Raw genomic sequence first — 61,228 nt, forward strand, 5'->3', positions numbered from 1 at the left:
GCTCCCGCCGCTCCCACACGGGCTCCCGCCGCTCCCACACGGGCTCCCGTCCCTCCCACACGGGCTCCCGCCCCTCCCACACGGGCTCCCGCCCCTCCCGCCGCCGTTGCCCCGCAACGCCCGGGCGGTCGCGGCGAATTCCTGCTCCCCCCGGAGCTGAGGCGCCGCGGCTTCGGCCTGATGGAGGCCTGCAACTTCATAGCGCAGGACGACAACTGGTAACAGCCCCGTCCGGCTCCGGCAGCCGCTGCTGCTCTGCTGCTGCTCCCCTCCACCTTTCCCTCCCGCCCTGGGCTGCCCCGCAGCTCCGCGCTGAAAGTTCTCGTGTGTTTAAAGTGCGCTGGGTAAAGCGTGCCTTGGTGAAAAAGTCAGGGCTTTTAGAGCTGGCTCCAGCGCTCCCCTCCTTCCCCATCCGGTGTGGGGACGGGGCATCTCGTCAGTCAACACAGTAAATGGAAGTATGTTGAAAGCACATTGGTGCTTACTTTTCAACCTCCTCCGCTTCTTAACAAACATAATTTAAAGGCAGTGCGTTCACACGCGCTGTTTCAAACCTTTGGGAGGTATTTTCCCATTAGTTCTGAGTCAGACAATGATAATTTGTACATAAACTTGCTGTTTTGAGGTGGAAATTTAAAGATTCCTGCTAAAGTGCTGTGCTTTGTGACATCAATAGTTGGGTTGGTGTGTTGGGGGGTTTTTTAACTAAAGTTAAGTATTTGTCTGTTTGTTTCAGGAAAAAACGTGTTGAAAGTGAAGGAGACGCTGCAAAAAGATGGGCTGACAAATGGGGATTTTTGAAAACACCTCTTGAGGAGGTAAAATTGAATGGCGTATAAGCAACATGAAATCTGCTTGTGCACAGCTTTATCTGGACACAAAGTTATGAGAGCACAGAAGACTAGAAATGTAGTGAGTATGCTTTACTAAGCTGGCATCCGAGGTGGCAACTGCACTACTTTTGAGATGGTTCAAATATTCAGTTTTCTTCTGACTAAAATACATCAAGTGGTAATTTATATGCTGTGCATATTCTGAAATATTTCTCTTGAGAAGCATGACTCCTAATAGTGCTAACAAGTACTAGATGCATACTGACAGGAAAATATTTCCCCTTTGTCTCTCCATATGGTATTTTAAAAATTTAGGGGAAAAGGTTCCAGCTAATTAAATTGTCAGTGAGGGAATCTACAACCAACAAAAATATTTGGAGTGATGTCTCTTCTCAATGATGTTTAGATATTAGAATACAGTAGCAAATGATGTTACATTTGGAATCACAGTATTTCATTGCTGAAGAACAGGACTGATGCAGCCCTACATAGTTATAAGTGTAGTTTGCATGTCCTCTGAAACAAAAAAATCCAGTAATTTCCAAAGCACTGAAATAAGTAGCCCTGCTTGATGTGGAAAGAACGGGAAATTCAGATGCAACGAGGGGAATCATGTGGCTATCTCATATTACAGTATATTTCAAAAGATGAAGAGTCCAGTTTTTAATTATGTTTGGGTTTTAGTTGATTGGAGATGAAAAGAAAGAAGATGCAAAGCCCAAGATACAGCTTCCAGATCACCTGCAGGTTCGACCTGTGACACCTGTGGAAAAATACATTAAGGTTAGAAAATCATTTTAAAATTGCAATACAGCAACATCTGTCTTAAGAAACCACACAAGCCCTAAACCCCAGTTTTCTTACAGAAGGGGATCTTTAACTAATGGTCAAAGAGTTTGCAACCCAAGCTATGCTTTAAAAGCATTTGTTTAAGACAAGGAATTGCCCTTAGGATATGGTTGTAATTTTTCTACCTTTATTTAAGAGTGTGCTTTTTGGCAGAGACAATGCCACTGTCCTCTTCAGTAGCACAAATTAATAAGAAGCCAGTTCTAATAAGCCAAGTCATAATTATTTTGTTTTATTTGATTTATATGTACATTCAGAGTCTTAAAGCTGTCAAACAGCTGGAGAGTAGAATGTGACTGATGGTTTCATTTATAAACATGGTGTGTCAGGATCACCAATGAACAGGGTAACTCCACATGCAGCTAAAGCAGTGACACTGGGAGAGGAACGTACTCACAAAAGGGGAAGCAGAATATGCTAACAAAAAGGAAGGTTAGTTCACTTAGAGAAGATTAGGAAGATAAGAGAGATTGGAAATCTTACTTGCTGAACTAGCTTTCTTTCAAAGGATTCCAAGGGTGAAGAGATAACGTGAGGAAGTAGTAAAAGCTTTTACTGAGATTAAATTAAAATTAAGAGCTAGTGCTCAGTGTGGCAAAGAAATGAAATGGCATAATTTCTGTCATTAGTGCTACTTGTTCTTCAGTTTTGTCCAAAACCTCCAATCTCAGTCAAGTTGCGGTTTCAGTCGAGTCTCAGCCCTGTGAGGGTGTTGGTGCATTAACAAACCCTGCAGTTACCAGCTGCTCCTCAAGTGTGCAGAGCCTGGTGCACATTGGAACAGTTTCCATTTCACCTCAGAACTCGGAGGAAGAGAAGGGTTAGCTGTGACTTAGGTCACCCTTTACATATTCAGAGTGAAGTTTCATGCATCCTTTTCAGAACTGTGTGTCTTTCTGCACATTTACCCTGTGGTAACAGTCAAATCTGTTCTCTCTAGGTTAGACTAATAAAAGCTTCTGCATCGTCCCCTCCCCCAGACTGAAAGTGGGACATGATTTCCTTCATTATCCCGCTCAGTGGGTGGCACTTTTGGCCATAAAAATTATCTTTTCTAAGGAACTGCTCCACCTAAATATCATAAACATTTTCTAATCTTGGCCAAGGAACAAAGTGAAGCAACTCTGGCAAGAGAACTGAAACATTGTTCTCTTGCTGTGTATTTCTCTGCTAAGTCCCCAGATGCTGAAATGATAGAACGTGCCCAATTGAGATGATTCAGCCAAAGTAAGCACAGCAGTCACTGAACAGAGTCTGTTGGCTTTTGTTTTGTTTCCTTTTTAGCTAGATTAGTTGCAGATTAACTCACCCATCTTTTAAAGTAGAGAGAAGGTAGAAAGAATAAGTAATAATTCTTGATGCAAAAGCCAACTTGGTTGGTAGTATCTTTGGCATTTGAACTTAAAATTATTATTCCATAGCTGCATTGCTACCAAATATATTACAGCAAGGAGAAAGCACTATTTCTCCTGTTTACAGCAGTTAATTAGTTTTAAAGATGATTATGATGATTATCTTCAGCTTTAGTCTTTTTCCATACATAATAATGATAAAATTCTTCTCCTAATAACATAAAGCAATTAAAGCCCTTAGTATTGAACCAAACTTAAAAAAAAAAAAAGAAAAAAAAAGAATTCCACCATACACTACTAAACAATGATTTGATTTTTGGTTTTAGAACACTATAGCACACAAGACAATGTTGCATGACAGAAACTGCAATCAAAAACCTCTTCATAATTCAATTTTACATGTTACTTTGATTTTAGGTGCTTCCATCTCCTCCAGTACCTAAAACTACCCAGGGATTTATTGGCTGGAGATCAGGTGTTCCAGGGCTGGCACTTGAACATGATTATCAAATCCAAAGCTGCAAAGGAACTGTCTGTAATATGAAGTGACCATGTCAGCCCTCTGAATGACATTATGAAATAAAGAGTTAGGCACATAGATGCATCTGCATTCCTAAGGAAACATCCTGTAGTGGACTGTTGGACTGTTGATCATTTGTGCTATTTATGTACAAATCCAAAATCATTTTGGTAAAGTGTGAACATTTTAATTTTACTTAATTGATTCTATGGCATCCAAGCTGTTAACTCTGCTTCAGAGCTTCTGCTTGTAACTTAGAAATAACAATGAATAAACTCAGATAAAGATCACAAAGCAGGTACTATTTTTATTAGCACTAATAAAACTATAATTTAAAAATATTCATTGGAAGTTGGAATGACAATGCAAATTATAATTGTTTCTCCATGAGAACCTCTACTCATAAAATCCCCATGATTATAAAATACACTGGTTTTATGTTGGGTGTGCTTTGTAGGTGTTTTGTGTAGTTACACACATAAGTAAGTGAGTACTTCCCAGTAAAGAAATAAAGTACACAAAGGCCACAGTGACACAAAATCACTTTGAAAAATCAGTTTTGGTATCAAAAGAGGGTTTTTTCTATTAGTTGATCAGTATGCAAATGGGTTATAAAGGATCACTTGAGTTTTGTGTATACCAATATGTGCACCAACCAGGAAGAGATGCTCAGAGCCAGCAGGGGATTGCACCGTGAGTTACTGGGGTAGCTCCCTCAGTGCCATGGAATTCAGTCTTGCACTTCATTATGTATCTGAAGATTTGCCAGGATTTCTGGAAATTCAGAAGGAGACTCAGCAACTGTTTGCACGATATAATTCTAACTGGCCAAGGTGTTTAAACCAGAAGGTTGTTTAAACAAAAAAGACCTTCCAAGAAATCAACACAGGGCGCTCCCTCTAACTCCTTATCACATAAAGAGGAAAAGTTTCCCTCTTTAACCCTGCTGCAAGATCTCCTTTGTGCTCTGCAGCCATCAATATCTACTGCTTGAGTCAGCACTAAGTCCTTGGCTTTCACAGCAGAAAGACAGCAGCTAGTGTTTGTTCTTCCCTTCTTCCCAAGAAATGACTCACAATGATCAACATCCCACCTTTTTTTTTTTTTTACATCCATTTCCAAATGCCCACAAAATAATAATATTTTACTTTTTTCCATATTCTTTACAAATAATGGAGAAGTGAGTCATATCCTTTGGAAAGATTACCCAAGAATGAGAACACATAGCAGAAGTAACTTCAGACACTTCACTTAAAAACCAGAATAAAGAATAACTTGGAATCAGCCTCTGGAAACTTAAGTTAAATTGCAGTTTAGCTACTAACCATAACCTGTGCACACTGTTCTTTGAACAACCAAGGTAATTGTTAGAACAATATTTTAAATCAGTGTGCTTTCTTGTCATTGCCAGGTTTGTATCTCTTGCTTATTTTAATCATGTGGTGTGTGGTTCTTCAGTTTATTTTAAGGCCATAAGATCTTATTCTTGTCTGATTTATATAAACAGGTAAAATAATGATTAATATGTAATTTAGTAGCAATTAAACTACATTCATTCAGGCCAAATGAAAGGGGAACTTCAAGACCACTGGCTTTTAAAGAGTTATATTGAAGAACCAAAGCTGGCACCAAATACCTAGTGGACGTTTGTATGAAGTGAAATCCAAATCCAGATGAGCCGTGATTTGATTTTGAAAACCAAAATAAATTCTTTGTCTAGCATCTACAGTTGGATATTCCTGAATCCTATTCCAATGTCTGACTATTAACTCTGTACTAACAGTAAGGGGTTTGTATTGTACATTGTCATTTAAGGTACCCTTGCTCCAGGAGATACTTTGATAAGACACTAATTTGGGATATGCAAGGAGTACAGTCTAAAATTTTAAGTAATTTCTTTATCATAAATCTGTCAGTCATTATTTGTCCCATGTATTCAGGGTTTTGGTGTTTTGTGAAACTAGAAACCTGACTTTCTCTTCCAAACACTTCTACCATTTTACATGAAAAAAATTGTGTAGAAGTTGTGGATTTGCAGCTGACAAAGGACTGCCCAGTCATCTGCCCCAGTTGTGAATCCTAAAGGTTGATACAGAATTATTGTATCACCTTGGAATGTTTGAAACCTGGCCTTTAATTTGTGGAAATTAACCTATTTATTGGAACCAGGTGGGGTACATAAATGCCACTGCACACTGTAAAATATCCCACATCTCCAAGGTCAGGATAGTGTTAGTAAACTCTGCACACACCAGAAAATGCTTCAAAACAAAATTAAATCACTTCAAAAATGCAGCAAAAGTCTAAGCAATTTTAATTCTGCATAAAAGTGTTAGACCTGTGTTTCTGTGCAAGTCAGAGCAGAACCAAAATATGAGAACAAGATGTAAGTGTATTTAGACATCTTCGATGCTTCAACCAAAATTTCATTTGTTCTTTTGCAAAGCTTCTGGTGAGCACAGGGGGCTGCAGAGCAACTCCTTGGTTGACTAAAATTTTTCAGAAAGCTGAAGCCATCTTGCCTTTGTTTTCAGGTAAACTTTGCTAACAGACTCATTTTACAGAAGAGCTATGGATGGTCTTTCAGAACTGCACACACAGAAATGTTACTGGATCTGATACCCAGTCACCAGAGCCAGAGGTGGAAACAAGTCAGCCCCACATCAGCCACCAAGGATGTATTCCTGCAGGTGCTCTCCTGGGCGTGTGATGAAATAACAGCAGAGGCTTAAACGGCAGCTGTATTTACATTGAAGAACTATGAAATCAGAATTATCTTTTTCACAAGCACTTACTTTACAAACAACAAAATTGAGGGACAAAAACCTGTTGTTTTGCTTCACAGTGTGTTCTTTTCTGTGCTGCTAGAACTAGCACAGAACTGGCACTTGTTATTTATAATTCCATTAATATAAGATACTTTACCAGGAGCTCAGAGTCAAAAAATTGCTATTTATTTAAAATGCATTTCACAGAGAATAAAGATTTTTTATTAGATCATAGTTGCTGGTGATTCTGAGTAAGTAGCACTAAGGTTGCAATCACCATACAAGTGTTGCTGTACATTTGGGAAGAACTAAAGTGAAAAGCAACTACAGCCTGTACACAGACAAGTGATACAGTGCCCAGAAGGGTGCTTGGAGAATAAACCTACTCAGTGGTGTGCATGAGACATCTCTGCAGTGACATGATGTGACATCCCAATGACACCCACTGCAGTCCTAAGCCTGAGCACAAACTCCTGTTTCCAGTTCCTCCTACTGGCTGCTCTGTCAGCCTGAGGTAACTTTAGTCCTCAGATTGTTTCCTTACAAAACAGAGGATGTAGATTTTATTATTATAATTTTCAGACACTTCCCATTCAGAGACATAATTTCCTCCTTTAGTGAAGGATTCTTTTTGGTTCGTTCCACATTGTACGAAGTAGCAAAGTGACAAACGTTAATCTGGCAACCAGACCAGAAACCTCTGCTTCCCTGTGAAGCCCAGCCCAGGCCCTCCTTGCTTTAGGTTCCTCAATGTGTTTTGCTTTGTTCCCCTTGAAACCCTGCCCTTGTAGCAAGACAGATAAGGCCTGCTCACAGACTATTACCTTCTTCCTGACTCCTGTGGTTTTCACATCCCATCAAATTGTCGTTTAGCTGAAAGCATGTCGGACCATTTCACAGGACCATACTGGGATAAATTTAACTGTACTGGAAATTGATACTGTTGTGCTGTGAAACTGATTGGGTTGGAAGTGAACAAAACATCATTCTTCAGTCATACACGGAAAAGACTAATGCTATTGAGAAAAAAAATTTAAAACATAACAATTCTGTTAACCTCATGTGTCCTGTTTTAGGTGAGCTGCACTGTGCAGTTACATGTGAGATCTGGCTGAAATTTGAAAGTGATTGATCAGTACAATTTGCTTTAATTAATGGAAATTACACCTTTACACTTTGTGGTCACAAGTTGTGTATGTGGCCCAAGTGACTCAACTTTGAATTTGGCCCTTTCCCCCTCCCTGCTTTACTACAGAAGTGAATAAACTAAAAATTCACTAAATATTGAAATATACCTGTGGACTTCAAAGCACAAAAACAGATACAACAATGAAGAAATAAGCAGAACAAAGAGTCTTCACTCCCCAGCAGAACCACGCTTTCATTTTGGTGGCTCCACTGACCCAGCAGCTTCCCTGGGTGCAAGATCAGCCTTGCAGGTACCAGATTGGGATTAAATGTGGACACAGCTCTTGTTAAGCAAAGTTTTTAACAGCTCTAATAACACTATTTAGAGTTCCAATACAGGGCATGTAGAAGGTGCCATTTTCTCTGCTTCCTTGATAAAGGCTCTTTATTCAGTCCATTTTCCCGTCTGCTTTCCCAAAAGATCGTAATTGAGGACAGCAGCCTTGCGCCTAAACAAGCCATGGCAGCCCTCGGCCCCCACCCCTGCACGCACATTTCTGTCTCCGGCTTTCCCAGCGATGCCTCCAGGCTGCCGAGTGACAACCCGGCTAATCCGTGCTGCTCCAGCCTGACCCGAACCTGACAATGCCTTCTCACTTCCCGCAGCCGCCCAGCAGCCCCCCCTTTCTCCTCCCGAAGTGAGAGACGGGCAATGCTTTTATTCCTCACTGGGGAGCAAGACGAGCCCGGCTCTGCTCGTGAATCTCCTCTGCTCGCTGACATGCGTCAGACACAACATTCTCATCCCTAAAAGCTGGAGCAAAACAAAAACAAAGCAAGAGCCCAAAAAAACCCCAGTGAGCTCCAGTCCCTGTCTGGAAAAATTAAACAGCCATTATGCTGTTATTGCCAGAGCCCATGGATGTCCTTTGTTTCAGTGAAAGCTGTGTGATTTCTCTGCTCCCATCACGTGCATTACAGCTTCCATCTCGGCACTACACTGGTTAATGAGCAAACCCCACATATTTACAGTCTCTCAGGAGAAGCCGAGATCCAACTGACAGGCTGGCAAGAAAGCATGGAGGGACAAGGTTGATGACTTGGACATGGAGATCTTGTCCCCCATCTCATTTCCTTCTTGGCTGTAGTCACAAGCAAAGTTGGGAGTTCTCTGTGGCAACAAAACAGCCCTTCCTGGTTAAACCAAGGCCTGAGAAGTCAGGCTGGCTGTGCTGCTTCTGCACAGATCAACAGGGTGTAGGGGCAGTGGTGCTCCTGAGTCAGAGAACTCTGCTCCAGGAGATGGGCCCTGAATACTTAAGGTAGGAAAATTCACTTTAACCTACAATTTTTGGGAGTCTTGAGCCAGCTCTGGCAGGTAAAGGGAACACTCTGCAGTGCAAACTGGACAATAACATGGTTCCCAGAGAGCACTGCGGATGCTTTTGCTCTCCCAGAAGCTGTGTCCACAATAATTTGAGTTACTTATGTGAAGATGAGGAAAGTTTCACCAGCTCTCACCATAGATTTGACCAAAGCAGGTTTTTCACCATGTTTGTTTGCCTTTTAGTTCTTGGTTTTTTTGTAGGAGTGCTGAGCATATCAGTATTTTACTGAGATAACCACAAGCAATGGACAGCTCGAGCCTTACTCCTTCACCTTGGGCCAGAGCTGTTTAACTTGAGAGGGGACAACCTTCTTCATACTCAACAAATCTCAATTAAAATGTCCTGCATGCATGTATGCAGCATTCTACACTTAAAGGACTCAAGAAGGAGAAAGGATTGCCTAAATCTGCTTCCCATTTTCCTTTCATTTGCACTGTTGGAGTCACTGCTAATCTATCCTTACCTGTCAGCAGTGACAGGCAGGACCAGGCTGGTTCTGCTGGGCAGCCAGACCCCGGTACTCTGTGTGCCCCTCTCAGCTCACTGGTCCTGCTGGGGTTAACCAGCTGTTGAGGGTTTCTGGAACACAGAAAACACCAAATTACAGAAACACTGCAATTACTTGGAATGTATTTTACATTCATTTCATGTGTGTGTTTGGCAGTGTTGCTAGAGTTGTTTTTGGAGTTGAATAAAGCACATGCAGAGAGTGGTCATGGATGTGTGAAAGCATCCAAATATGAGAATGGTTCTTCAAACCTAGTGAGCCAAATCTCTTTCTCTTTTGAAGAAGGGCTCTATAATGATGATTTATACATTTTTACCGTGGAAAAGTAGATAAATACACAGTATTACCTTGTAATCCTTGTGAACAGTCCCCATAAGGGCAGGTGACAGCCAGAATGCAGAGTTTATCCTATACCTCTGGTTCTAAAAGGTTGTTTTGTTCACCTGGTCTTGCCCAAACCCTGTGGGGTAATATAATGAAACATAAAAATACTAAGTCTCACAAGACTATGGTTCCAGCTCAGGTCTCTCACAACACTAACAAAACAAACAAGCTTCACTTTCTCTCCTGATGACTACAGCCTCCCCTGAAAAATTACAGCTTTATTATGCATAATTCAATTTCATCAACTGCTTTTCTTTATTGTCCCTTCTAATTATGCACACATGTATTTGTTATTTATTGCAATACATAAATCATGCCCCAAGCATGGCACAGAAGTACACACACACTTCCTATGCAAGAAGAATGGAAAAAATCAGTCAAGCCAGTCATGGATATACTTAGTCCCCTGTCCCATTCCGGATTTGTAGGTGTTTGTACAGATTCAGAAACCACATCTGAATTCTGTCTGAATTCTCTCTTGGGTTGTTACAAGGGCATTAATTACCTGCATTCTATAATGTATCACAACACCTTTAAATGGTTTTTATTTCTGAAAAGCAAGGTCAGATGCACAGAAGTTTTTATGCTGCTGGCAGCCTAATGATGACAACACAGTAACTCAATTTGTTGCCTAATTTTGGCACAGTGAAGCTCGGGTCAGTGGTGCCACATGGATTACTTTTAAACTCTGGTCATGATTCCAGACTTCAGTCCAAATTCAGACCTTTAAAAGATACATCACAGAATCCTTGTTCTCCACAAAGCTACAGAGGAAGCTTGGGCAAGGAGATCTTATCTTTAGCCTTCAAAGGTATTGTCTGAAATCAGTCCCTGTGGATAAATCCCTCCAGGGCAGGATGCCAGGGCCTTGCAGGAAGGCAGCACATGGGATTTGTTCGTCCTGAGCCCACTTTGACTGTGCTGACCACTCACCCTTCCCTGCAAGAACATCTGCATACAACAAAACTAAGCCAAAAAGTCAGGGTTTTTTTTCCAGCACACATTGAACCACCTATGGAATATAATTAATCTCATATGTACATTCCCTCTGCAAGGTATCAGGACAGCACAGAGTCCAGAGGCATTTATGTCCAGTGAAGAATGTAATGCCTGCAGGTCTCCCTTCTCCCCCAGAGGAGAGAGACTTGAAAGGCTCCCATAATGGATGTTTATCTGTCTGTGGTATCAATTTATTAATTTGTTATGCACTAATCATTAATCAGCATCTGGTGCTCAGACAGTACAAGGGGTCGCACAATCAGCCATGCAGAGCATCACCCACTGCCCCGCCAGAACTCACAGATGCTAAAACATCAAACAGGCAGCAGAGGGGCTTAAATTTCGTAGAGTAAATGCCAACACTGCTTTGCAGTCCTTGGATGAGCCCAGCCATGGAAGCTCTCCTGATTAGACCAGGGAGCACTCCCCTCGTGTCCCTGAGGTCACAATTTGGCTAAACATATGCAGAACATGCTTGGCTCATTACACATGTGCATATCAAATCCACATTCAGCAACAAGGGAACAGAGAAACAATATATGGTAAAATACTGGAACTGCACTTCAAAGATCAGGATGCAGTTCCACGGACTCCCAGGGTGACTTTGGCCACAAGAGTCACCTCTCCTGCTCCAGCTCCTGTCTGTAAAAAGCAAAATAACCATCCCTCATTTTTACTTCACCCATCTTTGCAATTTAGACTCAGAGTTCTTTGTAGTGGTGTCTCTCTCAAAATACATCCAGCTCCCAGTACAATGTCCTCCTCAGAACAGCCTTATGGAAATGTATCACAAAAAAAAAAAAGAACCATATAAAACATCCACCGATGAGATAAGACCACCAGCACAACAGTGCAATGAACAGCTGTAATCTGTGGGAGGATTATTTCTCTTTGCCATAAATGCCATCTAATTTTGAAGACAAGCTCTTCCCTTTCATAGAACAGGGAACTCAGTATTTGCAGACAACTTCCCTTCCCACCAGTATGGTTTTTAAAGGCTCCCAGTAGTTTGTGACATTAGCTAGAAGATGTCACATCTTAATGACAAATATTAGTATTAGTCTGCTTGATTAACATAATTCATTTCTTCATGGACATTTTATTCCAGCTGAGCTGCTTTTCATCCATCCATATTTGCTGGGGGAAAAAAATGCATCCTGACATGCAATGTTAATGTGCCCTTTGTGCTGACCTCTTATCTCTTAACTGTTCATTCTCACCCCGCCCCATTCTCTGCAGTGCCTGGAATGAGCTTTAGCAGCAGCTCTTGGTCAAGACTCTCATATGCTGGACCCCTGCCAAAGCTTTTGGGGTGTTTAGCACTAAAGGTCTATTCCTATGACACACAAATTTAAATTTAGCACTAAACTGGTGGGCAAAAAAAAAGAGAAAAATATGTAAAATGTCACTTTCTGACAAGCAGAAAATTAGAATTCATTCCCCTGAGAATTAAATGGACTTTTCTGCTTCCAGTCACTAACTATGACAAGGTTAACATTTTTCAGTCTAATGACTAAGGACATTAAGTGTGCATGTGAATAAGAAATAGAATTACTGGAGGGTATTAGCTGAGTGTGTGACAACAGCCCAAGCTGACAACAGAACTCCGAGGCTGCCGATTGTAGCCAACACCGATCCTTTGCTGCGGAGAACCAATGGATACCAGAACATGGAGGGCATCCTTCTGTCCTTATTACTGTAACAACATAAAAATCACAGCAAGATCCACATCTGGGTGGGAGGAGAGCTCATTTCAAAGGGCATCCAGCACGTTCCCAGTATCCCAGGCAGGGACACCATGTCAATCAGAAGCCACAAACCCCTGAAGATACTCCAAAAAGAAAAAATCCCAAGTGCATCTCTTACTTCCCCGAGGATTCTTTCACAGCTCCTGATTTAATTCTGATATGACACAAGGATTAGGGTAGGAGATTAAGTTATTATTTGTGACTTGCCTTAGCTTCTGTCCTTCCTAGTTCAGTTTTCCCTGTAGCTCCTCAGTCTTACTCAGCTGTGGCAAACTGAAGCTGTGTCTTCCAGACAATAAAGGATTTCATGGGCTGCAGCACCAAGCAGGGAGGGCTCAAAGGAAAAGAGAAGTCTTTGTGTTATTGATATGCCCTAGGTATTAAGACACTGCAAATTATTAACTATTGGGAATCTTTCAGGACATATATAAAACTGGGCGACTAAAAGGTAAGACTAGAAGATTATCTTTTCAAATATCTAATTTCTTCTGTGAAAAATAAGTGTAAAAATTACATTTAGAGATATGGGTCAAGTTAGGGAAAGCCCTTTTAAACAGTGACAATTAATATGGATTCTATCAGAACAATAAAAGCTGCAAGGACATCAACAGAATTCAACACAGAAAGCTCTCCTTTAATTGTTTTTTCCTTTGATTTGGTTTCAAAAACTGCTTGGCCACAACTGAGAAAAATCCAAAGCTTACAATTTAGGGGATAAATGAAACACTTATAAAAATGAAAATAGACATTAGGACTAAAAAGAAGGAAAGAAAACCAGAAGAAAACAAGTACTTTCAAAACCACAGAATCTACCTCTAGATTAGCCAACTGGAAGGATTCACCAATTTCTCTTTGCTTTCCTGTGGCTGTCAGGGCACTCATGAGTCCAAAACAATGCACTTTTTATTTTTTTAGTCTGAAATCACTGTGATGAACTATTAGGCAGCTCAGTTACAGATCATGTTTCCTGCAACATCAAAAGCTGGATTCTCCTCTCTGCATGTACAACTACCAAACACATCTCAGCCTCTGAAAGGTTTGTGCTTTACCAAAGCAGCGTGAGAGGATTCCTGTGTGTTTGATACCAAAGACAAGTGCTGCACCTGCCCTCCCACAAGCTCTGATCCACATTCCACACCACTCTCACTCCGACTGCACTCTGATTACTTTTGGTCCCTGGCCTCATTACCTCACACTTCCCTACAATAAACTGCATAAGCCACCTACCTGCCTGTAATCCTGATAAATCCAAATCATTTTGAATGAGTTTGTTTTGTTCCTCTGCCCCTCCAACTTTCTCAGCCTTATTTTATGTCATCAGCATATTTCAGGCACTTTTGAAATTACATTCTGCTTGAGGTCACTGCACTCATTTTAATTCCAACCCCCCCAGCACATCAGTGCTTTAACTCCCTTCTGATTTATTTATACTGTTTATTATCAGAGCCCAATTCAATCAATAAAAGCTGGAATTCAAACACATGCCCACGTTTGAATTATGCATACAAACACTCATCAGGGGAGAGCAGACAATTGCTATGGTCTAGATCATTCCTCTAACATATGGCAGCTCATAGGTAAGGAGGCTCACAGCCATCAATTTTTATACCTTGACTTTTGCTTGACCCCAGTGGTTGTTTGGCTACTGGAAACCAAATGAATTGAAACAGCGTCAGAAATTCCACGGAAGAGGCTTGGGCAAGGGATCTCTGCATTTCTTATCCCAAGCCACGAGAACCATATTTATGGGCTTTCTGAGCTGACAGTTCCTTTATTAGCTCCTGTACACACAGGAATTCCAGAAAAACACCAGCAACCCACACCAGACAGTCATGTCAAGCAAATGCTGCAAACAGAACAGTGTACAGGGAACTGAAACTTAAAGGGAAACCAAAGCACAAACCTCAATTGCAGCCTGGCTTAGGCATCACACCAACCTAAACGGGCTGCTGGAAGCAGAGTAGGAAATTAATAGCTTTTGGCTCCTCTCTGCAAACCACCACCCTCCCTAAACATTACTGGTCAGCAGATCCTCAGGCACAGCTCACTGCTGGCTTCTGCTTGCCTTTGAACGCAGTTGGTGGTTACAACCCAACAACACTGCAAATTCAAAAAATGAAGGCAGAGAAAGTGTGTGGATGTGGTTTCTGCTACAGACAGACTACCTTTGGAATTGTGTGCCCCAGCTCATCTGCAGTTCCATTTCTCTCAGTCCTCAACTCCTCATGGCTCTTCCCTCTCCATCCTCTCCCTACCACGGATCCTTTGCAGCCATCCGTCATAAGCAATCACCCTCCCTCCTAATCACTCTTCTGAAAAAGCTGTTTCTGTTTTTCCTTACTGCTCCAAGCTCTTGTGCCACAGCAGAGCTGCACTGGCTTGTAGCACATGGAGGCATGGCCTGAGTGCAGGGGACTAAATCACAGCTCCTCTGCCCTCCTCACGAATTTGACAGTGACAAAATTCCCTCCTGAATCTTCTCTGGCCTAGAGTTATGTGAATTCCAGGAGTCTCTTTGAAATCCTGTTTTAATATTTCACAATTTATGCACAGAGTATTTTGGCTTTTCTATCAATACATTTCTGCTCAGTAACTCCCAGTTTGAATGCTGATTGTGTTTTGCATAAATTAACTAAATTGCAGCCCTTCTGTTTCATTGGTACTTTTTGTCTGCTTCCCTCAAGAACAATATCAGGGAGATTGCAAGCTGACTACAATTCTCTTTCCTAAGCAAGAGGAAAACATGTAAAAGCCCAATCAGCACCAGTTTCCTGACGTCTGTTGGGCTTTATAAGCTGTATTATGCTCTGGCATTTAACAATTTCTGTTCATTTGGTTCACTTTAAGAAGGGAATGTAACAATTGCCACAGTGAGCCTCTGGTGTCTATTGATAAATAATGAAACAGGTGTAACAACAGCTCCTTTCTTTCTCCTTAAAAATTCCCTGAGCTAACAAGTTGTTTATGCAATGCCAAAGCAAGGACAGGTCTCTGCTCCCAAGTTCCAACACTCAGCTTCCATAGGGAGATGTGCAGCAGACTGGATTTCACAAGACCAACAGTGGTGTGAGGCTGCCACAAGCACAAAACTCTGCTCAGGTGCTGCCTGAGCCTGAAAGGACCCATATCCCCACAGGCAGGGGAAGTTCCAGCAATAGATGGCACATTTTAAAGGCTCTTTTACTACACAGTGTGAAGAAGTCCACATTCAGCCCTGGTCTGACAGCCAACAGTGTTTATACCTGGAACATGTTTCATTAACCAAGGAATACACTCACATCTCACCCATGACAAAAATCAGTTACCACAAGTTGGTTTATAAAACAGTCACAGGATTTATTGAGATAAATACAAATAGAAAGTTACATAGATTCTTTATTCTGACAAATGAATGACACTTCCAGAGTGTCCCCACTTAACTGGGCTCTAAACACCACCGTGTACAGACACAGCTGCCCCTGGGGCAGCACCTGACTGCTGCCACGAGCTCATCCCACCAGGGACACCAGCGAGGTTCAAACCTAAGCAACATGACCAACATGCTTTGGATTACAAGTGCTGGATCATTCCCTACAGCACCCCAGCAATATTGCACCAACGACTGTTCTTGTCATGTTCCTTAGCTAGAAATGCTGAAAAGTGATATTCTTACTGCTGCTGTGAAAGTGGATGGACTACCTAACTTTGCTCCACCTGGCTTTTTAAATACATATTTTTGCATAATTTAAACAACCCAGAGAACTGCACGTGAACACACTCATTGCATACATTTGTCTAGGACAAGACGTAAAGTGCGGCCTTTAGTCATGCTGAAATCATTTCTAGTTTAAAACTAAACCAAAAAGACAAACTTGCAGAGGGTAAATCTGTATAACAGACCTGCACATTGTCTACAAAACACCCACCCCAGAACTATGCTGACCCCCATTAGGACATGCAACTGTGGAGTTGTAACAGGAGGTTTTAAATGCTCGACTGAAATTGCCTCATTCAAAACTGACCTGAATTTGGGAGCCAGAGAGGTACCAAAATATTGTTAAAAACAAAGAGCTTTGTTCAGCCTTTTAGTGAACTTTATAGCTGGTGGCTTACCCTTTGCACACATCCTAGTTAAAAACCCCTACTGAACACTAACCAAACATGCTAAAACCTATGGAAGCCTGTGTTTTCCAGTGGATTATTGCAAGTCAAGGAAACTATCTAAGGTGATCTGACAAACAGCAACCTGGGTTGGGTTAACATTCAAGGTACTTAATTTATATACAGTATATTTCAAACATACTTACATATACACACACTTAAAAAAATCTGTTCAGTGCTGAGAAATTTAATGAACTGATAATAAAAAACAGAAGTGAAACCTTGTCAGAAAGGCCTTAGAAAATCTGAACTGTTAGAAAATATCAGTATAATGCCAGCATTAGAAAAAGATATTAGAACTAGAAAAAATTAACTTGAGGGGTCTTTTTGTTAAGAAATTGTAATCATAAAAATCCTGTACTGAAGAAGCATTTGTTTTAAATTATAAAAAAAAACTGTAAAAAATTAAATGTAGAATGTTGCAGAGTTTACACTGTGTGCTGCAATAGCAGTGGTTCTGCCTGCAACTTCCAAAGAGTGTTTTGTGATCTTACAAGAAAACAATTTGTTACAAATACTGTACATATTATAATACATGACTGGTTAACTTATACAAAAGTGAGCCCTCCCAAAATACAGAACCCAGCTGAGGAACCTACTCACTATTGCAGACAAGCCACATCCAAACAAAACTGAAACAGTTATTTCTATGAAAACCTTTCCCCATGTGAACTACTTACTATGGAACATGAAATAAGGGCAAGTATTGACACAGGTCTGCTCAGGAGAAAGGACTCTGCTCTCAGAAAGAAAGTAACTGTTATCACATTAAACCATTTCTTTAGTATTTAAGCATTAGTTTTTGAGCAGGACAAAGTTTCAATCCACAATTAAAAAAAAAAAAAAAAACCACCAACTTTTTTTCCCAGGACCCACATTATTGCAGATTTGGGTTCCAAGAGAAGACAGGGTCCAGGAGAAGTATAAGCTTTATAATTTTTCTGAGGCTACTCAATTTGACTAACACAATTCTGCTCTTTCTTCCAAGCCCCTGTTCCAATAGACAGGAGAAATCCCACTTCACCTTACGTGCCTCATCTGATGTTTGCCCCAGACCGTGCCCTACAACCCACAGAGGTTGCAGAGCAAACTGTGGCACCACCTTTCCCCAGAACACTTCTGAATTGGGGTTTTGCAGAATTTAGAGGTCCTTTGTTTCTTAGGAAAAGCTGTTTGGGGTTTAAACATTGGGCAGGTTAAAAGGTGTTTGTTAAATGAGGTGTGCATGTAAAACAAACAAAGACTTAAGCCTGTAACTCTCTGTAATACCCTTGTACAGCCACAGCTCCTGTTGCAGAACTGAGTCTCTCAACTCAAGTGACCTTTGCTGAGGCAGAATGAGGAATTTTCCGCTTCGGAAATCTCCACTCTACCTGGTCCTGGGAGAGGCAGCAGTAACAAAAACTGACCTGTGAACACCTGTAAGGGTGTAGCTCAGAAGTAACAAATTACTAGAAACCTCACAATATACAAAGAATCTTGAGCTCTCTGTGCTTTGAAAAATATCACACATAAAAATGGCCCATGCTTAATTCTAGCAGTGTAACTACTTTAAAAAAATGAAATGCTTTTTGAGCTTTTCCCACTGATACAGAATTAAGTTCTTCATAATATTTTGTTACAATTCTAAACTATTCACATATATACACTTTCTTTTTTTCAAATAAATGCAATAGCTGAAACAGTACAAAGATTATAATAAAAGTGAGGAAAGAATAGCTTCAGGGAAGTTTGCTATAATCAGGTTTTAAGATTTAACAACCTTTTTAAGCTTATAGCAGACTTGTACTAACGGAGACGTTTTGTTAAAAAAAATGAAATATAAATTCCAATTATGCTGAAACACTGAGTGTAGTGTAAGACTTTAGAGACACTACTGAAGTGCAGGTGAGGTCAGAGTTATCATCCCATTTACAAAGGGAAAACCAAAAGGAAGGAATTACTCACAGGACTCAAACACACCGGTAGATGAAACAAGGTTGTGAAACGAAGACCATAACATTTCTCAATACTCCCTTTCCTGCTCAAATAGGTAACAAAACCCACCTTATCTGTCCTTGTTATTCACACTAACAGAAACACAAGGTGAAAAACCATCCTGCTGTTCAGCTTTCACTGCAGAACCACCCCTTAGTTTTGTTTCTCAATGGTGATACTGTCCATGTTACCCTGTTTCAGTCTAACGGTGGCAAAGAAAGACACATCTTGATCTCTGTCAGATTGCAGGGCTAGAATGGTCTCTTCTGCAGCTTCTAGATGAGGATTGCCAACACTTTTAAAATAAGCTGGAATAAGAGGAGAAAAAGGACAATTTTAATCAAATACAAAAGAATAAACCCTAGGGCATAAGTAGTGCAGAAATACAGAGGACGCCAAAACCATCTGGGGCAGCTTATCCAGCTTACAGTCTCCTTACAGAAACTACAGGAAACTAAGGAAGCTGACAGAGAGAGAAATGTGCTGCTTCTGATCCATCTTGCTAGGTACTGAAATACTTCTAAGATAAACTTTTTGCTGAGCCCTAAATAGAGATGTATCAACGAGCAACAGGAAGCTGCCACTGTACAATGCATTCCAAAACCTTCTCCAGACTTCATTCTGAAAAAAAGATAGGCGACTTCTGTCCTTCTTCCTCTGAATAATCAGAGAGCAGCACACAAATTACATTTGAGATACACCCAAATAACCCACGGCTGGATCGCAAACGCGGAGCCGCCTCGGGCGCGGTTCGCGGGGCCGCACTGCCCCCAAGTGGGGCCACTCGGCACCTGCAGGACCGGCCAAGGCAGCTCCAGCCCTTTCGGGATGAGCATCCCATGTTCCAAGGCTGCAAAGCCACTGAGTACTCTCAAATCTGAATTTAAATCCTAAGTTACAGCGTATGATTCTGTTTCACAGCCTTGCACCAACTGAGCTACAAGAGCTGTGCTGGCAAAGGAGAGCCAGTGCTCCTGAGATGTTGGATCTTTCCCAGGAAATGAAGGGCCACACCTTTCTCCAGCAACGTCTGCCTGAGAGCCTTGGCGAGCAGGACCCTGACGTTCGGCACAGGATCTGATGCAAGGCTTAGAAGGCTGGGGAGTAAGTGTTCAACAAACTGGTCCACAGGCATGCACTCCTCTTCTACTACAGCCTATGAGACAAACACACAACAGGAGAAGGCAAAATTTATGTTAAAAATATACTCATTGCCATTTCTTTCATTTCTTTCCACCTTATACTTAATTTGGCCTGTTAAAATAGCTCTGAACAAGAACACCCCCCCCTGTGTCTCACTGTTCTGAAGTTCAGCCAAAGATGCGCCAGAAAGAGCAGATGAATTTCTTTCAAGAATGTTTTAGCTGCTCTCTTCCCTGCCATCACCCTTTCCCCTTTTAACGTTCAACCCTTGCTCCTCACTGCTACCCAAGTAAGCATTTTTGGTTTAGAGGGGGTGAGTGACGGCAATAAAAAGGGAAATAGTTCCTGGCATTCAGCACCCATTGGTGGTTTGAAGAGCTCTTGTGATCCTTTATCCTAGCACAGCCAAGGATTAAACAAATGCATCTCCATTTGGGACTTAATTCTTGGCTTTGCCACTGGGATACCAGAAAGTCCAAGGATCAGCTATGGCAGCTGAAAGCACAGACCCAGACAGAGATACAGCCTGGAGCGGGACAGCTGGATGCCAGCACTGAGACCACACTGACTGACCAAACCAAAAAAGACCAAACAAACTGAGAGTTCAAATTTCAGTTTTGCCCACATTCCTGCAAAGCCCCAAATTTTATACACATACAAACAGAGAATATTCCAACCTGACAAATGAAGGCAAAGGCTTGTCTCCCAACCCACTTGGAGCAGTGGCGAAACCGCACTACGAGCTCATTGATGAAATTTAATCCCAGGGCATTTGCACTGTTTGCATAGAACTTCTGTAGTATTGCTACAACCTGTGAGCCAAAGGAATGGGAAAAGGAGGGGAACAAAAAGAAGAAATGAAATTTCAGCTGTAGCCCTTAGACTTAAAAAAGACGTAATTTCATTTGAATTCTACAAGGGACACTGTATTCAGTGTAGTCAGCTGTGCTTGTAGGCTTCATAACAAATTAAATCAGCTTTGAGGAAAGATCAGTAGTTGGTTGTTCTGTGTTTTGCTGTGGGGTTTTCCCCCCCAGAACTAGGGGAAGGTTTTCCAAATCACATATACTGGCTTTCACTCACTTCAACCACATTCACATACAACCACAGAGAAAGATTTCAATATCTGTAACAGTCTGACAACTCAAAATATTTTATAAACTTTCCATTTGACTTTTTTCCATATTGATTCCAGTGTTTATCAAAACATCCCTATTCACCCTACTTGTGTGAAAAAAACAGTGATTTCAGGTACCCTCTCCAGGACCATTTTCCTGCTCTCCTGCCAGGAAGTGAACTAAATCCCCTACCAGTTTGAAGGAGATCCACCGAACTTCTGAAACTTTATCGGAGCACAGAGTTAGTGCAATGTGCCTTAAGTAGTCATAGACATCATTGGGATTGTAGAGCTCCAGGATCAGGATCAGCTGCCTGGAACACAAAGGAAATCATTAACTGTACCAAGTGCAGCATCAGCCTGCTGCCATTCACCAGCTCTTACAGGTAAGGAAGGAGCACCAAAGCACCAGGGTTACTACAGAGCCCTTGAGCACTTTGCTCTTCACCTGTTAGAGGTACAGCTTTAATCCAGCAGGGAGGCCAAGAGAAACTACACATGATCCAAACTACATGTACCAGTGTATCAACATTACCCAAAAGAATAACCAAAGGCTACAAAGAGAAGCATGAGAAGCTTTTATCAACTTCAAAACAATACCCTGTACATTCTTGCAAAGCAAAAACTGAATATTTACCTTGGTGTAGAAATCTACATTTCAGAAAATAATTCCTATCTCAGAACCACACAGAACTCACTCCAGCCACAGAACCAGCAGCCACACAGAACCCAGCCAGTGGCAGCTTCCCACCAGGGCTCAGGGGAGCTGCTGTGTAACTTCTGTACCACTGTGAGTTTGTGGTGCCAAACGACAAAAGCAGAGCAAGTCCTCAACAGCCCAAACACAGCAACACAATAAACACAAAGGTCAGACATGAGCTGCAAACTATGCCACCAAAGGTGCTTCAAATATCAACAGGGCTTGCAGAAAAGGAACTGTGGGATGTTAATCTACCTTTGTTATATAGCCAGTCTTATAGAAGTACCAAAAGAATAAACTTATTTTTTAAGAGCTGGTTTTTCTTTCCTACACATTAAAAAAATTACTTTTCACATGTGTTTCACTAATTTTTGCAAGGGAGTCTTGAACTAATAAATTCTCACTGAATAGTATCTATCAGATTGTCATGTTTCATTAGCTGCAACTGAACCAGACCTCCATTTTAGTAAAGTCACAGACACTTAAGTTTCAGTCACACATTACAATGCAACTTGTGAAAAATAAAAAACCCAAAAAACCCAAACACCCTCAACTCCCCCCAAACAATGCTAACAGCCAGAGGCTTTTTCCTTCCTTAAGAATGGTTGTAAACTTTTAGCTCCTAATCGACATGTGCTAACTTCTGAATGTAATTACTTATTTCCAAGTTAGTTGTACAGGTTAAAAATCAGAAGTTAACAAAATTACATACTCTGCCAGCTCATAACGAAACCTCCAGTTCCTGCTGTTATCAGTCACCACAAATTCTTGCAGCTGGTAAAGATACTCTCGCCTTTTGTCTGCATGAAGTAGCTAAAGGAAAAACATTAATGGTACAAAACTGATAAAACTTCAAACTTGCAGTTCTCTGGTGTGTTACTCTATTCACACTCCATGCATTTTCGTACTTGAAAGCAAGTGACCATTGACAAGGTGCTTCCTTAAAACCGTGCACAATCACCTGAGTGCCTGCACACACACAGGTGACATCCAAAGGACAAGAAGTCATCCCTTTAGCAACACCCAAAGCACCATCTCTGGGCATAAGAGTGAGTAACCAAAAGCTACGGATCTGTGTGGATTCCACAGCAGCCCACCAGGATCTGCCCTCTTCTCTCCCAGCCCCAAACACAAATTGCAAATGGGCCAGCTTTCTCAGTTTACAACAGCTAGCAGCATTTACAACCACATTAACAAAGGGTTTCAACTTTGGTATTTTGTTGGGATATGAGAGAAAAGAGAGGTGAGGCACATTAAAAGAAGGCATAGAGGCACACACATGAAACAGCAGCATTGCAGAAAACTAAACATTAATTAGATGCTGATACATGCACAGCTTGTTCAAAAACTCTTCATACAATGGCGTCAGAAAACATTTTATGCTGAGAATTTCATTACACTTCCCTACCTTCAGAAAGTCATACAGATGTTTGAGGACACCGATACGCACTTCATCCAGGTCTTTCAAGAACCCATTGAAAATTGGCACCAGATCAGCAGCTGTTAACTGATCCCCCAGGATCACAGCCAGCTCGTGGATGGAGAAAGCCAGAGTGCGCCGCACCTTCCACTGCAAACAGGCCAACAAGGGAACTGCATGAGGCACCACAACTAAAACAAGCAAGCTTTTGAACAACCCCTGTGTGAGGATTGAGACAACAGGACAAACAGGGCTAGTAGAAAGTGTTAATCATATTAACTGTAAGTCTGATTTAAATCTGTAATTTTATGTTTTTAGTGCATATTTTTTCCCTTGTAAGAAATTACATGATCTTATAACTTCAGTGCAACAAACTGAGCAAACAATCCTCACAATTCTGATTTATGGTTACAAACCCTTTTTTTTTTCCTTACCTGTACATCTGAAGCCAGTGTCTCATAGGTGTCCTTGAGGCAGTGCCAGTTCTGCCTGCCCAGAGTCAGGGCCACGCCAGGCAGGCTGTAAGCACAGTGCTTGGCAATCTCAGTGTCAACAGTCTGGGCCCGAGCAGGGTCAGTCATGGACAGGTACTGGTCCAGTAAAGGCTGAGGGATGATGTCCTACAGACAGACACACACTTCAATTTAAAATCAGAAAGAAAATACACTTGCTGTGCTACAGTTCTACCAACCAGCCAGCACCCAAACACACCCCTTGTGTGTGTTACCCTCACCAAGGGTACATGACCCCAATGGTTATTTGTCCTCTCATTAGGACAGAGTAGTCAGCAATGAACAGTCATTATGGCTTTATCAACACCTTCCATCAATCAAGCTGAAAATTCCTTCTTTGCTGATGCCAAATAGCAAATCAGTGACAGAACAGTACAGTCACTGCCTACCTTGGTTGCACAGGTTGCCTCTAAGGCACCAAAAAGGCAACACAATGTTTCTAATTTTCTCATTTAAAATAGGGTTCTCCTTGAATTCTGGAGCATTCCTTCACATTCCACAACTGATCCATTGCAGAAGATACCACTGCATTAAGGGTAAGATGAACTGTAGCCAGTACTCCACTAAATCCATTTGATGCCATTCTAATCACCTGTAATTTTGACTTGTCATCTTCAAATGGTGGATTACTTTCTTGCTCTTTCCTCAAAAATACACTGGTTCCTCTGTGTTGTTCTTCTGAGTCCTGTAAAAGGAGGTACCAGGTAGTGAAATGAGTGAGACTTGGTGCTGTTTGGGATATTTCAAAGCATCACAGTGCAGAACAATGGAGCTCAGATTCAGAACAGCCCTGCACAGGCAGAGCCTTGTTCAGTGTGTTTATGCAAGTACAAAAAGACAACAGTTGTACACTGAGGCAAACAATAGAGACTGTAGCAGCAACAAAGGCAGCAGTAGTTAAGATTTACTTCTAAAGAAAGCAACCTAATTTACCACCAGAAACCCAACATTCATACACATTTTGGATGGTTACTTTTAAATAGTTTTTATTCTTGAAATCAAATTATTCAACAGAATTTCATCAGGAAAAAAAACCTACAAGACTACTGCAAAACTTTAACTCCTGGGTCATTTGGGTGCAAACATAAATGATAACCCCTTAATGGCTTTTCTTTTTTTGATTAGACTAAGTAGAATATCACAGCTGTGGTCTAGTAATGTTCAAAGGCTTTGGATCAAAAGTGGGTCAGTTATGCCAGGAACTACACAACCCCACACAGTTCAGACATGGAGCACAACCTGTACTTACTGTGCTTTTCAGCACACTGGTGGCTGACTGGTCACTGATGTCATCCTGGGAGGCAGGGGATGAAAGAGTGCCCCCCTGCACCTGGTTGCAGGCAGCATCTGAAACACCTGTTTCATCCAAAATCATTTTGTTCTGAAGATTGTCACCACTTTCTTCCATTTTTTTGGTCTCACAGTCACCAACAGAATCAAACTGAGCAGCTCTGAGAGCAGCAGACAACACTTGGACCTGAGCTGTATAAAGCAAAAGATGGTTATTTAGTCTCCCTACTGCATTTAAAAGCATTGAACTTGCAATTAACTATCTGAAAAGACAGAAGGTAGCCCAGTGTGAGCTGCACAGAAATGGTGTATTAGCAAACCCTTGCTCTTGGAAAGAAAAGACCTTTTACCCCAAAGCACTCAAGAGACTTGGTGAAACAAGAAACTGAGCTGACTATGGATGACAAGAGGGATTTGGTCCATGAAACACAGATCCCCCCATCAGGCCAATATCCTTCCAATACTTTCAACAAAGGACCTGTTTCAGGTTGCGAAGGAGAGAGAACTTGAAATTAGGGCCATTCTCACTCAGCCAAATATTAGATTAATTCAGCTGGTAACATGTAGAATTGTCATTAAACCCCTAGTACCTACAATACTCGAAACCTGTTAAAACTGTCTTTAACAAGCTGTTTTCTCTTTTGTAGTTAGATGAATTTATTTTTCATGCAAACAGAAGCCAGGAACACTTCCCCAACTGCTCTAGAAATAACTCAGGTCTTATAAAAAAAGCTGTCGCATAACCTTCTACTATAATTTACTCCCCAAGGTAGGCTCATCACCCTATGAATACCAAACCAATTAAAATGCAGTCAAGTGTTTTGTAAAGGCCAGAAAACCAGCTCAGAGAAAATACGATTTTACTGTCACAGAGCCTCACCTTGAACATCTGGATCATCTATGTGCTCCTGTAAGCTTTCAAGAACCTTCTTTATTTCACTGCTAGCAACACAGTTATTACATGGCACAGAGCAGGCATCATTGTGCTTCTCAGCCTTGAACTGCAGCAACTCCAGGTCCTGACTTATGTCAGGCAGAGGAGGGCGCCAGTACAGGAATGTGTTAAACACGTCCTCGGCAGACGGCAGCCTCGAGCTCATCCCCGGAAAACTGCTCTCCTTTGTAGCTTCAGTGGCACCAGCAGCAGCTTTGCCACCCTGACACAAGTGAGACACTTCTTCTCCAGGGCTGGCACAACAATCTGAACTTTCTTCCCTTAGATCTTTATTTAGGTCCTCAGAGAGCTTTGGATGAACTTCTGCTGAAGTCTCCTCAGTCGATGATTCCGGTTTGATTTCCATTGGTTGTTCTGAGCTGGAAACAGACAAAGATATTGAAAGTAAACTTTAAGTACTCTGTAAGAAGAGGTTTTCAGTGAAATAATTCATAAAAGACAGCGGCAACAAGAGAAGCTTTTCTCTCCAGAAAAACAGAACTTGTGTTACCACTGTGCTTTACTTCACCAGTTTTCCCTTTGCCCTCCCTGTGAAGCCAAAATGAATTTTTCAATAATGTGGTTACACTCAAATGTGTGATCTCACTCTTCAAACCTTTTCTAGAACTGCATTCTCAAGCTGGGATTTTTAGCCTTGACAAGCAACAAAAACCAATTACCTTTTTTTCAACCCTTTCCACTACACCACACCTTTCCCAGGATTTACCTGGACAATGCAGCATTTGCACTGGAAGACATCAAAGTGATATTGTTGCTTGGCTGACAGGAATTGGAATTCCCATCCTGTGCTGGTGGTCGGATACTCAGTGTCCCATCTTCTCGAATGTAAAGACCAGCACTTGAAGGGTTTGCAAATGTAGAAATAAATGGGCCAAGAGACTGAAAAGCAGCTTGACGAACCTGTGGAGGAGTAAGAGCAACAATCAGGCTTCGTGAAACTCTCACAGAGTTGAAAAATAAAAATTTGGTGCCATTTTTTGGTAAGAACCAATTAGTTCTTACCATAACAGCTTCATTTAATACCAAATATAACCAATTACCAAGTAAGTGCCACTTAAGCAGAGGGTGATACACCTAAGCATGATCTACAACCATTGTACAGAAATCTTTTGGAAGTTATAAATTCAAAGGACATCTCTATCTACTTCAACTCATCTATTTAACACAAGCAACTTTTTTCTCAGAAGAGTATTTACACTTATTAACTGATGAGAGGGAGGAAAAATAAGACACTACTTTATTAGAGGAGATTAGTTTTTTAGCACATTGGGCTCTGATCTCAGCAAATGTACTTCAGAGCATTACTAAACTTGCCCATTATTTGTTCAGGATCTGCCTGGGAGGATGCATCAATTCCAGAGTGAGTTACTCACCCATCTGCAGGTGTCACTGATCAGGCTGATGAACAGTGGAGACAGTTTGCTCCTGCGAACTTCTGGGGACGTGGTGTAAGACACTGCCATAAAACATTCAGCACAAGCCTTCCTCATTCCCCACACACTATCAGAACAGAGCTCAAAGAACTTGGGAATCTGCCAAAAATAAGCCAATCCAAAACTAATTAAAGGCTAAACAAAGACTGCAGCAATATCAAAGTATTTGTTTGAAAACTGGAGACAATGACAACTCAAGAGAGAATAAAATAAGTGAAGAACAGAAGAAACAGGGGCAGGTTAAATGCATACACTAATTAAAGGAATTGAAAAAAAAACCATCTCTCTCGCTTACTCCATTAGGAATGTGTGTATAACTATATGCAATAAGAAAGAATAAAAAGAATTACTAATGGCCTACGAAATCATAATTGAATTGATGATCATTGAATCATGATCTAGTTCAGGGAAAAATAAAAGTGGTAATTCTAAAGTGTGTGTGTGTATAAGTATAAATATATGTGCATATATATATCTGCTGTCAATTACATTTTTAAACGTGTTTTGCAAAACAAGAACTTTGCATTTCTCTTAATTTCCAGTTTTGCTGTGTAATTGCAACCAAGGCCTTAGCCAAATCAATTAAAAAATGCATACACACTGATTAATTTATAGAGAGGACAATAAAGGAACTCATTATTAAACTTTCTGAACTGAGAAATACAAGCCTTGCAAATTGATTGGGTTTTTACATACCAGCAGTCTTTCTGTGGCTTCTTGCCCAACTGCATTACAAATGTCACCAAAATTAGCTGCACAAATCTAAGAAATAAAAAAGCATTAATAACATTGTGTCTCTTTCAAGGGCATTAGTTTGATTATCAACTCCACCATGCATTATTTATCCCATGAAACAACTGCACATGTTTTGACTCTTCCAGTTTCAGCCCTGTTACTATTACTCATGTAATAGTAACTCATCCAAACAAAGACTCATTGGAGCAAGTGCCCATACACCACATGCCTCTGGAATCAATAGTAATAAAAAGGTTTCTGCATGAGGAGCATCATCTGCTCCAGTAACCACCAGAAGGGACAGTAAGCCCACATGAAAATTTAAATCACTTTGAGCAGCAGCTGCCAAACCCAAAGCAGGCCAGAACATGATACCAGGGTCAGGACTTAGGTGTACTGACAGCACTACCCTGGCTCAAGGTGGCTTAAGTGCTTTGCTGAAGCGAAGTTTAATCAAGGTCTCAAGTTCATGCCATTTACAGACTGTTACAGAAGCTCTAATTAAGGCAAAAGGGACATCCCCTCATGCTGGAAAAAGATGTTGGCAAAATCTGAAATCATTCAAGATAGAACTGTGTTAATACACGTTCTAGTCACTCTCTGTGCTTATTTAGAAGGCAATAAAGCAGCTCAATTTCCAGCAAGTGCAGCTTACGTTGCAGACCAAGCTGAAGCTCTGCATGACCCTTAAGTCTACTCAAATATTTTAATACTTCTTATGCTACAAGTTTCCTTTTGTACTCAAACATGAATTAAAGTAAGTCTTACACTTCAGGGATTTCTCCTTTCAATAATAACAGATTTTTTTTTAAAGAAAGGATGTCTCAAATGTCTATTACTTTTGAATTTTGAAATCAGATGCTTGAAATTATGCAAGTTGATTCCATCACATAACCAAGCACAGCAGCTTAAAAAAAAAGTTGTGCAAAACTATTAAATGTGCAAGACCAGTTTAACTACTGGACCCAACCCACTAGCCAAGGTCTATTATCTGTTTCTTTACTGAACCACAGAAACTAGAACCATGTCAATAAATCAAAACTTCTCTTCCAGATGCTTTGAAAGTTCATCAGCTAAAGTTATGACTAAATTATGCAGGAAGGCATTTGAACAGCAATGTACAAATTCATTTTTAGGTGGGTTAGAGTTGGACACACACCAACCTTTCGGACTTGAAACAATTTCCCATCACTGCACAGTTCACAGAAACGAGGAAGCAGCATGTGCTCAACTGTTGTTCTGCTCAACATAGAAGCCATTTTACAGATTATCTGAAATTCAGGAAATGAATATGTGTAAGGAGAAGAAAATGATAAAGCTTGTAAGCACAGCCAAATATTCCTCCTAAAAATTACCTCAGAGAGCAAGATAGTGATTACAACCAAATAAATTTAACTGCTACACATTATTTGTATTTTCGTACACCTGTTTTATGTGAAGCACAAATATAGCTTTACTTTAAATCATTCTATACCAGAACATAACATTTCTGCATTTAATTCCTTTTCTGTTTGGTTAAACAAAATTTTCTTAACAGATTTGTTTTCAAGGTGTTTGCAATGTGGCAAACACTGGTATTTTGTATGGGAAGACAAAAGCTCCATTGCCCTAAGCACCTTATAAAAATCACACTCTTTAAGCATATTAGAAATATCCCAAGCTTCAGCACACAAGTAATTGGGCTTTAACAGTTCAGATACTTAAAAACACGCACAGTCCCAGCTCCTTGAAGGCTCAGATACCACAATAAACTAAAAGTTTGCCATACAACGAGAGACAAAAAAAGGGAGTGCAAGAAAAACTAATCATTTATGTGAGCCAATGTACACTTTATAGGAATGATGCCCTGGAATTTTAGGATTTAACAGTGTATAATTAAAGGAAGTTAGTAACGTGCTCATTAATTCAGCTTTCTCTGGGGAACCATCAATTTCCACTACCAACACAAACCATGTTTCTGCTGTGAAAATCATGTGCTTTGGGTTGTGTGCTTCCTTTCAACTCCCACTTTCTGGGAGAAGTTGCTGTAATTCTTGTATTTGCAAGAGTAAGAAGCAAGGGGCTCTTATGCACCTTTCTCCTCAACTGCTCTGCCTGCAGCACCAGGGGTTTAATGCCTACACAAACATCATCTGATTAACAGTCCTCATCTTTCTGGTTTTATTTTTCAAAAAATATTGGCGCTTTCTACCTTCACAAAAAATAAGCTTTATTCCCTTCTAGGAATAAATGCTTGTCTTTGTAATAGAATGCTTAAGAACTAAGGAAGAGACCATTCAAGGACTTTCCTACAAATTTTCCAACTCCTAAAAGGCATCTGGTGCTCAGATGTCATCCTGGAAAATTGCCTAAGCAATTCCCAACTCTCAAACAAGGAAGAGGAAAATCTAGCTGGTAAAATATTTTACAGGTCAAGTGTCAGATATCCATGCTGAAATGTAATTACACACCAGCACTTTTCTGTGGAGTCAACTGATTTCTTGAAAGTCACCAGGCAATGTTTTTTTCAAAACACTTCAGAACTGAGATCAGGTAATATTTCTATAACATTACTGTGAAACCCGGTAAGAACACTCCGGGGAACGTAACAATCCTAACAAGAATTTTAAAAAAGGCTGCCCAGGACCAATTGTATTTTAAAGCTATTCAGCTACTATTTTGACATCATTTAGCATCCTGAAGTATAAAGATGGTCTCTTCTTAAATCTGATATTTTCAAAAATTCAGACTAAAAATCAAAGACTTGTTTTGTTAAAAATCCAAGTATCTTAATGAATAAACACAAAAAGTTTGATTGCTTACTTTATTTAATGTCAGCACTATTCCTGGACCTCATCTTAATCACCACTATAAATTAGTGTTATCAACTTACATTCACAGCTTCCACCTTGTACTCATCATCACTGTCAGGGGCAGAGAGGTCCAGCAGAATTGGACACACCTTATTTTCAATGTCACTCTGAGCCACAAGGTCTTGTTCCAGCAGTATCAGCAGTGCTTCCTGACTTGCCTTTCTAACCTATAAACACACACAAAACCAGTTTGTCACTATAAAAACAACATTTACAGATACAAGAACCACAAAAAAACCCCCATTCTTTGAATGGGCACACAGGTACAAGCTAAAAAAAAACACAAAGCCAGAAAAAGTCTTAGTTTTATTATCATAAGGAACAAGTAACAAACACTAAAGTTTAACATAATCATTAGATGACATTTCATCACATTCTGAGAATAAGACAAAAGACGAAGACAGGATTTGCAAGTCATGACTCCTGTAACAGACTCTCCCCATGTGCTAGTAGGCAAATGCTGATGTTTCCCAGTTTTTGTGAAGGGAAGTATTAAAAAAAAAATCAGGCCTCCCTAGTACAGTGTGCTGAAACCAATAAACACAGAGCACTGTGTACAAGCCAGATATCAACCAACATTGAATTTCCTCTTATTTCTTTCTCATGCCTTAAATTCACTGGACCACACAGAATTTTCCAAGGATTCAACTCCTGTTGTCTGTTTTTCCTACCTGATTATTAACATCTGTGAGGTACCTCACAACTATGGGCATAAGGTATTCAAAAAATGCTGTTGGGAATTTCGGTCGACTTTCTTGTAGAAAAATGGCAATAGGAGGTATCTGTTCCATCAGCTCTGTACGAACAGTCGGCTCTGGAAATAAAAGTCAAAACTGCATTAGTAAACATGAAATGAAGATCAGGTACCTTAAGAAAAAAAGCAGCATTTTTCTTAAATGTTTTCACAACAGAGGAAAATTTAAATAATCAAAACATAAAAATAGCATCACTGAGATTGCCTGTTCTTAAAGGAAAGCTGAATAAAACAGAATAGCCTTACATACATCATTGCAGTTCAGAGACTTGGGATCAGTTCCCAAATCAATCCTATAAAATGAGATCACAAGCTTGAAAATTCAGTCACCATGAATGTATGCATGAGAACTATTAAAACACACAACTGCTCTGTGCCACTTACACCAGATATAAAAAATCAAATTTAACAAATTTCTTGAAAAATATTGCTTCAGGCCCTATACCAAGAAAGGACCTTTCATTTAACATTTACCATACAAAATGCTTCAAAAACAGAGACAAAAATGAATCTGTTTTCATTGACAGATCTTCCTGCTATGATTCAACTTCCTTGGTTCACTCATTGTCTTCTCAAAATCGGAAGTCAGTACTTCCTATGTTGCAATTTACATAAAATAACTTACACAAATTAAAAAACAAACAAAAGCAAACTTTCAAACCTGCATCTTCAGAGAGCCTGACCACTATTTCCATTACAGTCAGAAAGCCTTCTTCATTGTTACTGAAATCTCGAAAGACGTCCAGAAGACCCCTGGCAATAATTTGCCTGTGGAGTAAACACATAATTGCTTTAATATCCAGCCAATGACACAGAGATGGGATGCATGGGGAACTTATCAAATGTATATGGCACCATAAAAGAGATCAAGCTCTTCTCTGAACATTCTACATACCAACAGAACAAAGATGGAACCCAGAGATCTTATTTAGATAAACAAGAATGCAAATCTCTTTTCATGGAAGTGTTTTACAAGTTATTCAAATAGAAATAACATCAGGCATGTCTTTGGGAGAATAATGACAGACACAGTGACATCTTAACATCCACAGTGCACTCAGACTCAGGTACCACCAAGTGTGCCAGTTGTGCCCTTACCTGTTATATACATTATCACTGAAGGCATATTTCTCTAGACGAGCCAGTGGAGTTAAGTTATCCTGTCCAGGAATATCCAAGAATGCTGTTATCCTCATGCTACCACAGTCTTGTCCATAATCCTCAATGCCAACTTGAAAGACATGAAAAGTAACCAAGGAAAAAAAAAAAAAAAAAAAAAATCCAAGAGTCAGCAAGAGATGTTACAATGTAAAATACAAGACAGCAGTAACTATTTCTTTAAAAGAAATGTAATTGCACTTCACTGAAAACAACTTACAAAATCATCTTAAATTGTATCTAATGAAGTTGAGTACAACACTTCATACAGACTTGTAAATTCAAGCTTTAAAATTTAACTCAACTGTCAAAATCCTTGGCTTTAAACACACTTTACTTTGCCCTTTCAGTGGAGGATCCACATGCACTGAGTTAAGAGGGCTCAGCTGACACAACTCCACATCACAAACCGACCCACACATTCAAAAGGAAAGTAAGTCCCATTAGAAGAAACAGGAATTTTAAAAGCCATAGCAAATTTCAAACTGTATTGCTTTACAACAGCAAATTCTTATGTCTGTTTCAAAGTTCCCAAGGTACATTTTTCTCACTGTAGTTACTGGGTCCCACATACTTAAACAGGTAACTTCGGGAAAAACTTCAACTTCACCGTACTTGTGAACATGCTGGGAGCTCCCCACCGCACACCTATCAACTCTGGACTTTTCTGTGTGAACCTACTCTTCTATGAATCTTTTTTGTATTTACAGCTCCAGATTTTTACCCAAATATTACCACACCAACTGTTACAATTTGCCTCACCAAGTCTAACAGTCACCATTACAGACCACAGGCAGGAGGTACGACTGTGAAAAGGAAAAGGAATGGGATCACTTTGTTGCCAGCTTATTTTAATCCTTTATTCTTACAACCAAGTGAAATAACGTGCCTGCAACACATAAATCTTTCACATAAACACTCTTATTTAAGCACTGAATATAGGAACTCCACAGAAGTAGTTGCACTGGAGTAGTTAATATTGCTGCTCTGGGTTTACAACTGTCCCAAGCACTCCTAGAGCCAGGCACACTTCTTTCACACAAACAGAGCAACTGGGATCATACTCAAGTAAAGGCAAATTCTGCCAACACGGCTTCTCACATGCAAGATGTATCTCACAAACCAGCACATGCACTGACAGTGACAATCACTGAAGACAACAAGCCACTTCTTTGGCCTAAACTCCATTAATACCTGTTATAAATCACTTCATATGTTAAAAAAACCCTCTGTTACTGAGAGGTACCCAGCCCTAGGTTTTTCCCAACATTTTCTATGTAAAACTCTGCTTTCCAATTATTCAGCACAAGTCAAAACACTCTCAGAAATACAGCTCAGTAAAAGAAGAAATCATCTGAACATACTTGAAGAAAAATGCTATACCTGGGTCTTCAGGGGGAGAAAAAAAAAGCATATTGGTTTAAGGTCTCCAGGAGACCCAGGTGAGTTAAAATACTGCAGCAATTCCAAATTCTGCTGTTCTGGCAGACAACGTGCTCAACAAGCTCAATAGATTTCAAACAAAATAGAACTGTGGGATTAGATTAAATGTTGACATATCAAATGTACACAGATACTAAAAGTGAACCCACAGCTACACAATAGGAAACAGATGCTAATTATTCCTGGCTTTTTTGAATGATGACAAATTGCACTGACACCCTTATTTCCAGTCCACTGGTCATTATTATTTCTCATGGCTGCCCCTTTCAGAAGGGTCTGTTGGGTTCGAAACATTTATCTGCACAAATGTAAACAATTTACAGTGCGCAGGTCTGTCTGGGATCAATCTGCTCCAGGACTTAGCCCCAGTCAAAGCATCTGAAAACACCCAGATTTGCTGCTTCAGAAGAAACTTGCTGTATCCCTGATAGCTCAGGGGAAGTTACACAGTGTCTGTGGGATTGCAGATTTCCCTTCTGAGGCTGCAACAAACTCTCCATATCCAAACTCTGGCCATCCTTCTATCTATGCAATTATAGCATATATATTTGAAATTCCACACAGACCAGACACTCACTAGCTGATTTTTGAGGCTAGTCACCTGTTACACAAAGAAAGACTGATTAGAATCAATATACTTGTCATTAACTTTACCTAGTTCCCACCTGTCCCCAATTAGAAACACTCTAACCATTAAAGCTCTTAGTTAGCTTCAAATATTCCAGAATTGCTACCAATTCAAATGACAACAAAATAAATCCCGGTTCTAGCTTTGACTACAATACCACACCTGGGACTAATTTTGTAAACATGATGTACATGTTTAATTTTACAACATGGAGTAGCTCTATTATTCATTTAAAGTACTTAAGCACACACCAGTGCTTCCAACAGCAGAGAGAAAACAGAGCACTACTACTTATGCTCAGGATTGAGAGTTAAATACCTGAAATTTTTTCCACACACTCTCACTACACATAAGTAAGGAATAATCATGGCAGAATCCATTTTGTCTTCTCTCAAAAATTTTAGTTTTCTTTTTTCATAAAATAAGACACAATCGGTACTCACAAGTTTCAGAATACACCAAGTACTATGAAGTAAATCCCAAATATTGAACTAGTATTTCTTATTTAATGTTCTTTCACAGGTACATCTAATATTCAGTATTTTACCCTCTAACTAGATCAAACTAGTAAGCTTGGAAATCTGTTCACCTACAATCAGAAATAAATGTGACAGTATTCACAGCTGAACTCGAGTTCACTGCACTCAAAAGCTGCTCAGAGGTGTAAAAAACTCAGGGTCACAGGACCTAGCAGAGCAATTCAATGTCATCACCCAGTGTCACCATCCACATTTCACAGCACAGACCAGTAAATGCCAGCACCAAGCACAACGATTTAATGAGCTCAAGGAGGTCATTTTTCCTCCTGGTGTTTGACAATGAAAAACAAATTCTTTAGATACTTTCTTATTAATTACACAAAGGGCATAAATAAGCTAATTATTTCTTCCAGATGGCCCATTTTCTCATCTTATGAAAAACAAGTTTTAAGCTTCACTTGAATTTAGATAGACTTTACGACAGCTTTTTTCCCACATTCAGAATAAGCCCCTAAACTCCCTGTTTCAACACAATTGATCTTCAGTGCATGACACTATTTCACCAATTTAATTCACCAAGAAAGAATCCAGTCCCAGTGATTTATTTCACTGAGGCTTTCCTAAAATACATCCTGAACTCCTTGCTAGCCTAGTAACTGGATTAGCACAACAGTATCTCAGTCATAGGACACCTGAACTCGGCTACAACAGAGAGCTTTCGATACCATAATTCTAAAGGTATAGTCAAATTAATGACCATAATCAATATTTTTAAATCACAGAATTAGATTTTAATAAAGCTCTAAAAGGTACATTTATTTACATGCTCATCCTGAAACTGATAATTTCTTTTATGAACTACCACTTATGGCAAAACTGTCTTTATCTGGACATTTTTACTTACTAGAGTTTTGTCTTACAAGCATCAAACTTCTTAATCAACTTAGCAACAATCTGTTACAGTCTAAATAGAACAGCCAAGGCATGAACACTAATGGAAAACAAACACTTCCAGGGATGGTCAATCCCTGGTCAAGGCCAAAACCTGTAAGAAAACTACTACAAAATTTGCATTTATTTCTGCTTCTCACACTTTACATGCTGCTACCTACTAGGGAAAAGCAGAAACCTCAAAGTCTGAGAGCAACAACTAATAGAATTCCACAGAACCAGCTCCTCCCACAGAGGCAATGTCCCCGCACATCTTCCCAACTTTAGATCCCACTTGTATTCCAACATTTCCTCTGGTTTTCCTGAAGGCCACCTTTCTCCTAAATCAGCTGTCTCATGCTCAGCTGGGAAGGTGAGTGGGATGGGTCCACCTGTTTCACATTTCCCAGCGGTATTAAACAATAAAGGTCTTGCGAGAAACTTTATTTTTTTTTCTCACAAGAAACGAATGAAAGTATCAGTTTTCTTTTTTAATAGAAAGGTCAAGCCAGCATCCAACGTGCTAATGAAACCACCCCACAGAGAGAGAGCTGCTTTCTAAGACCATAAGAAGTTTGTATCGCTGTCACTCAAAGCTTTATCTCCTGAAGTCAGAGAGCTTACCAGGCTGGTTCAGGTCTGACAGGTGTCCAGATCTTCCGGAACACAGCCCTGGACTACAGCGGCATGTGATGGAACTCTGTCCCTGCTCTGGGACCCAGGGCAAGGTACTCAACCCAAACCCACCAGTTTGTGCAATCCAACCGGAGCACACACGGCGAATTTCCCTTTATCCCGAAGCGCACTCGCAGCATATCCCCAGGATACAGGAGCAGCGGAACACGTCCTCACATCCTCTAGAGCTTTGGAAAGTCTCACCGCGACTGAGCAACCCCTGGGCTAATTATCCTAATTCCCACCGACAAGGGAAGAGGAGCGGGGCTGATCCCCTTGTCCCCCCGTGCACCTTTCCTAGGCAGGGGCGCTGCTGGAGCTGCTGTTTACACCGAGCCCAGTGGTCACTGGAACCAGCGGGGATGGTCCCTACACACTGGGAACCTTCACCTTCCAGAACTGCCTCAAAATCCTCCCCTCGTCCTCACCGGGGTGAAAATGCGGAGAGGGAAAGAGGGCAACAGGACGACCCCGGGGTAGGAGCGAGGGCCTGAACAGGGAGCGGAAAAATAAAAAACAGTTACTCACAATCATCTAAGTCATCCTGCAAATCCACAAAATACAATGGGATCCCTACAAACAAAAAACAGAAAAAAGACACCAGGGGGTTGGTTTCAGAGGGACGGCGGCAGCCCCAGCTGAGCCGCCCGCCCGCCGGCCCCACTTACCGGCCATCTTGGAATGGACATGGGCGAGGAGGAGGAGCGGGAGGGCACAGGGAGGAGCCGCGGGTGCTTCCTGCCGCCGGGTCAGCCCCGAAACGCCACCGGGTGAAGGAGCAGTGGCTGCCGGGGTCGAGCGGTCCCTCAGCACCCGAGGGGGACAACAGCGAGCGGGGGGCGCGGGCGGGGATTCCGGCGGCCGCCCAAGATGGCGGCGCGTCCGCGCAGCCTGAGGAGGAGCGCGGTGTGCGGGTAACCGGGGCGGGCGGGGGGCGGCTGCCGCGGGGACGGCGATGATCGTGCTGGGCCGCGTCTCAGGCACTCGCTGAAGGCGCTGCTCGCCCGGCCATGGCTCTGAGGGAACTGAAAGTTTGCCTTCTGGGGGTAAGTAGTGGGCAACGGGAGGGAGAGTGGGAGAGGAATGAGGGGCCGGCTGGACAGGCTCTGTGGTGGCGGGGAGCTTCTTGTCAGAGCTCCGGGAAGCCTCTGTGGTGATGGCGGAGAGCCTCTGTCAGAGCTGTGGTGATGGCGTAAAGCTTCTAGCAGAGCCTGGAGAGCCTCTGTCGGAGCCCGGAGAGGCGCCGAGCGTGGCGAGCTCTCCCCGAGCGCGGGGTGGCCCTCGCCCCGTCCCTCTTGGGGACCGGTCGGACGCGCCTTCCCCTCCGCGGGGGAGGCGTCTGCCAGGGGTCAATATCGCTCCTTTTTTGCCCTGTTCTCCTTTTAAAAAAGAATAAGAGAGGAAGCAGGAATGCCAAATGTGTACTCCCTCTTCCTCCTAGGCTGTTTCGGGCTTGGAGTTCACAAAATAAATAGAAGCACCTGAAATCAAACTGGTGGGAGAGAGGGAGGGGCCTGAACTTGTATTGTAAGAACATATGGTAGGCTTGAAAGTCTTGCAGGCGGTGGAAGGAGGAGACATGGAGCAAAGTGAAGCAGAAGTTTAAAAATTGAAGGGTATGAAGCTGCGTGTTGGCTTGATTTGATCTGAGAGCCCCACATTGAACAGGTCAAGGTGTCACCACCTTCATCGAAACCCTCTGTTGTTCAGAGTTGTTTTCTGCTTCTAAATGGCCACATTGCCCTTCAGAGGGGAAGATTATCTGCTTGTGTGCCCTTCGTGTTATAAAGGTATTTGGGGTAACTACTGTTTGTGTTCACCTGGCCTGAGAAACCTTTTGTTGTGGAAGAAAAGGAGAATAAGCACCCAGGAAAACTTGTCCTCGAACTCTTTGAGCCAGGAACCACATCTGTGTTTCTCTTTTTGAGATTTCCTCTGATTAATGAGACTGCAAACAGTATAAAATACAGAGCTATGATAATGTGCTTTTCCTCGAGAGGAAAGCAGCTTGGCAGGACAAACAGTCATATATGTACCCAAATTACTGCCATATTCAGGAGATTTTAAAAAAAAAAAAAAAGCATGTATGATATAAAACTTCATTTTCAGTGAAGCAATTCCTCAGGGGTTTATTCCTTAAAGTTTTAATGACTCAGGAAATGTAAAGCAAAAAGTTTGTCTTTGCACGTCTTAAATACCATTTCAAGTGTCCAGCTTCTACTGAGTAGTGTTTTACTGCTAAGAGTTTGTTTCACTTCTAAATGTGACTTCTATATGTCTTTTTCATCTTAACCATGGAGTCGGTGGTGCAAAAATATACATAATCCAGTATTTTCATGTTCTGTTTCCTCTTTCACAATTTTTAGCACTATAGAGTTGCATTAGTAACACGTTTCAGGTGCGTCACAGAAGAAATTTCAAGTCTTTCATTAAGCAGGGTGGGACAGCATTAGTCAGAGGTTGAATGTGTGTGTCACACTTGTATAATTTTATGTGCTGCTCTGGTCCTCCATCCTGGCAAGCCATACTCCATTGTTGTATATTTTACCAAAAGTGGTCTTTTCCCATTGCTGTTCCATAGCAAGGTATGCATAGCTTTGTAAAAAACCCCAAAGTTTGAGCTATAGTAAGTGTGAATGCAGATTTTTGTGGTGCTTCAAAAAAAAACTTAACAATTTTGTTTAGAAAACTGTAACTTGTCACAGACCTTTCATTTTTCTGCTAAATTAGTATAGTACCTGAAGTATTTCACAACTTCTCTGAGATTCTCTGCAGGAATGTGTTATTCACTACAGTGTACTGCAGGGTTTGGAGACAAAAAGAATCATCTATTTATAGGTACTAATACCACTTTCAACTGCTTCTGGTCTTTTTTAGGACACTGGTGTGGGCAAATCAAGTATCGTATGGAGATTTGTTGAAGATAGCTTTGATCCCAACATCAACCCAACAATAGGGTAAGAAAATAAATGAAGTAAATGTGATTTATGCAAGAATAAAATGAAATTACCTGAATAGATCACTTGAGAATTCTTCGTGTGTGGCAGCTAAGTGTGGTAATAAACATGACTGCTGCCTTAATTAAGCTCATGAGCTACTTCAGGACACGTAGGAGTGTTCCTGGCACTCCTGTAGCTTCCATTTTCATTTGTAAGGTCTGGACCCATTTTGTATTGTTAAGCTAAGCTAACAGTGAATACTATGGATGCATCTGCTAAAGAGACAGCATGCTTTTCTCAAGCACAACCTTTAAATTTCAACATCTAGCTATTATGCAACTCCACGGTTTCTAATTTTATTTTTTTAAGGCTCAAGTACAATAAGTCTCCTAGGTTCTTGAGGGTGGTTAACATACTAATTCAGGTAGGTCTCGCTATTAGTTAGTTAAAGTGTTACACATCTGTATGCAATGCACACAAATCTAACTGATGAAACTGTTTTTGCAGTTGGTCTCATAGGTAAGGGGAATATTTGAAAGTTGAGCCTCAGAGCAGCAACATTATTGATCTCAAATCTTTGAATGGATAGAGGGAAAGGCAAGCATCAGGAATTAGAGTGGTTGGATCTTTTTATTTCTTTTTCTGTCTTTTTATTTTGCTTAGCAAGTGTCTTTTGGGCTGCTTTGATCAGAAGCAATTTTTGGCTTATGGGAGGACAGACTTTGCTTAATTGCCAAGAGGTGTGTGGGGGTGTCAGTACAATTTCCTGTCTCAGGTGTCACACGGGCTCTGCTACAGCTTTAGCCAAAAAAGGTCCTCCTGATAAAGATCAGCTGTGTCTCATCCTGTCCTTCTGAAAAATTGGGGTCCCCATGATCTCTCTCTTTTCCCTTACACCCCCCTCTTTTTTTGAGTATAAATACTGACACTGAACCGCAAGACATTCTGTAAGAAGTGTGTTTTTGTTTAGATTTCCCTGGTAACAGAGGTTTATTGACAGTACTGAGATCATTATAGTTGCTTGAAGTGACAGACTAAAAATCTATCTCTTAACAGTCTTAACAAAATCATTCACTGCTCTGGGGACTTGGTATTTTGGTAGTTTTCTGTAGTGGTATAAATGAATCAAGACTTGCCCAAATGCAGGGGTTGTGTGAAGGGCCAATAAGATACGCAGTCCCAAAATTTTAAGCAAATTAATTTTGACTTTTTTTTATACCTTGCATTTATTTCCTCATTTAGACTAGTAGGTGGAAAGAACAAAGTAAAAATTAGAAGAGCTTTGAGCATCTTGCACAACTAAAGCTGAGAATGTTTAAACTTTATTCTTGGGTCTTTGAGTTCATGAGATATGATCTTGCTTCCTGTCCTGTTTTCATTCCTCTTAGAATTAGCTGAGCAATCACACTTTGTTATTCTCAGTGTTCATTGCTCAGGTTCTGATATGGGCAGCTGCAGAAGTCCTGTCAGAATTGTGCAGTTTTTCTCCTCTCAGGATGGTGAGGGCACATTTAACCAGCATATACCTCTAGGTACTGCAGAATATCTAGTCTTTCCTTATAGCATCAAAAAGGAATATCAAACTGCTTTCAGGTGCATCTTGTTCATGTAGTTATAGTGCCTACTTGGCTGGGAGAAGCAGCTGGGAAATTTAGTAACAAAACATTACTCCTAGTAATAAAGACATTATTCCTACTAAAAGTCATCAAGGATAACTCCAGTTTGAAAGGTTTTGTTGACTCAATTGTCAAAGAATTTCGAGAAACATTTAAGCTCTTGCTAGGTACGACTTGGGGTGGTTTAGTTGTGATGTGAATTACAGAAACACAACTGTTCCGTTCAAATTGACTGTGTAGGGATGTTTTGGTTTATAGAACCACGTAAGATAAATTCAGTGAGAATCTATGATTTAGGAAACAGTTTCCATACTGGCAAGAGAATTCAGATTTGATGCAGCAGTCTTAAGGAAGTGAAAGTCTCTGCTGTGCTTTACAAGAGATACTCCTATCACTTTGTTTTTCCTTACTTGTTGCAGAAGTACATCAGCTAGTAAATGATGTTGAAATGCATTGCATCTAGGCTCTTCCTTTTTAGGGGTGTTGCAACTTTATATCTGGCTTCTTAAAACACTAATTAACTTTGGAGTTTGGCACACTATCTGGCAAATGATCTGGGCTTAAGGAATGGCGAGAAGGTTACTTCTTAACAGTTGAAACATTGTGTAGCCTCTCCCTTTCCCTTTCTTTAATGTAGCTAGCTAATTGTCCTCTTATAGCATTGAAACATGTCCGAAGACTGCAGTTACGTTCGCTACAAAAGTGTCAGGGACATCATTAAGTGGTTCTTAAGCCCCAAGATAAACTGAAGTTCAGCGTCCTGGGCTCAGGTATTTAATGTTGTTGATCATGCTGAAAGACTCTTGCTGTCTGAGTATGACTGTACAGCAAGTTTGGGGTACTATAAGAAGATCCGGTGCCTTCAGAATCCTGTCAAAACTGACAGAAGAACAAACTTGAAGCTCTGCAATATTTTCAAGTGACAGGACTTAATCACACAAAAGGTATTCGAGTTCACAGTGTAGGATCTCATGTGCTTAAAACAATTATGTCACCTATAGTTCCAGCTGTACAAGGATTTGAATTCAGTGTGTGGTTTTTCTAGTGAAAAATATTCCTGCAGGTAAGAGATACAGCAAAGAACTCCCTCTTGTAAAAGAGTAGGTCACTGAATTCATGTTCTTGTGGGAAATACATTCATTCAGCTAAAGCACATCAAATAAACCACAAAAGTACTTTGCAGTATTTAACTATAAAACATCTAGAATTTGGGCAATGGGAGAAGCATAGGAGAGATTTTTTTTCTTTCTTTCTTTTTTTTTTTTTCTGTCCTCTGGAAGTCCAAGAGCCTCTGCAAACTAAAATATGTAATGCCAGACAGGATCTGGAAGCTGTACAGAGTGCAGACAACAAGCAAGTTACTCTATTGATTTCTTTGTCCTGTTAACACCTACCAATAGTGATATCCATCTCCTGTTTTATTCCCAAGTATGGATTTACCAGCACTTACCTGAATGTTAATACAGAGATAGAAAAAGCTGATACAAAGGGAAGGATTTGACCTCTTTCCCCCCAGAAGTTTCCAGTGTGCATTGAAGTGATTGTTGTGAGGAAGGATGTTGCTAAAAGGCTGACCTTTCTGGGTTTTTTGGTCATACATCCTATATTTTTTATCTAAAGCTTATAAACAATTAAAACTTATCATTTATGATGTGTTTTGTTAGTTGAATTTCAGTGTCTGAAAGGAAGTGTCATCCTCTCCATTTCAGCCTTTATATCTGAAACTCTTCATCAGTTCATGTGTTTATATATGGGGAAAGCACTTTTATTGGAATGTGAACCTTTTTACAAGGTGGTAATTAATGTTCTAAGCAGGTATTTATATTCTCAAAAAGCATGAACTGTGCATTTTTTTTCAGAGCCTCCTTTATGACCAAGACTGTACAGTATCAAAATGAGCTGCATAAATTCCTGATTTGGGATACAGCTGGACAGGAGCGGGTAAGGAAAGTCATTATCTGTGGGGAAAGTTTGGGCCAGAGCTTGGGTTGCTTTTTAACTCTGCCCCTGAAAGTCACAAAGTGATCTGGTTTTACAAACGTGTTAGAACACTTGTTTCTATGCAGGTTCCTTTTGGATGTGGGTGCTGTAGATATGTTTTTATTTTTCATTGTTGTCATGGTTGAAGTAGAAAGGTAAGGAAGATTACCTTATCTGTAAGATTGCCTTATCTATTGTTTCATCAACTCCTATACTTAGGAGTTGATGGAACAATAGACTGGGTTTAGATTCACTGAAAGGGAGTGGTCTTTCCGAAGAAAACAAGGCTGGTGTGGGGGGAAGCCAGCAGCTCTCTCTAGTACCATTTCTAGTTGAGTTTTAAACGTTCAATTGCAATATTTGCAGCCAGTGCAGCACCACAAGAATCAAAGTGAAATGAATTACCATGTTTCATAGTACAAGTAAGGCCTTGATTCTGGAAAAATATACAACTGCTAACACATTCTGTTAGCTTCACTGTTAGGGTTATAAATGTGAGTAGGATGTAGATTTAAGCTTTCCAAAGCAGAGTTTCAAGCAGTGTTACAGGTGATAGCTGCTTTTGTATTCTTTTGTAAAGTTTTACTAATCAAATCTGATGGTGTTAGAAGCTATGTCAAGGAATCTACTTTGAAATTTAAATTTTAATTTGGTTAGTTTGGGGTTTTGATCTCTGCAGCATGCATCGTTCTGAGGGGAGGCAACAAAAGCTTTGAAGAAAATGACTAGTCAGATGAGATCTCAGCTAATTAATTTGCATGATTTTTACTTGGAATTTAAAAGGAAGACTTTGCTAGAGAATTTGTTTGCTTATATATTACTACTAACAGTGGTAGAAATTACAGTAGCCGTATTAACAGTGCTTACTCTTGCTGTTTCTTGACTGCAAGTGAACTACTGGCAACTGCCAGTTACTCATGATGAGTTTATTTAGGATGTGAGGTAACCGTGACAAAGGTTGGGTTATTACTTTAGGATAACAACTGGCAAATACAGCTGTACTACTTTTCAGGATTGGCTTGAGAAACAGCCCAAATAAAAAAACAAACCAACAAAACAAACACCTTGTAAAACCTCAGTCCTCCCTATCCACAGGCACTTGACCTTTAGGATTCCTGGTGGAACTGAGTTGCCAGATTTTTGGCTTGGTAATAGCTTTGATGTCTAGAAGTAACTCAAGTATATTTGTATTTTGATTTAGTGCTGTAGATTTTGAATGACAATTTGTTTCCTTCCAACAGCACTATGTAAAGCAAACTGAAATTGTCAGGGATGTTTCCCAGGAATATGTCCAATAGTATCTGTGTTATCAAAAATATCCTGAGCCCTTCCATTCCTAGCAGCCAGTCAGCATTTGCTGTAAATAGTTTGTCTTAAGTGAACATCATAGCCCATTCTGGAATGTTAATGCTGCAAAGTGATATTCTGAGAGGTAGAGTATGAATTTTTAGAGGTTGGTACTCTTAAATGGAAAGCTTTATAAACATGCCTGCCACTATCTGGCAGGAAACATCCATTACATTTTAGCATTCCATCCTGTTCACTTTAACTGTGTAAGCAATGGGAGGACCCTGTAATTCGGATTCAGCACATCTAATCTGAGGAAGCATCTCTGTACATGACCAGCATGTTCCTGGTCTATTTTTAGACTCTCAGTGATACCTCTTTAATTTTCTTCCATATAAGTTGCATGATACCTTTCCTTTTTTGATTTCAATAAAGATGTCTTTCCAGGACTCTGACCCAGGAGCTGTGATACCTGTGAAATTTATATTCCATGTCTGAGAGAAGTCACTTGAGACCCCAGTATAACCGAGGAAATCAGTGAAGTGTGAGCAAGGATTTTTTTTTCCAGAGCAGGACAGCACTATCACTGCTGTCACTAATGGGTTGTATACCTGCCTGGCCCTGAAATCTGTAGCACAGTTTTCTGGTCATGCAACGTATCTGACAATGAATTATGGAAGGAATTCCCTCCATGGAATACATCTGGAACACCAAAAATGTCCACACCGTTCTTGGAACTGAAATGTCTGTGCTGAGTTATGATGTGGAATGCACGGAATTCATAGTCTTGGCTTCTTGAGGAGAGTTTGCTGATTCCCATTTCAAAAGCCCAGCTGCAAATAGTGCTGCACTGCTCTGGGTACCCCCTTGCTCTCCATGGCTTCAGGGTGGCTGGATAGCCTTGTTCCAGAGGTGGAAATGTGCACCAAGTCGCTTCACACACCTCATTTACACACACACACCTTATTTCTTCTCTCATTTCTTCTCCACTGAGTTAAATTCATAGGAGGTCACTTACAGTAATGAGGATTTTTGCCTTCTTACCTAACAGTTTTGAGTTTCCTTGCATAATTGCAATATGTTGTCTTAATAATTCTGTCAAAACACAAATTTGAGGCTGGGGGACAAGCTGAAGTCTTTGGAAAAATTGGAAAAGGAAAATCCAGTGTTTCTGGTAACATCTGTTTCATTAATATATTTTATCTGCCGACTGCTCTTAGGTGGAAAAAAGTATCTAAGTGTTAGTAGACAGGAAATGAGAGTAATACAAAATCAGCAAGTGAAAGTTGGTTTATTCCCAATGTAAATAGTGAAATAATCAAAAGGCCAGGTTGCAACCAGTCCAAGTGGTGGTTTACCAAGTATATTTCCCTTTATATTAGTACTTAGAAGGAAGAGAGGGATTATATCCCAATGTGAACTGAGTGCCTGCCCATGTTTCCCTTTCCCACTATTAAATATTTTTATATTCTGAACTTTGTGTTCAAAATCCTATTTTCAAAATAGAATTTGAGAGCCAAATGTAAATGGTCTGGAATTCTGCTTTATAGCAAGATTTTTATGATTTATTATATTGCTCTCAGTTGAACAGTACTAAGCAAAAGGAAATTGGTATTTTATTAGAAATGAATAAGCCTTTATGAAAAACTGTATCCAATTCATTATTTTTACCCTGAGTAATAAGATGCACAAAAGCTCTAAATCATATATGCTTACATGGAACCAATACATGCAGTTCACTCTGCACTTTGATGGAGAATTCTGGTTGCAAGATTAGGTGTCTTGGCTTTTTTTAAATTGGCAGAATATCCCACTGTTCTTAAGAATGCTACATTGATATTTTTGATGCAACTTGATCATGGACTTTATCACTTTTTTTTAGACCTGGATTCATAAGGCTCTGTCCACACAAAGGTACAGGCCCTACCAAGCAAACAGACCTGCAGTAGATTTAATTCTGAAAATCACAAGAAAATTACTGCAGCCTTTTATCTAGTGTATTCCTTAAAGCTCTGCTTGCAACAGGGCACATAGTTATGGGCTTTTGCATTTTTTAATTTTAAACATGCTTCTAAATTTGAGGGGAAAATTGAAGCAAAATCCTTAAAGCCATAAGTTAAATCATGAAGAAATCAGCATTTCTAGCATTTAAGACTGATGACTGATCCATGGGGCTAGAGGTTGACAGCAGCTTCTGAACAATTCAGATCAACATTAATATATGGTAGTTTTCTTGACATTTTTGTCTTGGTCAAAGTTGACCTTGCTTCTTCCTGCATTTTTGTCCTTGTTTGGTGTTTAAAGTTGAGCACATGCATGTTTGTGTAGACAGTCTGTTAAGTGAGAGGTTCTAATCTAGGCAAAATAAGATCAGGCTTGCCTTTGTGCTGTTTGCAGTAGGTGAGCTGCTGAGCCCCGCACCATTTACTGCCCGGCCTTTGGAGAACAATGCCTTCCTGGGAGATTGTGTGCTCTACTGCACAGACCAGTTGTGACTGTAAAGGAAAGTTTTCCACTGCTGTGATCTTGGTTTTCACTTTTTTCAATAGTAACAGTAATGACAGTGAGATTCTGGAGTTTGGTGGAAGATCAGGTTTATGTTGTCTGGTGTCTTTCTTCCAGTTTCGTGCTTTAGCCCCGATGTATTACCGAGGGTCAGCAGCAGCCATTATAGTGTATGACATCACAAAAGAGGTAAGAAACTTGATCTTGGCCCAGCATTACGATTTCTGGGGTTTTCTGTTTGTGTCATGGGCCAGTTCTGACTCTTAATTCCTTCCGTCTTCTTTCTTTTTTTTTTTTTTTTCCATATTAGGAAACTTTCTCAACATTAAAGAACTGGGTTAAAGAGCTTCGCCAGCATGGACCTCCCAACATTGTTGTAGCTATTGCAGGAAATAAGTGTGATCTTAATGATGTCAGGTAAATAACTCTTGTCAGTTTTGAGGGTTTTCCTGAAGCCCTAGTGTTAAATATTTCAAGATTTTAGAGCAGCTGAAAGGTATAGAACAATATAAGCTGTTCTGCTCTAGTGTTGTAGTTTCATAAGGGGTTTGGGCTGTCAGAGGACATGGGGTTTGTGCTGTTTCTGCTGTTCAAAGATGTGGTTAATCTGCCCTTGGATGGTCTCATCCACTTCCTCCCCTGTGCTGATGTGAGTATACGTGTGATTGGGCAGTAAACTGGGCTGTAAAATGGATCCAAATTAAAACTAACCCTTTAAAAAAAATAAAAAACAACTGATCCAAGTATACTTATCTTTCTCACACCATGAACACTTGCTGGCATAACGGTGAGGGGATAGCAGGGTTAGGAATGAGCAGTTTACGGGGAGACAGGATTACCTTTTCTGGTGGCAGTGCCAAGTTACACAAACCTAAACTGCCTGTGAAACTATAGTGTAATAGAAGCTGTTTACCTCACTTTACAAGAAGTGCCCCTGTCAGTCTGTAGCACCTCATTTTGCTAGGAAAAACACCAAGCCTGTTGGAAAGCATTGTGTAGGTTTTTCTGACTTGCTTGTTCAGGTGCCTTCCTTCCCTGCTTAAATATTAGGGTGGAATTGGCTGTGGCCAAAATAGTTGCAGGGAGCGGGAAAAGCTCTTGAGAAACTTTATGAACAGCCAAACTTTCAGGAAGGCATGTACTAAAAACAAAAGAAGGCCTTTTTTATTGATGCTCTGGTTAAATAAGCCAAAATCCAGAAAGAAGGTGTGTGTAAACTTCTTGGGTTTAGGTTTCACTGCAAAAGGCACCACAGCTGGTGTCTCAAAGGAGGCAGATGGTTACATGTTTAAAGAACCACGGCAAAGGTGGTTCTGAGTATGGTTTTACAAATTGTTAATACCTAGAAGTTATCTAGTGAGGTCTAATAACTTTTGTTAGAAGTAGCATGTCTTTTGAAGGAGATACAGTGTAAAATTACTTAGACCAGAATTCAGTCTCACATGCTCAGCTGGCATCATAAGTGTAAACATTTCTATTCAAGCTAATGAGGAAGATTCCTTGTACTTTAGTCAGAGGCAATATTTGAGTCGCTGATCAAAGTCCATGCTCTTGATATTCTAAAGTCCCTCATTACTGAAAGTAGCCTGTGTATTGTAGAAATTGTATGTAAAGCGATACAACATAAAGTCCAGATCTCCCTACAGCTGCTAGGGTTTGTATTTTTCATTTTTTTTAAGGAAAGATACAAAATCATCAACTTGCCTTCTTTGGGGTGCAGAATAACTTTTACACTTCTGTATGCTCAGTATAAAATTATTCCTTTTTTATAGCTACATCTTCACGCAAAGTAAATGCTGTGCTGATGATTTGTGCAGTGTTGGAAGATGCTTTGGTTTTGTTAACAGTCATAAGAAATGCACAGGATCATTGGAAATAATGCTTTAGGATCTTCTCAGGACATCTAAAGCTGGGGGGGTGAATAACACACCTCAGAAGGATTGATTGTAGAACTAAGCTTAGAGCACTCAAGACAAAACCACTGTAATGTCGTCAGATGGATTAAGGCCTTGGGTAGTTCATGACTATGCTCGAACCTCAAGGCAGGGAGACAGCACAGAGTAAAGAATGAGCAGCAGCTTCAGCATGAGGGAGCGCTGTGATGCCAAGCAGGTAAAATAGTCATTATAGGAGACACTTAAAAACTTAATCTGTCCCTTAAGGTTTTGAGTAATGGGATTCTTCTGCATTCATGAATTTTTCTTTGCTTTTTTTTTCCAGAGAAGTCATGGAAAAAGATGCTAAAGACTATGCAGATTCCATTCATGCAATATTTGTTGAGACAAGTGCGAAAAATGCAATAAACATTAATGAACTCTTTATAGAAATTAGTAAGTATTTAAACAGTTAATGTACTTTCTTCTGCAAGAAGTTCAAGTAGAAATTTGATTTCTGTGTTACCTTTTGTGCTATTTGGGTGAGAATATACTGACTTAAATTTGTTAATCTGTCATGACTACAAACTGCAAAATGAGCTGAATGATTTTCTGGTCATCTAATGACCTCTAAATATTCCTTCTAGAGATTCTCAGCCTACTGTGATGCTGCTGGGTAAATAGCAAATAGGGTACTCATGTCAGAAGTCAGTGTCATCATACCATGTCTGTTATTGAATGTTTCAATTAGTACTTCCAAAGTTATGGAAGGGAAAGGAAATGGCATAAGGAAGACCCAGACTTTATACATCTGAGAAAAGAAGTTAAGTTCTCACTCTTAGTGCTTGTACTTAGGCTAAAAAAGTGTGTTTTTAAAAATACAAGAATTCATAAATGCCAGATTACTGCACGGGGAATAGCAACTACTGCATGTAGATTTTCCACAAGTATGTTTGTGGTACCTTGGGGTTTTTCATATTAAATTGCAAATCTTTTCTGTCCCATTTGTGGTGAGGACAACAATGATACTTTTTATGTGCGTTAATAAAAAGCAGACAGTATTCCAAAGTGAATTCTATGCAATATTATTTGGTAGCAGCACCAATGTGCAGGTATGTCATCCTGTTAGTGAAAAGGGGTCTAACTACAGAAACATCAAGAAAAAAAATTGGGTCTTATAGAATCAGTTGAATGTATTGAAGCTGTTGTAAAAAATGTGCTGTAGGTTAGCTTCCTTATTTACTGACTTAATAGTTGCTCTCTAAAATTGATCTTGAATAAACTATGGGGGAGGGGAGGAAATCATAAATCCTCCTCAGAAGAGAATGCTCAACCAGGAACAGTCCATTTTAAAGACTGATGAGATGACTAAAGCAGCTCCCTCTACAAGCACTCCTTTGCTAAGCCTGATGCAGGTGATCTGTGGAAATACAGGTCAAGATGGTTGTTCTCAAGCTATTCCAGATGGTATTGCATCCTGCAAAGTATTCTCCAAGTGCTTTTACAGCTCAGCTGTCCAGATCTAGATGAGCCTGAAGTGTAACTGTTGCTAAATTGACTTCAAACTGCCTCTGCTGTCTTTTTGTGCAGCCGTCCCTCTTACAGACATTAACACAGACTGTTGCTGCCATCATGCTGGGCAGGAATGTCTTCCCTAGTGACCTACAGCTAATTGAAGACACATTTTTGTATACATACAAAAGAGCATACACCGGATGCTTAGAATTAGTTTCAAGTATAACATTTCCTATAAATTTCTTTTTCCTGCCTCCTTGTAGGTCGCAGAATTCCATCCACTGACACCAACCCCCCGTCCAGTGGGAAGGGCTTCAAACTTCGACGACAGCCATCGGTGACAAAGCGCAGCTGCTGTTGACTGACCCCTTAGAAAATCAAACTTGTTTATACAGTAGGCGGTCTTGGAAGTTAATAGTTCATGTTGGGTTTATATTATCAGTCTTAGATCTTTATCTGCTGGTGTTCATACACCCGAGGTCCCCAAAAAAGGGACTGGCTCATCTGACACCCGTACGCGTGCAGAAAAGACTGCAGTCATCAGGGCAGCCTGCTGGCTTCCACAGCGTGCAGTGTCTCTTGCATTCAAAGGGAATCCATCATCACTTTTTTTGGCCTTGCTTGATTGGAAAGTGACTACATGGATGGTAGAACTGAAATGTTTTTGTAGTTTTGTAATCAAGGTTTTGGGAGGTTTTTTTGGTAAAAAGGGAAATGAGCACTTTTGTGGGAGATTGTGTTAGGAGGAGTCTGGAAGTTAGATGTCATTTCTTCCTTTTCTTCAGTGAGCCTTATTTTAAATTTTGGTGTAGCTAATCCAAAGTATGACAGGACAGTTGATGTGAGATGGCTACAGAATAAGCAACTGAAGACAAACAGTAGGCAAATCAGTCCATCCAGTCCCCAAATCCCATTTGCACTTTTTATTTAAAGATGATCTGCACTGGGGGTGGGGACACAAGCAACAGATCTTAAACCACAGACAATCTTCTTTTTCATGCTGACTGTAATCACTTTAAGGCAAACTGATATGCTTATAGGCATCTTTTTGTTGTTACAAGTTTTTTTAATATTAAGATGTTGTTTGAAGAAAATTACTTGTAGATCTGACTAAATTAAGTGGTTACTGACTAAAAAGAGATGCTGTAAACAGATGCTGCCAGTGGTTCTGAGAAGACCTACAAGTTTTTGGGGAAAGCTTTTAATTGCTTGGCATGTGTAAAGTGTTCATATTATATTTATGAGACCGGTGTTTAAAGTGTTATAAATTATGTAAAAATAGTAAAAAAACCTACAATCTTCTACACTCCTTCCATTCCACACCTAGGGATAAACTCTTAGGGAATCTCCATCAGGGTTTTTTTCCTGCATTTTAGGTATTGTCACTGTGAGTTCATCCAGAGGCAGATGAAATTCTTTCTCTTTCAATGACATTTGAAAGGGCCAATAAGAGAATCCTGTTGGGGCAGCATGAGGCCTGTCTGTTGAACAAGCTTTCATCTGGGGTGCACCCAGTCCTTCCTATTTTGGGCACAAAAATACACATAGGAAGTAACCTTAAGACATGTGGTAATGTAGATCGTTACCTCTTGGTTCCTGGGGTTTTTCATCTGTGAGGGTTTTTAGCAAATTAGTGTTTAGCTTATTCTGTATTGGGTTTAGTAGGCTTTCAATTAAACTATAGATTGACCATACCTGTTTGTGCTATTTTATTTATTTTTACTTTTTGTTTCTTACCAGCACTAGTGAGAAACTTCTATACTTTTTGAAGAAAAAGAGCTTAATAGACTTGAGTATATACTAAAATATGCTGTTTAGCTTTAGTATCAAACTGAGGTCATGATGATGCTTATTCTTTTTTTAATCTGGTTTTCTGTCATCTCAAGTATTTTTTCTGAAGGAAATGCATGAAAATTTGTAAGAAATGAAAAGGACTTTTCATTTGTGTTAGTGAAAATTCTTGGAGAGCTGGAGCAAAACAGGCAAACTGGTACAATGAGGTTTTTGGACAGGTCAGTGAGTTTAATGATATTTGGTGACTACATTTTTGTCATGCCTTTTCCTTACCCTGCCTGCATTGCCAATTCCGCCTTCTTTGCACAGTCCTACAGGCTCCATGCTTCTAGAGAGCCCAAGAAATCCAACTCATGCAATCCTTCATGGGCATACATCCTACTCTTTCTGCAGTTCTGACCTTGAATTACTGCAGGTAATGAACACATGGAAACAACCAGTGTTTCAGATTGTCCAAACTACCAACCCTGGAGTGAGGCTGCTTTTTAATGCTTGCCTATTTAAAAAGTCAGACGGTTGATGTAAGTTCTCCTGAGTCAAGATAAGTGTTTATTGATCACTGGCCCTGCTGAAAGCTGGAATGCAATCCTCTCTGCATGAGATGCACATGCTCATTGTTTCATTTTTGGTGGAGAAAAATGGTTTCTTTTGTATTAATAATTTGGTAGGTCAGCTGCTTTCATCTTGCACTAGGCTTGCTGGAATTGATTATATTTTGTCCTAACATAGCTTCTCTATTTGGAGATACATTGGTATTGGAGTGTTTGGAGTGCTGATTATCAACCATTCCAGCTAAATTTTTAATAACTTTTCCTGGTAAGAAGTTGTTAAAAAAGCTCAGGATTAAAGTTTTATTGCACCGTGTCTTTCTGTCTAATGAGTGGAGCTCATCAGAGAGACTAGACTTTCAGATACTGTCAAAGGGAATTACACAATCTCAGAATGGTTCAGGTTGGAAGGAACCACAGTGGGTCATCTGGTTCAACCTCCCTGCTCAAGCGGGGTCACCCCAGAGCACACTGCACAGATTAATTTCTGCAGAACAAGTTTGAAAGGGCAAAGTGTCATGTATGTAAAAATGTAACGAGGTGTGTGTTATATCATTGATCCAGAACATTTTTTAGCTGAAAAAAATATGACTATTGCAACTTCTAAACACCGCCAGTTCTTTCTCATGAGAGTTATAGAATTGAACAAAAATATAATTTGATAAATATTTCATTCTTAAGCTTTGGAGCAACTTGAATGTGCTCTCCAGGTTTTGGAAGGTGTCTTCATCTGACCCTCTGTTGCAACAGTCACTTAGGTGACTTGCCAGGCTCCTAATCTGTGCTGTAGGTAGTTTTGTAGGATATTTTATGTACATGCAGAAAACTGGCATATTAAGTGCCCAAGTAGGTGAAATTTGGAAGCTTGCATTTAATAGCAGGAGCATCTAGTAATCATACTACTGAAAATTGCTATAGGTGCTTTGAAAAGTTCTAAGACAATTCTGAAAACTTTTGCTGTTGCTGTGACGGTAAAGACTTTGTTATTAGGTCCAGCAAATCACTGCACTTCAGATCCCTGCTGACATCAGAGACACCCTTCCTTTAAGTGCTGCAGGATCAGACAGTTAATGGTTTAGAGGGAGGCTTTATGCAGACTGGAGTCTTTGATGTGTTGCTTTACATTTAATGCTACCAGCCTGCTCAAGAAGGATTATTCACTTGCTTGGGAAGAGAGTTAAGAGGAGAGGAGACAGGACCTACTTATTGATTTGGAAGTCTAATCCTTTAACCTGGTTGAGGGAGAACTACATTCTTGGTTAAAGCTTCATTTTAATTATCAAAAAGTAATTCATGGTGAAAATCTTGACTGGTTTAAAAGTTAGCCTCAGCAAGATTTTGTTACATGGTTAAGCTGAAATTCTTCCTTAACATTAGTGTTAAATTCCAGTATAATGCATTATTAGTTGGAAAAGGAAGCTTTAGCAGTGATGTTTGAATGACTTGCTTGTGAAACAGTCTTTAGTGTGTGTTAAGGATGATGTAGACTATTTGTGGTATGCTGTGTCAGCAATCTGCAAAGACTATCTTGGGAATAGATGATTTACAGGACAGAAGCTGTCAGAAGAGTGGAGCTGCTCACCCTGGAGTGAATCTCACTCAGCAGCAATAGCTACAGACAAGCAGGGTAAAATCTTCTCCAACATGAGGAGAACCTGCATAATTCACTGGCTTCAACTTCTACACTGCCTGCTCATTTTGTAAAAAGGCTTCACGTATCTCTCCTGAGTACTTGCAGCCTCTAAAAAAGGCTATTTGGCTCATAGTTGAGAGAGAAGGAGAAACTTTCTTAACTTTTCCATCAGGAAGTCATTTTACAGCCACCTGAGATGGTTTGTACATCACAAGTCAGTTATTCAAAGCAGGAGACTTGTGTACTTGGAATTAAGCCTCTAAAAATCTGCAAAAAATTCCCTAAAGAAAACTGTTGATGTTTTATGTTCAGATCCCATCTCTAATAGTAGATCACAGCCTAGTGATGGTAGGTGACAGAAGATTTACAGAAATGTGATGATGGTGTAAATTAATAATGTGAGATGGAAATATAGGTTCTAGTATTAAAAAAAAGTTAGTTTTCCTTTGAGTCATATGGCTCCAGCTTGTCAAAAGGAATATGCTTGAAAATACATATTTGTATATCATGCAAGCATTCAAGTGCCAAAACATAATTCCCTAAAATTATTTAGGCCTTCTTATACCAATGTTTCTGAAAAATCCCTTCTGATATTCTGGAGGTCTCAAAAGTCTGAATGCAAACCACTTCTTGCTCAGCTACAGTCAAAAATGCATGACTTGGAAAAAATCAAACAATCATTACCAGATATTATCCCTAAAGTGTCACAGATAACAAATCTTTCAAGGGATATAAGACTATCCTGAAATCCAAGAATACTGATGAGCTTAGCCTCTGACATGTCAAAATGTTCCTAGGGTCAGCTTTTTCCTCCTTCCCCCCCTCCATTTCCTTCCACCCCACCCAACCCTGAATTTTTAACATAGTGTTGTCAGAGTGTACATGCTACAAAGAGCAATTCAGAAATACTTAGAAAAGTTCTAATGGCTGAGAGTGACTTGGTGCTCACTGTTTTACATGGAGAACCAAGGCAGTAGGATGACTTTTCTCAGTCTAAGAATAAAGACTTCGTAGAAGAATCAATTTTGCTGTTCCTGTTTACAGCAACCTGCAAATGGATGTCCTTAAATTTTTGCTTAAACACTAACTATAAATTTTATTTAAGGAGCTAATTGCCTTTGTAAAGGTCACCTTCTTTTAAGAAGGTTGGGCTTTGCTTGGTTTCTGTTGATGTTTTCACATACATATTATTGAGCAAACCAACTGCTACTCCTTTTTCAAATGTTGAAGGACACAGACCACTCTTCTGTCATGCTCTTCATCACTGGGAGTGTGATATTCCATCCAGTTGTTGCACTTGAATATTCTGTAACTCTGACACCTTGATAGATTCACCGCTACTATCTTGCCTCACTTTTACTTGTGTTACAGTATGTATTTCCTATTAAATCCATTATGTTTTCTTGGCAATTTGTTCTTTGTTTCCTTATGGGATTTAGACAACAATAGGTGGTGAGTGTCTCTTTTGCCACAAAGTTCTAGAAGTATCTGTCATAGCAGCAAATATTTGTAAGCAAAATGGTAATTCATTAGCACAGCCTTATGAAACTGTTACAGCAGCTGAGACCTGTGCCATGACTGTATTTTACCACATAATGAAGGCTAAAAGCACATTCACCTGGAGGAGCAAGAAGTTATTGTAAGCCTCTAGTCAACTCCTCTGCATTTTAACTTTCTTTCTTGTACTTCCTCTTTCTGAATTATGTGTATCCAACACTGACACTGTGACAGTGAATTAATTAAGGCACAGAAATGGATTGCATTCTGTAGCTGAGACACTTAAGACTTCCTGGCAATTTTCCCACTTGTACCCCCCCACACTGAGGACAATGAAGAAAAAAAAAGGGTTTTTTCTTAACGAGAAACTGCATTTGTGTGTTCAGGACACAAAAATAACCTGATATGCATAGAGCTCTTGCAGTGTAGTAAATGTTTGCCTGTAAAATTAGATGTGAAGGTTAACCTTTGTATCAGCAATTCTTGTCACTCATAACAACATTCTGCCTTTTCATCCTAGGATGGGGTTAACCTGTTACAAGGGTTGAAAGGTCTGTGCCTTCTTACTATATTATCTCTTACTAAAACAAACGTAAGCCGCTCAAAGTTACAGAGCATTTGCAGCACTGTAAACTGCACAAATTTCCAACCATTGCTTCACTGCATGAAGTGTAGTCAGATTACTAGTGATGAGATATTGTAGTGATGAATTCCCAAGCTTATGAATGTTTTGAGACTTTTTTTTAGTCTTCTCTTGGGCTGGTCCTGAGAGCGTGTACAGGTTTGTCTGTATTGTTGGTTTGTAGATGCTAATGAGGAAAACCAGGCTTTTGTTCTCTCCTTTTTGTTTGAATTGTTACACTCCCATATAGTGCATAGAATGCAAATAAAGAAATGTTGATTTGACATAATGTAAACAGCCTTTTCAGCCTCAGCATCCATAATAAACTTTTATAGTGTAATAACATGCTAAATCACTACCAGTCTGATGTATTGTGCAAAAAAAAAAAAAAGGTGTAAACATTTTATTAATAAAAAGCTTTGTTTATAAATATGCTGGCTTGTTTATAAATGCTTCCAAAATTCTCCACATCTTAAAAAACAGTCTCTATAGCAATTTAATTATAGAAGAGGAATGTAAGTAATAGCTTACATGTACAAATGACTGGAATAGCTGTTTTCCAGAAGTCCTGACTACTGGTGTTCAGAAACTGGAGCTTTTCCCTGGTTTATGTACACACAGACAAAGGCAGAAGATCTTGTGCAAAGAAGGGATGGGGGGAAACAGCAGAGAGAATGCAGCTTTTGTGTAACACTTCCTTTCTCTGCAGCACCATGTCTGAGAAACTGCAGGCCACACACAGTCTTGCCAAGCAGGGCAAGGCCTGACAAATTCTAGCAGGGCCAAGTTATTTAATACATTGCTTTTACCTTAGACTGCATGAAATGCACAGTTCTCAACTGCTTAGGCCAGGTTTCTGTCAATCAAAACTATCAAGTGCTTTTAATATCTGCATAGTGTTGTGGGGCCTGTTGTGCTGGGAAGGGATCTTCTCTTGTTTGTTAGTACAGCCAGCTGGTTGGTAACTTGCTTTTTTTAAACCACTGCTCTGCTGCTTATGTAGTACCCAAAAATATGGAGTTGGCTGCAGTTAACTCACTTGTCTTACATGATGTTTAAAAGATGTGGCTTTGTTGTTTCAATCTGGGGTACACATCTAACATGTTGACTTAATAGCAGCCTTCAAAAGCTAAATAAACAAAAAATTCCTGCTTCTGAACCGCTGTTTCACCTGAAGAGGTTGGATACAAGCTTTTACTAAGCAAGGGGGTGCAGTTCCTATGCAGGAAACACATACTGTGTCATCTTTTGTTTACCAGAGAGCTGGAATAAGTTAAAGTTACCATTACCTGCTATTTTGAAGTTATCCTATTAGATGTGAGCAAACTGCTTTTGAAGAGTGTCAGATGGGTTTGTCTAAGATGGCATGAACGTGCATTGGGGAGAGGATAAGAAGGGTAGACACAAGGAATATGCTGGAATAGAGAGAAAAAGATATTTGCATATGTTTGCATAGGGAATCTGGGGAACTAAATGCAAACTACCTGATTTGCACATACACAATGAGAATGTTTCACTTGGATCAAGTCTTTCATAGCTTCTAAGGTAGAAATTTTGGCAACAGATGAACTTGTTCTTTAAAATTGTTTCAGTACAAAGTTTTTTGGTGCTCTCAAGCGTTTCCCTGTAGTGTTCATCCCAATTTTCTCCTGTTAATCAAAAACCCACGTGGGCAACAAATTGCGTTTTAGTCTTGTGGCCGAATTGTTGCCAAAGAGGGCTGTCTGTGGAACAGGGATGTGGTATTGCAGGTGACCTCCACGCACACCGATTTCAGTGAATCTGACCTACACAGCATTAAATGTACACACATTATTTACATGCAACAAAACCCTGACAACCTACATTCATTAGACTTCATAAACTTTCAACTTAAACAAGGCTGTGCTTTATAAAACCTTCAGCCTGGATGAAAACGTGGGCGAGTCCTTCAAATACAAACAGGTAAGTTCAGAGCTGCCAATTAGGGCAAGGTGATACATCTTGGCAAATCCTTTAAGAGAAGGATCATCAAATGCTTCAGGGGGTTCTTTGTACTTCTTTCAGGAAAAGTAAAACTCAGAAAGGTCGGGGCAGCAACACTTAATAGTTGCTTACTTTAGAGTTTTTTATTGTGCATGACTATATGCTGTGTAAAGTTTTCTCTCTTACTCCTTGCCATTAGTTTGCAATTAATTTACAGCTATGTATAAAGCTTGTCTTTTCTACTAATTACTGGTCCAAGAATGCCTGGCTTACAGAGGGAATCTGTTTATAAAATAAAACCTCAGAGATTAAGTAAAAGAAGGTAACCTTCCCACAGTACCAGCCAAGAAAGCTGCAAAGTATGAGCAAACTCAATTCTCTCCTGCCTTGAGATCTAAAATGTTATGACATAACATGTAGTTTAGGCTAAAAATTACCCCCCCACACCCCTCGGAGCAAAAAAAGAAAGTGCACCCCTGTATGAAATATGACCATTCTTTCTCCAAAAGAGAAAGAATTTAAGGAAGAAAAGCAGTATTTGAGTGTATTGCCCTGCAGTGCTGATGCTTAAAAAAATCAGTCCCACTGTCCTGGCTGGAAAGAGCTGTCAGGTTTCACTTGTATTATGCAAAACTAAGAGTTTTGTACTAAATACAACTATGGGTTTGGTTTGTTTTGGCATGGAATGAAAGATGTCTCACAACAAAAAGGATGAAATGGGATTGGAGGTAGTAAAGCACGTGAGCAGACAAACAGGGATTGTGGTGGACAGAAGCAGCTGAAGGTGTGGTATAAACACTGCAGATGTGCTCAGAGCAGTGAATGCCACTGTCCTCCTTAGGGGTGTTCATTTTAACATATACATCCCTCATCTGACATTGCTCTTACTGCCGGAAAGGAGAGCAACACTCTTGTTATAAGTCTAGTTCTTTTTAAGTACCTTATGCATTTTTGGCATTTATTGAGTCAAACACGTGATACAAAGAATTTGTGTGAGGGGGAGGTGCACTGCATCACGTAGATTGTATTGGTGTGAGAAAATGAATTTTCGCAACATTTTAACATTTTTATTCACCTCTCACCTGTTTGCTCATCAGCCCTGCCTGGGACCAAACATAACCATGTGCTTTGAGTTGCTGTTGTTCGGAAGCTTTTTATTTCTGCAAATGGCATCTCCTCCTGAAGTCCTGCATGTATAAAGTCCAGTATGTATAAAGTCCAGTAATGTACATAAATTATCCGTTTTTAAGACCAGCATGTTTCTAACAGGGGCATCCCAAACTCCTGCCTTTGAGAGGTTACAGCAGTGCTTTATAAATTCTTAGGAACTTTTCAAATTTTTAAAACAACCTGAGGAGAGAGGGGAGCAAAAAGCGTAGTGTTGCTGTAATTACACTAGCCTAGGGCTATCAATAAAGCAGCACTTTATATTAAATCATGCTGTGCATTTTAAAAATGCTTTAAACCTTTGGAGTAAAACCCAACCAACCAAAACTAAACACAAACAAAAAAATCCCCAAAACACAACCACCACAAACCATCCCAAAACAAACAAACACAAAAACCCTAACGAGCAACTCAAAACTTTGGTTACTGTTAAGAAAGGGGAGGGGGGATGTCTTAAAATCTGAGGTGACCTGAAGTTCTGGTTTTATTCATTAAAAAGCGAGTATTTCCTGCAGCTCGATGCCCGTTCCCAGGGTTGCCCTGGCGCTGTAGCGCTGCGCCCCGAGCCCTGCGGACACGGCAGCTCCTCCTTTTCCCGGGAGCGCTTCCCTGCCCGTCCCCGTGCCTGGCCGGAGATCCCGGCGGCGCTGGAAGCCGCGGAAGGGCGGCGAGGGGCCCGAGGGCTTCCTCTGCAGTCCTGAGGCCACACGGAGTAGAGGCCTGAAATAACACGCTGCTTGAGGATAACAAGGCGTTTATTACAAATCACGCTTTCCAGTGACGATTAAACGTTATTTATTAGCCCTCTTTCTTTCCGTAAGGCTCCGGGGGGGCACCTCCGGCCACAGAAGCGCCCGAGGAGCAGCGGTACGGAGCCTCCCCCCACGGCCCCTCACGGCGGAGCCGGGCTCACGTCAGGCGGCGCCGCAGCCTCTCCGCGGGCCCCTCCGTGCTGCATCATCCCGCCTCCCGCCCGCCCTGCCCGGCAGCGTGTGCGCCGCCAGCCGCCGCCCGACCGCCGGCCGCGCCTGTCCCCGCTCCGGGGCCGCCGGGAGAGTGTGAACAAGCACCCGGGCGAGGGTGAAACAGCACCCGAGCGACGAGCGAACGACCAGCCGGGACAGGGTGAACCGGCACCCGGGAGAGGGGTGAACCCGCTACCGGGCGCGCCCCCCGCCCGCCTTCCCTCCTCCCTCCCTTCCTCCCTCCCTCCCCTCTTCCTTCCCCTCCCTCCCCGTCCCTTCCTCTCTCCGCCTGGTGCCGCCACCGCCGAGGAGGAGGAGGAGGAACATGGCGAAAGCGGAGCAGGTCCTTAGCCTCGAACCGCAGCACGAGCTCAAATTCAAAGGTACGAGGCGGCCGCCGCCATCGCTCACCGCCGCTCCCCGCGCCGGGCGGGCGGCGCGGCCGCGTTCGGGCCCCGCTCCCCGGCAGCCATTTTCCGGGGGCCGGGCACCGCCGGCAGATA

The 61,228-nt window shown here is 40.6% G+C and overlaps 4 protein-coding genes and 1 long non-coding RNA gene across 8 annotated transcripts in view; 3 read left to right on the forward strand and 2 right to left on the reverse strand.

Moving 5' to 3' along the window:
* Positions 1 to 6: 6 nt before the first annotated feature.
* CUNH20orf85 (chromosome unknown C20orf85 homolog) lies at positions 7 to 3,999 on the forward strand. Its single transcript, XM_042045637.1, has 4 exons — positions 7 to 218; positions 737 to 818; positions 1,518 to 1,616; positions 3,452 to 3,999. The coding sequence occupies exons 1-4, from the start codon at positions 181 to 183 to the stop codon at positions 3,581 to 3,583; spliced, it is 351 nt and encodes a 116-aa protein (XP_041901571.1). The 5' UTR covers positions 7 to 180; the 3' UTR covers positions 3,584 to 3,999.
* Positions 1,453 to 9,803, reverse strand: LOC121672787. Of its 3 annotated transcripts, XR_006018992.1 has the most exons (4): positions 9,694 to 9,803; positions 9,302 to 9,417; positions 4,211 to 8,515; positions 1,453 to 1,596 (listed from the first exon to the last, which is right to left on the reverse strand). It is a non-coding gene; the product is annotated as an uncharacterized LOC121672787 (long non-coding RNA). The 3 variants fall into 3 exon arrangements; XR_006018993.1 differs by having other exon boundaries at positions 1,453 to 4,328; XR_006018991.1 differs by having other exon boundaries at positions 1,453 to 8,515.
* Positions 9,804 to 15,788: 5,985 nt separating this feature from the next.
* Positions 15,789 to 37,570, reverse strand: LOC121672770 (serine/threonine-protein phosphatase 4 regulatory subunit 1-like). 2 transcript variants are annotated; one of them, XM_042045601.1, is made up of 20 exons: positions 37,487 to 37,570; positions 37,347 to 37,391; positions 32,604 to 32,736; positions 32,167 to 32,273; positions 31,423 to 31,565; positions 30,772 to 30,918; positions 29,063 to 29,170; positions 27,861 to 27,926; positions 27,105 to 27,263; positions 26,438 to 26,631; positions 25,657 to 26,090; positions 24,736 to 24,968; positions 24,079 to 24,171; positions 23,409 to 23,594; positions 22,963 to 23,124; positions 22,267 to 22,367; positions 21,048 to 21,168; positions 20,415 to 20,549; positions 19,609 to 19,750; positions 15,789 to 18,902 (listed from the first exon to the last, which is right to left on the reverse strand). In XM_042045601.1, exons 1-20 carry the CDS (start codon positions 37,491 to 37,493, stop codon positions 18,748 to 18,750), a joined length of 2,871 nt encoding a protein of 956 aa, XP_041901535.1. In that variant the 5' UTR covers positions 37,494 to 37,570; the 3' UTR covers positions 15,789 to 18,747. The 2 variants fall into 2 exon arrangements, with proteins under 2 accessions (XP_041901535.1, XP_041901543.1); XM_042045609.1 differs by lacking the exon at positions 37,347 to 37,391 and having other exon boundaries at positions 37,487 to 37,567.
* A 102-nt stretch (positions 37,571 to 37,672) lies between these two features.
* On the forward strand, positions 37,673 to 52,228 carry RAB22A (RAB22A, member RAS oncogene family). The gene is made up of 7 exons (XM_042045623.1): positions 37,673 to 37,864; positions 39,696 to 39,775; positions 43,233 to 43,314; positions 47,263 to 47,334; positions 47,456 to 47,562; positions 49,366 to 49,475; positions 50,798 to 52,228. Exons 1-7 carry the CDS (start codon positions 37,829 to 37,831, stop codon positions 50,893 to 50,895), a joined length of 585 nt encoding a protein of 194 aa, XP_041901557.1. The 5' UTR covers positions 37,673 to 37,828; the 3' UTR covers positions 50,896 to 52,228.
* Positions 52,229 to 60,763: 8,535 nt separating this feature from the next.
* The window catches only part of VAPB (VAMP associated protein B and C), a 33,778-nt gene continuing 33,313 nt past the window's right edge, over positions 60,764 to 61,228 (forward strand). The window contains exon 1 of the mRNA XM_042045679.1: positions 60,764 to 61,108. Within this exon, the coding sequence (XP_041901613.1) occupies positions 61,051 to 61,108 (58 nt within the window). The 5' untranslated portion in view covers positions 60,764 to 61,050. The remainder of the gene's footprint in view (positions 61,109 to 61,228) is intronic.

Source organism: Corvus kubaryi, unplaced genomic scaffold (assembly GCF_017639235.1).
Source record: "Corvus kubaryi isolate FWS band 111438036 unplaced genomic scaffold, C.kubaryi_AGA036_p1.0 134, whole genome shotgun sequence".
In the NCBI taxonomy this organism is placed as follows: domain Eukaryota; kingdom Metazoa; phylum Chordata; class Aves; order Passeriformes; family Corvidae; genus Corvus; species Corvus kubaryi.

Excerpts from the sequence above, each read along its gene's own strand:
- CUNH20orf85 (XM_042045637.1), top strand. The coding sequence starts at position 181 with ATGGAGGCCTGCAACTTCATAGCGCAGGACGACAACTG. Across the intron at positions 219-736 it reads ATAGCGCAGGACGACAACTG|GAAAAAACGTGTTGAAAGTG; the intron begins GTAACAGCCCCG and ends TGTTTGTTTCAG. Across the intron at positions 1,617-3,451 it reads CTGTGGAAAAATACATTAAG|GTGCTTCCATCTCCTCCAGT; the intron begins GTTAGAAAATCA and ends CTTTGATTTTAG.
- LOC121672770 (XM_042045601.1), bottom strand. Across the intron at positions 26,091-26,437 it reads GCAAATGCTGCATTGTCCAG|CTCAGAACAACCAATGGAAA; the intron begins GTAAATCCTGGG and ends GTCTGTTTCCAG. Across the intron at positions 18,903-19,608 it reads GCAGACGTTGCTGGAGAAAG|CTTATTTTAAAAGTGTTGGC; the intron begins GTGTGGCCCTTC and ends CTCTTATTCCAG.
- RAB22A (XM_042045623.1), top strand. The coding sequence starts at position 37,829 with ATGGCTCTGAGGGAACTGAAAGTTTGCCTTCTGGGG. Across the intron at positions 47,335-47,455 it reads TGTATGACATCACAAAAGAG|GAAACTTTCTCAACATTAAA; the intron begins GTAAGAAACTTG and ends TTTCCATATTAG. Across the intron at positions 49,476-50,797 it reads TGAACTCTTTATAGAAATTA|GTCGCAGAATTCCATCCACT; the intron begins GTAAGTATTTAA and ends GCCTCCTTGTAG.